Source organism: Eumetopias jubatus, unplaced genomic scaffold (assembly GCF_037043125.1).
Source record: "Eumetopias jubatus isolate StellerSeaLion01/CBP00866 unplaced genomic scaffold, mEumJub1_p1.0 scaffold_9, whole genome shotgun sequence".
In the NCBI taxonomy this organism is placed as follows: Eukaryota; Metazoa; Chordata; class Mammalia; order Carnivora; family Otariidae; genus Eumetopias; species Eumetopias jubatus.
This window is the reverse complement of record NW_028274815.1, coordinates 49140865-49201812: the sequence shown is the minus strand read 5'-3', so window position 1 is coordinate 49201812 and position 60948 is coordinate 49140865. Positions and strand designations below refer to the sequence as shown.

The 60948-nt window shown below is 46.0% G+C and overlaps 1 protein-coding gene and 1 non-coding gene across 3 annotated transcripts; one reads left to right on the top strand and one right to left on the bottom strand.

The window, feature by feature from the left end:
- Positions 1–2806: 2806 nt before the first annotated feature.
- Positions 2807–2913, bottom strand: LOC114219005 (U6 spliceosomal RNA). The gene has a single exon (XR_003611287.1). It is a non-coding gene; the product is annotated as a U6 spliceosomal RNA (small nuclear RNA).
- A 1827-nt stretch (positions 2914–4740) lies between these two features.
- SEMA4F (ssemaphorin 4F) lies at positions 4741–31794 on the top strand. 2 transcript variants are annotated; one of them, XM_028116094.2, is made up of 13 exons: positions 4741–4920; positions 7374–7525; positions 8171–8230; positions 13221–13314; positions 23559–23678; positions 23777–23928; positions 24578–24756; positions 24973–25120; positions 25243–25465; positions 25607–25716; positions 25817–25977; positions 29716–29774; positions 30020–31794. In XM_028116094.2, the coding sequence occupies exons 1-13, from the start codon at positions 4776–4778 to the stop codon at positions 30628–30630; spliced, it is 2214 nt and encodes a 737-aa protein (XP_027971895.1). In that variant the 5' UTR covers positions 4741–4775; the 3' UTR covers positions 30631–31794. The 2 variants fall into 2 exon arrangements, with proteins under 2 accessions (XP_027971895.1, XP_027971896.1); XM_028116095.2 differs by lacking the exons at positions 13221–13314; positions 23559–23678; positions 23777–23928.
- The last annotated feature ends 29154 nt before the right edge of the window (positions 31795–60948 follow it).

Sequence of the window (60948 nt, the reverse complement as noted above, 5' to 3'; positions counted from 1 at the left end):
AATAAAGTGTGTAGTTGTTTTACCTCCTTGCCTGCTAGTGATAAACCCATGTGACATTTTACAAAAAAAAGAGGGAATTTGCCAAAATTGGCCATTTCAAGATGAAAGTGTAGCAAAGAAGTGACAGGTGGTGAAAGTCGAACTGAACATAAATGGGAGTTACAGAAGAAAAAGCTAACTGTAAGAATGCTGACAATGCCAGCATTTGATAGACTCTAGATAAGCAGCTATAGGACTTTGTGAAGGTAAACTTAACATAAATGGGGAAAGTGGTTGTGACAAAAAGTATGAAGATGACCCAGAGAAAGTGCCACCAGCAAAACAACTTCATATTAAAGGAACTCTTGGAGCTGTTTTACAAAATTGAAAGTACAAAGGATATAATGTTGGAAGCTGATCCAAACTTAGAAAGGAGTATGACAATTAACTAAGGCACAGAAAAGATGCTTGCTTGATCATCAGTTATACCATGAGAAGAAGACAAGCACAAAGGCTGTTCAAACGATTCTTTTTTTTTTTTTTAATTCTGATCTCAGGACAGTTTTTAAAAAAAATATTTTATTTATTTATTTGAGAGAGAGAGCATGAGTCGGGGGGGCGGGGCGGGGAGGAACAGAGGGAGAGGGAGAAGCAGATTCCCTGCTGAATAGGGAGCCCAATGTGGGGCTCGATCCCAGGACCCTGGGATCATGACCCGAACAGAGGCTTATCTGACTGTTTTTTTTACAAAGAAATAGGACATTCTGATATCCAATGTTTTCAATGTTTTAAATGACAGTATGCTGAATAGATACTAGTTTCACTATTTTTTATTTCCCACTTATAGCTGATAGTAAGACAGATTTTAACATTTTGACAATTTTGGGAAAGGTCCTGGAACAAATATAACTTTTCCCCATTGATGAAGATCACTTTGAACGGTTTTAGCTTGCACAAGTCATTTTTAGATCCCATACTTATATGCAATTCCAAGACTGTACTTCAAATGAGGTAAGAGGCAGCTCTTTCCCTCTACTCTCTAACATGATCAATTCATGCATCTGATGCATCTGGGCATAGGACTAAGCAGGATGACTATTTTTGATCCTGTACTCTCCATTTTTGCCCAAACACTCACTTACTGGTGTCTCTCTGCAAACTGGTCAAACCTGGAACTGGACCTTGAACCACCAAAACCCATCAAGTTATTCCCTTACTAAAAACCCTTCAATGGCTTCCAATTACATTTGGAACAAAATCCTTATCTGGCTCCGAAGTTCTGCATGTATCCTTCCCAAGTCTCCATCCTCATGCCATGCCATCCCCTACCCAGCCCCCTCCCACCCTACCCCACCTCTGAGGCACCTTTCAGGTCCACAAACTCGTGGGCCTCTCATTGTGGCTCCTGAAGCTGCTGGAAGTTCTTTTCCATCATTACCCTCCTTAACCCCTACTCATCCGTTAGGTCTCTGACTTTAGGTCTTTATAGGTTAGGGCCCCTTTACGTGCCCTCACAAAAGTGCCTATACTATGCTTTTATAGCCCTTATGACACTGTGTCTGATAAATGATTCAATGGTTCTCCCTCCCGCAGGGCCGCATTAAAAATTTCTTGGATCCTAAGCACTTTTGCCTTCGTGAAGCACTTCCTCATTTAAATAAATAAATAAATAAATAAAAATTAACTAATAGATTTTCGTGGGCCCTAAAACTTTCACTTTCTCTGATACAAGAAAAAAATCAAAACATGTTCTTTGACCCTAAAGGGCCACTGTTTTCTTGACTTTACAAGAGGTTCAAACATTGTCGCGGCCCCCCCCAAGCGTCCCGGGATCTAGGCGCGGCATCTACCGCGCCTGGCGGATTGGTAGGCCAGCCCTCAGGCCTGGGAGCGCTCGCCCAGTTGAGGTGGCGTCGCGGTCCTCAAACACGTGCGCGGAGGGGCGGCTCGGGCCCGCGGTGGGTCAGAACCAGTGGGCGTCGGTACTGCCCCGGCCTGGACCGCCAAAACCTGTCTGAGGGCGGCCCGAACTCGGCCCAAGCCCACCTGCGAGGCGCTCTCCGCCGCGCTCTCGGGGCGGTCCTCCCGCTGAGGCCCTCAGCCCTCCTCCGGCCTAGAGGCAGGGAAAAGTAAGGGTGTTCCCCCTTCCCTGGGAAGGCAAAACCCCCATTACCTGGTTCCCCCGGCTATCCGAGTGTGCGTGCGCCGCGGAAGGCGCCCCCGTCAGGCGGACGGCGGCTGCGCGGGGCTGCTCACTGCGCGCGCAGCTTCAGGGGCCGCCTCAGGCTCTACCTCAGCACCACAACTTCCAAGTCCTTGGGCGCCAGGGAAATGGCCCTACTTTGGCCCTGAGATAAGAGTTTTGGATCTTTGTTGAGGATGTTATGCTAAACTTGACACTTCCTCGTTAGCTAACTCCCAACCCCAATGAAATATTCCAGTAACGTCCCCCGACATTCCAGTGGCACCCCCATTGTGTCCTTAGCTTTAACCTTTCTCTTTCACATCGTTCATTCACTTACTCAGTCGGTCACTCTTTTATTCAATAAATACTTGTTGGGGGCACACTGTGTGCCAGGCACTGTGCTAACATTGGGGTTTGGTGGACACACAATGGTCCCTGCCCTCATGGAGTTTAGTCTACTTTCAAGAAGCTCTTTCAAGTCTTCAAACCTTTACATCCCAAGAGGGTCTGCCCCTCCCTACTCATGCTCATTCTCATCTGCTTGCTGTTGATTCCTACAGCCTCTGACAAAATCCAGTGGAGATAGGAGTGTCCTGGTAGCTTGCTGTATCAATGTCAAATGTCTATTTTCCCTTCTAGACTAAGCAATTTGAATTCAGGAGCCATGCTTTGTGTGTCTTTGTGCAGGGGCCATACTAATTTTCTCCGTATCGTTACTATTTTAGTATAGGCGCTGCCCAAGGGAGCACTAGAAACCATATTTTAATCATCTTCTTACCTCTGGTACTTTAAAAATGCCTAGCATATAGTAGGTCCTCAATAATATTGAATGAATAAACCAGAATGTGCACTTTAGAGAGATTACCCTGATGGCAATATGAAAAGGGAGAGATTGGAGGCAGGTTTTGTTGCTGTTGTTTTAAATGAAACTATTGCATCGTCTAGGTGAGCAATAATAAAGTCCTGAACTATGACAATAATGGAAAGAAAAGGACAAGTTTAAGTTATTTATGAGGCAGTATTAACAGGACATGATGACTGCTTACATGTGGATGTGGTAGCCAGCCTCCAGGATGGACCCCTGCAATCCTTGTATTCCACTCTTGTGTAGTCCCTACCCACAGTGCATGAGGGTTGGCCTGTAGGACTGAAAGAATATGGCAGAAGTTACTATATTTTACTTTTGAGGCTAGATTATAAAAGACATTGTGACTTTCACCTTGCCTTCTTGGATCATTCGCTCTGAAGAAGTAACACTATATTCTGAGGACATTCCAACAACCCCATGGAGAGGTCCATATGGAAAGGAATTGACACTTACTGCCAACAGCCACTATCACCTTGCCAGGCCTGGAACTAAGCCATCCTAGAAGTGGATCATCCAGCCCTAGTCAAACATTCAGATGACTGTAGCCCCATCCAGTATCAGGACTATAAGCTCTTTTTTTTTTTTTTTTAAGGTTTTATTTATTTGTCAGTGAGAGAGAGAGAGAGAGAGGGAGAGAGAGAGCGCACTCAGGCAGGGAGAGTGGCAGGCAGAGGGAGAAGCAGGTTCCCTGCTGAGCAAGGACCCCGAAGTGGGACTGGATCCCAGGACCCTGGGATCATGACCTGAGCTGAAGGCAGGTGCTTAACCAATTGAGCCACCCAGGCGTCCCAGGACTATAAGCTCTTGAGAGACTGGGAGCTAGACAACTCAGCTAAGCTATTGCTGAATTCCTGACACAGGGAAACTGTGAGAGATAATAAATGTTTATTGTTTTAAACCACTAAATTTTGATGTTAATTTGTTGCATTTGTTATGTAGCCTAGATAACCAAAGAGTGGGGGATGAAAGAGGAGAAAGCAAAGACTACCTGCAAGGCTATAAATTGGAGCACTAAGTGCTTGAAAGAGGAGCAGGGAGTGGTTGGGATGGGGGAGATAACGAGTTATTTTCAGGCTCTGTGTTTGTTATGTCTGTAGGATTTCCAAGTGGATATATCCATAGGTAGTTTTTGCCTGCTCTCAAAGGCCTACTCATCCTTGAACACTCAGTTCAGATGTCACTTCTGTGAAACCTTCCTGATTTGCTCAGGCAAAACCTAAATCTTCTGAGCATTTATTTCACATTATTATATAGCAAACATAAATCATTTTGCATTGCAATTATCTGTTTGCAGTTATTTGTTAAATGCTTGCTAAAATAATACTTTTGAGAAATTTGGTGTGTGTACCCATTACACACATATTTTTCCTATTATTACAGGCAACGGGTATTTGAGCTTTTGGAGCCGACTGAGCAAACCCGCCGCTGGAAGACCTGGAGCCACACCTCCAGCCTGGTTCCAAAGTAGAACTCCCACCTATACCTAGGTCTAACTCCGTCCGTACCTGGGTTGGGCTTCTCCGCTCCTTAGCTCCGCCTCCACCCAACTTCGATTGGCTGGAAGAGGAAATCGGCTCGACCATTAGTCCTTTCTTGAAGGGGCGGAGCCAGGTTCCGTTCTCGTCTGGCCGACGCAGGACGAACCGGACCGAGGAGACCCGAGTGGGGCCGAGGCCTGCGGCCGGGCGGCTCTGAGCGGAGGTGGCAGGGCGCGCCCCACCCAGCGGCCAGGCGGAGCCAAAGATGCTGGCTTCTGCCACGCTGCCCCTCCTGGGCTCCCAGCCGCCTCCGGCCTTGCCCTTCCCGCTGCTACTGCTGGCGATGCTGAGCGGCCCGGTATCCGGCCGCGTCCCCCGCTCGGTGCCCAGGACCTCGCTTCCTATCTCCGGTAAGGCGTGGGCGCCCTCGCCCTCAGCCCTTCGCATGGCGCCCAGGCCCCGCCTGCAGGTGCCCGCACCCACCTACCCTCTCTACGGACCCGGGCAGGCGCCCTGGGGCCTCTCGGCGCAGCGCATCGCGTCCCGCGCCGCCCACGCCCCATCAGGACCAGGGCGGGACTCCCACGCGGTGCTGCTCCACCGCGTCGTTCTCCCGTCTCGCGCTTCGGCTCCCAAGACACGGCCAGGAGGCCCCCGCGGCCCCTTACTCGCAGAACCGCGGGAGGGTTAAGCCCCTCACCGTGCAGACGCGGACACTGAGGCCCAGGGAGGGAATGGGGGTTTCCTGAGGTCGTCCATTTCGGAGTTCTCTCTCCTTATTCTGTCTTCCCAAACATACACCTGTGTCCCTCACGCCAGCTTGACACCCGTTCTTCTTCCAAACTCATTGGCCTTTCATTCTCCTCCAACCACCCATCCTTCTCCAGCTCGGCATTTCCATCTGCCCACTTCTCAAATCCATTCCCTTATCATCATTTATATGTCCCTGCAAGCTTTTTGCCCTTCTGGTAGCCCTCCTCTCCCTAACTCACTTCCCAGGCCTCTCCCAGCTCAGACACAACTCCCATTCTCTGATCCATGATCCATCCTAACCCTTTTAACTCCTCAGCATTGCCTGCTCTCTCTACACGTTCCCTACATTGAGTGTTGAGAAACCGTTGAGTGAGTTAATTTAAAATTCTGTTTAAATGATTTCTAAAATCTTCAGAAGGAAAAAAAAAAAAAAGGAGGAAGGAGATTTGGTCCTTTCAAAAGATGTGGAAGAAGCCAGGAGATGCCACAAGGTTAAAAACGGTCATTGGAGTGATTCACACTTCAGTGCTGTCTCCTGAGGTGGGCATGAGCATGGCCACTGACCTTGTTTTCTTCTCAGTGGACAATGAGTGTTAGCACTTTGTGCAGAGAACCAGTGAAGCTGAGAGGACAACCTGTTGGCAAAACGTCATAAGTGGGTAATAGTAATAATAGAGTCTAAACTTCAGGCTAGTGACATGTAGGGTTGCTACAAATCCAGAAGACAAAGTTGTGGTCAGAGACTGGGGTTTGTTTGTGTTGGGGCAATAGCCACAAAATAGAATTGAGGTTGCCTGCCTGGGTTGATAACCAGAAATTCAGAGAAGTCTAGGTAGCAAGGTGAAACAGAGCGGGGGATGAAGGGAGATTGGGTGTTCCAGGGCTTATAATGAACATGAGAGAATAGGCAGGTACAGCATAGACATGAGTTTGTGGGAGGATGGCGTGGGTGGGGCCCCATACATCAGCACAACTGGGAATGAATGGCTTGGAGCCATTCTGCCTGTCTTGAGGGTGGCTGAGCAGATGAAGCAGGTAGACCAGAGCTGTGTTGGTGCAGGGATAGGGGCCCCAGAGTGAGCTAAGAAGGTAAAGTCATGCTAACTTATTTGTCATAATATTTATTTTTTTAAAAGATTTTATTTTATTTATTAGAGAGAGAGAGAAACAGCATGAAAGGGGAGAGGGTCAGAGGGAGAAGCAGGCTCCCCAATGAGCTGAGAGCCCGATGTGGGACTCCATCCCAGGACTCTGGGATCATGAACTGAGCCGAAGGCAGACCGTTTAACCAACTGAGCCACCCAGGCGCCCTGTCATAATCTTTAAATAGAGTTTTGAATGATGATACGAAGTTTAGGTTTGGCCCATATGGAGCACATGTCTAAGTAAGAAAGAAAGGAGCCATTTTGAAACATGTTGTACATGTCAGTTGCTTCCACATATGTTATCTCATTTAATTCTGTCAACAAGCCTGGTTGTTGGTGTTTACAGATGAGGAAAGTGATGCTCAGGGCAAGTAACTTACTCAAGATCATAGAGCTGGTAAGTGAAAGAGCCACATTTAAACTCGGGCTGATCTGTTTCCAAAGCACATACCCTTCCCAACTCTTTGGGTGGAAGTGGGGTGGGGTTGGGGAGGACAAGAGCAGTGGGAGAGACAGGGGATGGTCTCCTAAAGTGTTGGTGAGGAGAGTGAATTGTTCCCCTTCTAAGTAAGAAGTTACTAATGAGTAGTGATAAAAAAAAAATAAATTTGGAGAGGAAACTACTTGTATCTTCTATAGGTATTTTCAAATTATGTATCATATTGCTATGAATAGAAATTACAGACTTAATATTTATGCTGTTATTTTAATAAACTGTTCTATTTTTATAGAAAAAGCATACTTGACTGCATTGTGTGCTAAATATTCTGGCCTCTCAGTTCTCTCTCTGTGGGGAGGTTAGATGGTTGGCCTGTCAAAGCTCTGTTTTTCACCCTCATGGCTGCTAAATAAATAGTACTTGGAAGAAAACAGAAATTGAGCCCTTGGGTTTTTCCCTTATGGACCCAGCCCTTATGAAGCAATGACTGATATCACTCTCTCCTCTCACCCTCTCTTCCTGCCAGAGGCTGACTCCTATCTCACGCGATTCGCTGTCCCGCAGACATACAATTACTCTGTCCTCCTTGTGGATCCTGCTTCCCATATACTTTATGTTGGCGCCCGGGACACCATCTTCGCTTTATCCCTGCCCTTCTCAGGGGAGAGACCCCGCAGGGTGAGAGATGGAAGTGGGGAGGACTCCAGAGCATGTGATTAGATGCATGGTTTTATGGGATTGGTGGGGGGGGGTTGTTCATAATAACCAAATATGTAACAGGGTGGGGGCAGGAGGGGGAGTGTTGGTGAAAATGAACATAGAAAGAATATTCGTTATCTTTGCTAAGGGTAATGGGGTGGTGGTCATGGTGACTGGGGAGGCTATGAGGGAGGTTCATGATAGGGAGGAGGCCACAGTGAGCAGGTTTCAGGTCATAGTGGGCAGAGGAATCGTTAGAATCACATTTCTTTAGGGCAATAGCTTTTAAACTTTTTTGACCACCCCTTAGTAAGAAATATTTGATACATTTTGACCTAGGACAGGAAGTGTGTATTGGAAGAACCCTTTCTTGAAAGAGTATCTATTCTCCTATGTGTGATATATTCTGATATATCCTATTTCATTAAAAATAAAAGCAATTGATTTCATTACTCATTAATGGATGGAGACATCCAGTTTGAAAAACAATGCTCTGATTGGTGGGTGGGGGTGGGGGGCTCTGCAGTTCTCAAATTGATGAAGGTCGTGGAACTGTTTTAACTACCCTGACTTGGGAGGAATTTGGGGAAAATCTGGGAGAAACAATTATTCCTCCTTTCTCAGATTGACTGGATGGTGCCTGAGGCCCACAGACAGAACTGTAGGAAGAAAGGCAAGAAGGAGGTAGGTGTGACTCTTGTCCCCATCCTGAGTGTCAGTTGAGACTTAGTTCCAGCCTTGACTCTGTGTCTGTCCCCTGCCGTGCTCCCATCCCAGTGGGCCCGGGCAGGGACTCTAACACCATGTCATTACCTGTCATCTCTGATCCCAGAGCTGCATCTAACTGTCCTGACACTACCTTGCCTTTCCTTGTACCTGCTGCCTCTGATTCTCTCTAACCATCTCTGACCCCCAGGACGAATGTCACAATTTTGTCCAGATTCTCGCCATTGCCAATGCCTCTCACCTCCTCACTTGTGGCACCTTCGCTTTTGATCCGAAGTGCGGGGTTATTGTGAGTGATGGGTGGGAGGATGGGAAGGGTCTTCTATGAGTGACCATGGTGCGGGGCATGCTTAAGGCCACACTTGTGCATGATACACATTGGGGGTGAGGGATGTCCTCACAGGGTGGAGCCTTTGTCTGCCACGGAAGGGGGGGTAGGAAAGGGAGGGGGAGGGAGGTTGTCTGTGGAAGTTGAGGTATACAGAGTGTAGAGAGAGAAGAGGGATGGTGAAGGGAGTTAGAGATGCTAGCTAGGCCTGGGAGAGGATAAATCCAGGAGAGACTTTAGAGGCCAGTAACTCCTGTTTCCTTTGCTCTGTGTATGCTTTGTCTAGGCAGCCTAGGTCCATTTCTTATTCAGCACAATTCATGCCTGCTTCTTTCTCCCACAGCATGTGACTGTCTCTCACCCCCTTCTCCCACCTCCACTGCCAACTTCATTCTGTGTGAGCTGTGACCCTCTGCTCTCACGGCTTCTGAGGTCACTGCCCACTAATATAGTACTTGGATCTTGCCTTCAAAGTGGGCACTGTGTCAGTCACCTTTTCCTCTAGGCCCTGTTCATTGCTGCTGGAGCCCTGGGCATCTCCACCCTCACACTCAGGCAGGCTTGGGACATGTATACTCCTGATCATCTCTAGGCCAGTCATGGCTTCTGGAGTTAATGGGACTGGTGGCATCTCAGGAAGGTCTTACTGTTTTTGAACTCTCAGCTTTTCCCATCAGTTATCCAATAGTCAGTCACTGGTCCTCTGCCAGCACACACTTGTGACAAGAATCTAGGATGAGTCAGAAGCCTCCCGTGTTCTTTGTATTCATTGGCTTCCTTTTCTGCTCCAAGGAGCAATAGGGGAGTGCAATGACTCCCTTTTCTGGCCCTGATTCGTAACCATAGATTTGACTTGACCCTACTGCAAACTGGAGTACTGCTTGCCACCCAGATCTCATCAGTGTGTATGTCCAAACCCCTCCTTGTTGAAGACGATCCTCATATCTCTGGCTTTGAATGCTATAATTGTATATGCTTTGTTGTCCTAGTCAGTCCCTCTGGGCTGTCCCTGAGATTAGTTGGGTTTTTGTTGAGTCTTTTTCATAATGTGGATGAAAGACTTTCCATCATGGTGTGGATAGCTTCCTTTTTTTGGGAAGGTTTCCAGTTCAGGGTGGTATTGAAAATCTCTATCACCCATCAGGTGATGTTGCGGGTTTGGTTTCCTTACAGTTCTCACAAAGCTCGGAAAGTAATGGTAGAACTACCATTGCCATTTAGGTCTTTTTCCAGTCTGCACACACTTGGGGAACCCATGGGTGTGAATACCGGTGCCATGGCTTATAGACAACATGATCACTTCAAGTTAGTCTCCTAGAGCCTTCTATTCTTCCTTGGCTCTGTGAGGGGACCCTAATGGTTGTTATATTCTACAGACATAAAAGGTTCTGTACATCTTGTCAGGATTGGACTCCTATTCATTCCTGAGAAAAATCAGCAACCAGAGTGGAGCGAGGGGTCTGCCTTTTTCCTCCCATGACTTTTAGCTCCTTCTCTGAACTCTCCTATCTAGCAGGTGTATAAAATGAAGAACCATCCTTTGGTCAAGGCTTGTTTGTAGGAGAATATAGGGCACAGCCCCCTGCCCCCAAAATCGGCTGTGTTAACTCTTCAGGCCATATACTAGACTGCCCTCTAGACTTCTTCAGTGCTCTCAAGCCTTTACTGTTTGATCCTGCTACCTAGCAACTCCTGTCTGTTTAAGCAAATTCTTGCCTTATCCTTAGTGCTGAACCTCTCATGTCCCAGACTGATGACTTTGAGACCATGTATAACTATTATGTGGGAGCTTTGACTAGCTGATCCAGACACAGCAACTCACTCAGAGTTGATTGCTCAGAGAAACAAAGGTTCTTACAAAAGGCAATTCAAGCACTGGACCCACCAGCTCTGACAATGTGGAGTGCTGCCATTCAGTGATAGCTCATTGGACGTTGGAGTAAAATATTTTAGTTTGCTTTGTTGAGGAAGTCCTAGCAGTTAACAGAGAAAAATGCTAGACTTAACAATAGCAATGACAAGACTTCCCACTCAGTTGAAGATGTACTCTGTCCCAGGCGTGGTACTAGGGACTTTACATTCGAGATTTAGTTCTTAGCACCCCACTGTGATATTTAGGTATTATTTATATCCATTTTACAAGCAAGGGAATGGAAGTTCCAGAAAGTTAGGTACCATGTCCAATATTATGTAGCTGGCAGAGGCAGAGCCAAGATTTAAATCCAGCTGTGTCTGGTTCTGCCCCAGAACCCTGATCTTCTAGTCCAGCCTGCAGCAGAGAAGACCTTATCTGGTTTCAGTGTCTTGTGGCATTTGTCCTGTTTCATGTGACAGGGACCATCTTTTCTTTTTTTCCCCCCTAACCGCCTGGGGAAGGTCCTTTGTCTATCTTGTGTTCTTCTTGGCCAAAGCCAAAGGATGGATTCCAGCCCTACAGCTCAGTGAGAGCCTTCCTGCCTAGCTCTCTGTCTTTCAGCTGGAGGGACTTGCCTTCACCATAACCGCTGATACAATGAGGAATCTCAGCATTCAGACAGAGACTGTAATGGAGTAGTCTTACCCCCTTCAGACCCTAATTAAATGTCATTTTGACAAAACAGTAATCATAACCTATCTAGTTAATAGGAGCCTCACTTGCTCAAAAATTATAAACCTACATAATACAGTGATGCCATTTGGGGAAACTGGATGAGGACTCGTTTTGCATACTGAGTTTTAAGGGGCTGATAGGCCATCTCTGTGAGGAAGTCCAGCAGCCAAGTCCAAACACAGACCAGAGATTGGAAGGCATCAAACTTTCAGAGAATTTGGGGAATAATTTGCATAGGAAGTCTAACTGGAAATGTAAGAATGAGTGAGGTCATTGAAGTATATATGACAAGGACTAAGGATAGATCCTTACACAGTTAGGGACTAGAAAGGAAAATAGAAGCAACCAAAAGAGATAGAGAAGCAACAGTTAGATAGGGGGAGGATGGTAGGCTTCCAAGAGAATCAAGACAGAATATTTGAAGGAGGGAGTGAATCAAAAATATCAGATGCCCCATAAAGATTAGGAGGTTGAACACTGAGAAAAGGAGTCCTTGGTGAAATGTTAAGGGAGTAGTCTTAGGCACAGGGATGGGAAAGCATGATTTGTTTTCTGGGAATAACAAGCATCCAGGTCTGGTTGGAAGAAAGTGTTCATTTTGAGCAGTATTAGAAAGGAAGTAATTTGGGCTAACAGGTTTGTATTCTAGGCAATGGTGAGCCACTTTGTCACTCTCTTGCTCAAAAATTTATCAAGGCAGTGACTGATATTGTAGGAATATTAATCTGCAGAGCAAATTGGGGGCAAGGCTAGGCAGTGTGGAGAGGAGGAGATTACTGCTGTAGTTCAGGTGAGAGGTAGGAAGAGCCACCACAACACGTATTAACCTTTGTTCAAAGTTCCCAGACATCTTAGTAATCTCTCACTCAGCTGTCATCCATCTCTTTTCTCAGGCTAGGCTGCTCCCACTGCCACACAGGTGAGATGCTTGTGCCCCTGTAGGGTCCCTCATTCCATCAGACTCCCTTGGCCCCGTGTTCCCTTTTAGGGGACCTCAGATCACATCTTATTTTAACAGGCCTTGTTCAAGGCTCTCTTGGTAAAACAAAACCTTATTTCCTGACTATAGTTAATAGATGAGTGGTCAGAACGGGCCCATAGTATACTTATACTCAGGGGATACATATCTGTGTGGCTGCTGCAACCACTATCAGTGTAATTAGGCTCCAGCAACACCATATGCCCTCCCTAGTGAACTAGAGGTATTGTGTCTGGCTCTTCATGCCATAACTTTGATTCCTAACCAGCCACAGTTAATTTCCCTGCCAGTCTCCGGTTGAAGTCATCCCCGGTTTCCATTTTTAGATGTTATCTTGAAAGCTGTCTTAGTGCTGGATGCTCAGGTAAGGTAACTTCTGGCTGGCCCTGGTGGACTCCTACATCTCTCGCCTCCTGTCCAGGTCAGTCCTGCTGTGGTCCCTGAATGAAGAAGGCAGTTATTTGACAAATCCTCAAATTTTGACCTGAACTTCAGATCTTTGCTAACTTTGCAGATTCCCTTCCCCCTTTCTATGTATCCCTGACTCTGGTCCTGTCCTTTATCTTTGGGGTAAGAGTAGGGGGAGGAGGCCCCTCTCTCTAAGCCCCCGGGCTTCAGATGATCTTATATCAGCCTGCACTCTTTTTTACCCTTCCTCCGGATGCCTCCTCTCTTCCCTTCGTCCTCCTTGTCCTGTCATATAGTCCCCAGCCAGTTGCAAACCCTAGCATTTCGGAGGAAAGATCTGCCTCTTGGCCTCTTAGTGTCTTAGTCTAGGGCCATCCACGGGGTTCCTTCAGCAGGGCATGTGGGTGTTGGTACTAGGGGAATGGAGGGAAGAGGAGTAATTTGATGAAAAGGGGGATGGCAGAGATGGGAAATGCCGGAATAGGTGGGGGAATCAGGAACAGCAGACTGGGAGTTACGGGGATGGTAGTGGATGAATGGGAGATGAATGGAAATTGGGCATTTCCTTCATCTGACCATCTTTGTAATTCTCACCAGGAGCCTCTCCATGACCCTAAACCAATTGCCCCCTTCTGGTCTGTAGGATGTGTCCAGTTTCCAGCAGGTTGAAAGACTTGAGAATGGCCGGGGGAAATGTCCTTTTGAGCCAGCTCAGCGGTCAGCAGCTGTAATGGCTGGTGAGTGGGGAGAGCCCAGAACCTGTGGCTCCTTGCTGTAATTGCCTCCTTCCCCACCCCTGCTGTTGGAATTACTGTGTCCTTTCTTTCCTTTCCTTGCAATGCCTATTATTCCCATGTCTCTTTCTAGCCCTTCCTGTTCTTCCCACAGTGCCTGTGTCCTTCTGCTTTTCCCCAGATTCTTCCCCGGGGTTTTCTCTAGAGTATGCATCCCCTACACCTCTAGTGTAAGTGTTTGCTCTCTTAACCTCATTTTCTTTTCTCATGGTGTTCCCTCCCACCCCGCCCCCGTTTATAAGAGGAATCTACTACAGAGCATATTGTAACACATTTGGAAAAAGTATGGAGAAGAAGATAGAAATCTTGTAGAATAGTGCTGTCCAAAGGCACTTTGTGGGACAATAGAAATGTTCTATGTCTCTGCTGTCTAAAATGATAGCCACTACTTACACGTGGCTCTTGAGCCCTTGGACAACATGACTAGTTTGACTGGAGGAAGGAATTTGAGTGTCTAATGTCTACCATCTTTGCACAGTTCTAGAATATCAGAAAACCACTGCCACTATTGTGGGATATTTCTTTCTAGCTTTTTAAGTAAATGTGTGTGGGCACTTGCATCTGCACTCATACATATAAATTTTGCTGGCCGGTCCTTTGTTGCTCAGAGGAATGAGTAATCAGTAATGACTGTTAAATTCCTGCTCTTACTTCCTTTGACCAAGCTGTATACAGTTCAAGTGTGCAATGGTTCAATCATAGTTGATGCCCAAATCTTTTCTGGAGAATGACTGCGTAATCCTTCAGCAGCCACAAAGTGAATTATTTGTGTGGCATGGAGCCTGTCTTTTAGGTCCACCCTTCAAATTCAGAGAGTCCATCCATTTTCTCACAAGAGTATAAAACGAGCAGGTTAATAGAAATTTTATGAGAGTGTGTGTATATTGTAAAACTTTTAAATGTCATGCCACATGGATTTAATTTTGAATTTTGTCATGTAACTTTTTATCATAGGCATTTTTATACAATATAAAAAATTTTTAAAAGATTTTATTTGTTAGAGAGAGAGCAGGAGCAGAGGGAGGGGTGGAGGGAGAGAGAGAGAGAGAGAGAGAGAGAAGCAGACTCCCCTCGCTGAACAGGGAGCCTGATGTGGGGCCTGATCCCACATCCCAGGACCGCGGGATCATGACCTGAGCCGAAGGCAGACGCTTAACTGACTGAGCCACCCAGGCGCCCCCAATTTAAAATTTTTTTGTGAAGAAAATTTTTAATAATATGATGCTACCCATCCTGTGAGCATACCATAATTTAATTAAGCAGTCCCAAGTTATATATACAAGTTTATTTGATTTCCAGGTTTATTTAATTTACCTCAGAGTTTTTGCTAGTACCCATAACACCATAATGAACACTTTTGTGCGTAAATTTTTATCCTCATTTTAGATTGTCTCAAGATTCCTGGAAATGGATTACTATATCGAAGGGTGTGAACATTTTATGGCTCATTATTTGTTGCTAATTGAGTTTTTAGAAAGAGTGGTACCAGTTTACACCCTAAATCAGCAGGAATGAAAGTGTTTTGCTTTTTTCTCACATACATTTTGCTAGAATAGTATTGTTTTCATTTTGAAAAATCTTTGCTAGTTTGAGGCTAAAAAATAGCACCTTGTTTTAATTTGTATTTCTTTGAATATTAGGGTAGTTAAACATTTTTAATATTTTAGTACTTATTTTTGTTTCTTCTTTGGTAAATCCTCTGCTCATATTCTTGGGCTAATTACCAGGTGGGATATGTGTTCCAATCTATATCCTTTCCTTTGTGGTTATATATGTCTTTAAGTTAAATCCTTCTCCAGTTAGAGAGCAGATAAAAATTTTTCTTCTTACAAGTTTTCCCCCCAAACGTTTAACTCTTTGATCTGTTTGGAACTTACTTTGATGAATGGCATGAGATGGAGATCTAAATTTATTTTTCCCAGTTAGCTGATCAGTTGACTCAGCAGCATTCATCATACTGCTTTTTCTTTCTTCACTGACTTTTGCTGTTCATTATTGTAAAATTAATTTTTACCCATTCTTTTGGACTACGTTTTATGAAAAACAAAAATTGGAACGCAAGATCTAACAGTGAATTTTTTTTTCTTACTCCATGGCGTTATAGAAAAAGTCTTAAAAGCTAGCTATACAAATTAAATCACTCTTAGTCATACAGTTAATGACTTCCCTTTTCTGAAAAGTAATAAAATAACAGAGTTTTTGAAAATGAACATAGGGGCGCCTGGGTGGCTCAGTCATTGAGCGTCTGCCTTCGGCTCAGGTCATGATCCCAGGGTCCTGGGATCGAGCCCCACATCCGGCTCCCTGCTCAGCCGGGAGCCTGCTTCTCCCCCCCTTGCTTGTGTTCCCTTTCTCGCTGTCTCTCTCTCTCTGTCAAATAAATAAATAAAATCTTAAAGAAAAAGAAAACATAAACTATAAATCTAGTAAATACAAGATTTGTCATTTTTATCATTCATCTGCAATTGAAATTGATGAAACCTTGTTTATAGTCATACATGTTTGCATAGAACAATTTAGTCAATAGTTTTCTTGGCTTTTTATCAAACATCTTTGGCAAAACTCTGAGCCAGTCATTGGGTCATTAAGAAAGATTTACCAGTTTTAGCAGCTGTCTCTTGATTCTACATAATTTTTTATCAACAAAATGACTTCTTAATTACAATAATCTAAGGTTAATTGATTACTTTGACTTTCTTTGTTTCTTCTTTTTTATTTAAAGTTTTTATTTATTTATTTATTCATGAGAGAGAGAGAGAGAGGCAGAGGGAGAAGCAGCCTCCCAAGGTGAGAGAGAGAGAGAGAGGCAGAGGTAGAAGCAGGCTCCCAAGGAGCAGGGAGCCTGATGCGGGACTCGATCCCAGGACCCTGGGATCATGACCTGAGCCGAAGGCAGACGTTTAACCATCTGAGCCACCCAGGCACCCTGACTTTCTTTGTTTCAAGTAATAATATTTATACTCAACCTTCTGCATGTAATCTGTGTTCCAGTCAGCAAGTGAATTCATGTGGCTTAACACAAATTTCATAAATAAGATCATTGTATGACAAAGAACATTTTCAAAAAGGAAAGACATTTTTCAAAAGGATTTCAAGTTTCTTTTTTTTCCAGTTAATGAAATTCAGGTTGCCTTTCATCTGATAATTGATGGAAATGATCAGAAGTCACTTTCTAACTATTTAGAATGGCTGACTTCTCCATGTCTCTTTCTGTCTTCAATCCAAATCACAGTCAATACCAATATTATACATTTTCCTCTGAAGTTCGTACTTTATAGGGCTATAATTTAAATTTCTTTAAACTTGACATATGTGCCAGTGTTCAGTTGGAGCTTTCAATGTTGATCTATTATGCCCTGCTGCCCCTTTGTTTTGAAAATAGCATAGAAAATTGGGGCGCCTGGGTGGCTCAGTCGTTAAGCGTCTGCCTTCGGCTCAGGTCATGATCCCGGAGTCTCGGGATCGAGCCCCGCATCAGGCTCCCTGCTCCGTGGGAAGTCTGCTTCTCCCTCTCCCACTCCCCCTGCTTGTGTTCCCTCCCTCTCTTGCTGTTTCTCTCGATGTCAAATAAATAAATAAACTCTTAAAAAAAAAAGAAAGAAAATAGCAGTATAGAAAATAGTGACAACGTTATGTAAGAACTAGAACTTAAATTCCCAGTTAGGATCTGTAAAAATGTCCTTGAGGATTATAGAGCTATTTTGAAATAAAAAGAGGAGCTTTTAGTAATGAAAATATTGATTAGAATGTAATAGCAGGAGCATTTCTTATTTTAAATTACAAAAATTACAGTGTGCATTGTGGGTAATTGAGAAAATATGGAAATATATAATGAAGGAAGTGAAAAGCTAATTGTAATTCAGTCATTACCAGGTAGCCCTATTACTATTTCAACTATTTTCTTCTACTGTGTTTGTGTGCATATTTGTAATACATTGGAATTATCATACATATTTAATATTGTATACTGAACATTTTCTCATAGAATTAAGTATTCAAAACATGATTTTTAGTGATTGCATACTCTTCCATCACATGAATTAGCACAGTCTATTCCCATATAATTGTACATTCAAAGTGTAAAATAAATTTTTGCTTTTATAAATAATGCAGAAGAAATCCTTTCACATAAATGTTTATGTAAATCCCTTACATGAATCTAATTAATTGCATATGAATCAATCCAGAAAGTAGAATTGCTAGGCCAAAGGGTCTAAAGGTTTTTGTTTTTTTTTAAGATATTGTTTATTTATTTGACAGAGAGAGACACAGTCAGAGAGGGAACATAAGCAGGGGGAGTGGGAGAGGGAGAAGCAGGCTTCCCGTGGAGCAGGGAGCCCGCTGTGGGGCTCCATCCCAGGACTCTGGGATCATGACCTGAGCCGAAGGCAGACGCTTAACGACTGAGCCACCCAGGCGCCACCAGTGTAAAGTTTTTATGGTACTTAGTGGATTTGGCCAAATTGCACTCCACTTAGTCCCGCCAGCATTGGCAAGAGGACCTCTCTCATTGCACCCTTGTCAGTCCCAAGTAAAATAGTTAATAAACATACAGTGATTCCTCCAGAGCCCAATTTTATATATTTTTGCTTGCATCTCCATTAGTGAGTTTGAACAACTTTCCATGTGTTTATTGGTACTTGCATTTCTTTAGGAAAAAGCCTCAGAAATCTTATCTTCAAATATGGCATTTATTTTTACTGCACTTAGATAAATTTTTTTAAAGATTTTATTTATTTATTTGACAGAGAGAGAGACAGTGAGAGAGGGAACACAAGCAGGGGGAGTGGGAGAGGGAGAAGCAGGCTTCCCGTGGAGCAGGGAGCCCGATGTGGGACTCGATCCCAGGACCCTGGGACCATGACCTGAGCTGAAGGCAGACGCTTAACGACTGAGCCACCCAGGCGCCCTGCACTTGGATAAAATTAACAGAATTTTCTCAGTGTCTCTTTTTGCACTGTTCCAATTTGGAAAAATGCAGATATTTTGACGAGTTCACATTAGCCTAAGAACACTGGCAATTCCTTCTGTCTCCTTTGGAGGGTCTTTGTCTCCCACTCATCCTTTCAAGGTTGGGGTTCCTTGGACCCCCTCTCAAGGTCCTGTTGTCTTCTCATTCTATGTGGTTGTGGTCTCAACCAGCCTCACAGATTTGTTTCTATTGCGTTCTGATGCCTCCCAGACATTATCTGGGGCTACAGACCACATATCCAGCTGCCTTCCAGACATTTCCACATAGGTGTCCCACAGAAATCTCAATATCAGCATGTCCCAAACCAAGCTCATCATCCTCACTCACGTCCCCCAACCCTGCTCCACCACCAGTGTCCCCTCCTCTGAGTGCACAGTGCTGTTACCCTCCCAAGTAACCCAGCTGGAGACAGCAGTCAGTCATCTTTGGTTCTCCCTATCAACATCCTATAACAAATAGGGCTTTTATCGAGAAGAGCAGAAGGAGGGAGTATTTGTTCTTTCTCTTAGGGAATCTATCCTATGTTTTATCTTCTCTGTTTGATCTCATTGCATCTTGCGATTACTGCCTCTGACAAGAGGCACTGCAAATGTCCCAGATGTACCGGGTGCTGCCAGCATTTTGGGGTCAAACCTACCTCTTAAATTCAGGAATGTTTGCCCCAAGACTAGCATTCACACACTGAAACAAGACAGAAATCCTATGTGATCAACAGAGGAAATGGTAGAATAAACACTGCATCTCCAGCTATCTAATTATGTCCTCATCATAGGCTGTTATATAAAAAAAAAAAAAAAAGTAGCTGGCCTAATCCTTAGATAAGGAAATGGAGAATATTAGGCTAGGAGCTATCTATCCTGCAAAGCTCTGACTGTGTGAAGAAAAGGGAGTGCAGGAAGGAAGGCCAGGTCATGTTTAAAATCCTTTTTTTTTTTAAAGCTAATGAATGATTATTCCTATTGTAAATCTTCTTTAGAAGTGACTGTTTTGATACCAGAGTGAAAAATTGGAACCCCAGGGTGGAGTGAGATACTACTGTGGAGTATGCAAGGCTGTCAGCGTTGGGTTGCTGACACGTCTGGGAAGACTATGTCACAGGCTTTACACTTGGGCGATGAGAGATCTCTTTCCACACAGAATTGTGATTTTTCTTTGGTTGTGATTCTTCATCTTTTGTGGCTTTCAGTCTTTTTTTTCCCTTGATATTTCCAAAGTGAAAAATACCTTAATTTGGGGGGGTTATAAAAGCTTTTAAAAGATGGTAACTACAACAAACATTCAGTGAGTACAAAAAAGTAGAAAGGAGAAAATGAAAATCATTGTAATTCCATTAATCAGAAATGTGTCAGTAACACTGTAGAGTTGTAGTTCCTTCCAATCTTTCCTATGTCTGCAGACATATATGTATTTTTTTAAAAAATAGGGTTAGGGTATACCTGGTGTGTTTTTTCTAACCAGTTTGCTCACTGAATTCAGCACTGGGCATCATTCTCTTTTGCACGTCATCTTTTGCCAATAGCAAACGTGTGTTTTAATGTTTACTGAATTGATCCATTCAGTACTGACTTGCCAACGATTGCACATACAGGGGTATTTTATTATATGAGCAATGCAACATAATATTTGAAATTGATGCTGTCCTGGAGAATCTAGGACATGTGGTGATCCTGTGTCCTCCTGTCCTCATGACTGTGATGCTGCTGTTCCTTCTTGGGGTGCGTGTGTGTGCGTGTGCGTGTGCGTGTGTGTGTGTGTATGTGTGTGTATTGCAAGCCCCTTGGTACTCCTGGAATACCTGGAACCCTGCTACTTCCCCCCAAAGTGTCTGACCCCTCCCGCTGCTCTTTCACTCCGAGTGAGTGTGCTCTTCAGCAATTCTAGGCCCCGGAGTTGCTGTCTGTCCCCATTGATCCCTTAGAAACTTTTGGGACCTTTTACCTCCATCCACTGCTGGGTCCTTACAAAATATTTGTTGCTCCCCCTGCTCCCGCCACCAAGTCATGCTCCCAAATATTCATAACTGTCTCCTCCACAGATCTCTCTCCATTCTCAGGGTGTCCATTGACACAGCTTCTGCTGAGTTTTGGTTTTAGAGTGTTTTGTGTACAATGCTCGTAGGGAGATTTTTCATTGTAACTCTGGCTTCTGTATCAACTTTTCCCACTGCCTTGGAAGTACAAACGGTTGGCTTATTTGCTGCTCCATGTGCTATCAGACTATGCCCTGCCCTCAACCTGGTTTTCTCCTTCCTGAAGTACTCTGGGAGGGAATGGGGTGACATTTTATAGCCCACCCCTCTCCCTACCTGCTGGCAACAACTCAAGCCTGTGGTCCCTGAGGTTTCATAAGGAGCCTCAACTCACATGCATCAAATGGCGGCCATGCGCCAGGCCCTACGTGGGTTGTGTGTTTGTATCGCATTTAACCCTCAGCACTGCTCCGAGTGGAGGGTGGTATTATCACCATTCTACGTTTGAGGTACCTGAAGCTAATTTGCCCAAGATCATACTACTTATAAGTATTTAGGGTCCAAAGCCAGGCCTTCCAAGCTACAGAACACTTGGATTCTTTTTATAATCTCCAGGGATAGAATAGTCTCCCCTCCCCACCCCACAAGAGCATTTCTAACCCTCTGCTGCTGCCCTCAGAGGCTTTCTGACCCTTTTTTGCTTTGTATGAAGTATTTTTTAAAATAGTGGTTATTGGGGCGCCTGAGTGGCTCAGATGGTTAAGCGTCTGCCTTCGGCTCAGGTCATGATCCCAGGGTCCCGGGATCGAGTCCCACATCGGGCTCCCTGCTCCTTGGGAGCCTGCTTCTCCCTCTGCCTCTCTCTCTCTCATGAATAAATAAATAAAAAATCTTAAAAAAAAATAAAAAGAAATCTTCTTTAAAAAAAAAATAAAATAGTGGTTATTTTTCCAGTACCTGAGACAAGCAACTTTGCTCAAGCATCTGTGACCCCAGGATGATCATGCTTCCCCCAGAGTGGCTCTACTCTACTGCTTCCTTCAAGGTGCATGAGTCCCCATGGCTCCTGCTGAGCCTCCCCTGCACCACCTCCTAGCACACCAGTCTCTCTTGCTTCTCTAGCCTCTCTGACTTGATTTTCCTGGTTGTCTTCAGTAGCCTTCCCCCTTAAATGGTGGTATTCCCAGGGACCTTTTCCTCACTTCCCCTTTCTCCCTGGCTATCACATTCATGGTGTGGCTTAAGCCTGACTCCCAAGTTGCCTGACTGGCCCTGTTGCCTGGGCCCTTCTGTCTGATTGCCTTCCAGTGTCTCCAGCCAGATGTCCTGAAGGGGCTTCAACCTTAGCACATTCCACATCTGACGTCCCAGCTACCTCCTTTATGGGCCTTCTATCATTTCCTGGCTTTGCTCACAGTATCACCCTCTGCTGTCACCCATTTTATAAGCTAGAGACCTTAAAGACATTATTTTATTCCATTCTTTCACATCTCATATTCAGTTAATTTTCAAATCTTGTTTTTGTTTCTGCCTCAGAAATATCCCCCAGTCCAGTCCTTTTATTTTTCCTCCCTCCCTCTTTTCTTTTCTTTTTTCTTTTCTTTTCTTTTCTTTTTTCTTTTCTTCTATTCTATTCTATTCTATTCTATTCTATTCTATTCTATTCTATTCTATTCTATTCTTTCTCCCCCAGCCCTTTTATTCCCTGTGCTGCTACCTAAGGTCTGGCCTCCACTCTTGTCTGGATTGTGTGAATGGCCTTATAACTAGCATTATCTTCTTAAAACCCCAAACTGATCATGTCACTGTCTTCCTCAAGAAGATCTGCAGTTTCACTCTTACCTGTAGGATAAAGTCCACACTCTGTGGCACGGCAGAGCAGACTCTTCACAGTTGGGTGCCCACCTTTTCACCTCCAGCTCCGTCTCTGCTCACTAACCCAGCAGTCCCCTGTGCCAGAGCTGCGGCCACAGGGAGTGCCCCATGTCCCCGAACATGGCTCCTCTCTTCCCCACCCGCTTGTCTTCCTCTCTGAAGCCCGGTCCCCTGGCAAATAGCTCCTTCCTCTGACCTGGCTCAGCTGTCACCTCTTGGATGCTGTTCCCCCCGGTTATATGTGGCTGGGTTCTCCTCTGTGCTCCCCCACATATCTGCTAGTCCATGTCTCCTGGTATCTGAGCACATGTTTGTCTTCCAGACTCGAACGGGGTATCTTGGAGGCAGTGATGTGCTTAGCACATGGCACAGTAGCTTGGACGTAGTAGGTGGTGAAGGAATGCCACTCTGTTCTCTCCAGAGTTCCTGGGATACTCAGAATTCCTCTGGGGGGCTCATGACCTTCTATTACCCCCAAGTAATTTTCTCCAAGGCGTGTCTGAGCCCTTGTCTGTGTTACAGGGTGGCTGTGGTTGTCTTAGATTCCTCCCACAGAGCTATACCTCCCATTCCTGCCGGGCGCCTGGGACTTCTCTCTTCTCCAGTCCCCACCATCCCTAGAGCACCTCTGCCCCTGCACTGTACCAGGAGGGAGGCTCTGCCTCCTCATTGCTTCCTCCAGCTGCCTATGCAGCTTTCATTAATCCCCCAGGCTGGTGTTCCTCCAAGTGAGGTCCTGAATCACCCACATGAGGGTAGCTCTGACTGCTTGTTTGAAACTTAGTTCTTGGGCCATCCCCTAACTACTGGGTGAGAGTTGCTGGGCCGTGGGCCCAGGAATCTGTGTTTTGATCAATTCCCCAATTGATGATGGTATACCCCAAAGCTGTGACTTGTCCTGAAGCAGTGTCCACCCCCCAGTCAGAAAGAGCACCAGTTCCCTCAGACATGGACCAGAGTGGGAGAGCAGAAGTAAGACCGGGGTATGCTGAGAAGTGAACCCCCTTCCTGGAGAGTCACGGTGTAATCAGTACGGTAGGGAATAGAGGTGGCCCTAAAACAACAATGACAACAAACAAGCCAACAGACAAAGCCTGATTTTCACAAGGCAGCCCTTATTCTTCCTTCCTGCACGTTAGCATGTCGGCGGTTCTCCCTTAACATGGGTGGCCTTTTCTACCCTGGAGCCCTTTGTGTCTACGTTGACTGTAAGTGAGATGCTGCCTGTCAGGTGCTTGGCGGTGCCTACCATGCAGTGGGCGCTCAGCTCCTGTGGGTTCCTGCCCCCGTGTCATCCCCTGCTCTGCCTGCAACCCCCTTTGTTCCCCTCAGTCGTCTCTTACAGCCCGTCTCCTCCCTGTCGCCCTGCAGGGGGTGTCCTCTATGTCGCCACTGTGAGAAACTACTTGGGGACGGAGCCGATTATCTCCCGGGCTGTGGGTCGTGCCGAGGACTGGATTCGGACAGAGACCTTGCCGTCCTGGCTTCACGGTGGGGAGAGGGGGAAGGGTGCTCTGGGGAACAGAGCTGGCTGAGGCCGGGTGGCCCCAGGCTGCGTCTGTGGTATCTGAGGCCACTGGTCTCCCCAGCCCCAGCCTTTGCTGCAGCCGTGGCCTTGAGCCCAGCCGAGTGGGGGGATGAAGACGGAGATGATGAGATCTACTTCTTCTTTACGGAGACTTCCCGAGCATTTGACTCATATGAGCGCATTAAGGTCCCACGGGTGGCCCGTGTGTGTGCGGTGAGACCACTGTCCCTTCTGTTTGCCTGTCCCCTTCTGCTCTGCCTGTCCTGTCTTTGCCTCTCTGGGCCTCTGTCTTTGCATCTCTCCTCTGTCTCCTTTTTCCCTCTGCCTTGACTTCTTTTCTGGGAGCTTGGGGAGTGTGGGGAAAGGGCTCTGGCCTTTCACCCCCATAATTACCCTTATGACACATTGTCCCCAGGAGGCGGACTAGTGGAGAGGTCAAAGGCAGGAACTATTGAGAGCTAGTCCTGGGTTCAAGTCCTGGCTCCACCAGTTCCTGCCTCTGTGACTCTGGGCAGGTTCTTTAGCATCTTTGAACCTCTTCTGTGAGATGAGGATATTAATGATCTCTAGCTGTAAGGGTTGTTTTGAGGACTTAATAAGGTGACTTATGGAAAGCATGTAGGGCGGTATTTCATAAGCACGCAATGAACTCAGTCACTGTCATTGTTACTGTGACCCCATCCAGCCCCAGATCTCCTTATCCCCTGCAGTATTCTGTATCTCCATCCTTGCATTTCTGTGCATCTGTCTTCCCATCTGTCCGTGTCTGCTCTGAAGACAGGGGGAAACCTATATTGGTGTCCTCATGCCTCCCACAATGTTGTTGTTCTAAAGAGAACTTCCCATGTGCTTGTCACCCCAGGGGGACCTTGGGGGCCGGAAGACCCTCCAGCACAGATGGACGACATTTCTGAAGGCTGACTTGCTATGTCCAGGGCCTGAGCATGGCCGGGCCTCCAGCATCCTGCAGGACGTGGCCATTCTCCGACCTGAGCACGGATCGGAGACCCCCATCTTTTACAGCATCTTTTCCTCCCAGTGGTGAGGGGGGCCTGGTGTGGGGGAGAGTTACAGGGTGGGAGATACATGGGGGATGGGTGCAGCATCAGTGCTATCTGCTCCAGAGGGGTTGGGCTCTCCCTGGAGCAGGCTGCATGGCTCCCTCTGCATTTCTCATGGGTCCTCTCATTTGACGGGGATGAGTTGCTGCTCCCTAGTTCCCTCCAAATATCTGGCTCCAACCTGTGACTCTTACAGGGAGGGGGCGGCCATCTCTGCTGTCTGTGCCTTCCGACCACAGGACATTCGGACAGTGCTGAGTGGTCCCTTCAGAGAGCTGAAACATGACTGCAACAGGGGACTGCCTGTCATGGACAACGATGTACCCCAGCCCAGGCCTGGAGAGGTGAGGGGGATGAATTTTCTCACTTCATGCCTGCATGGCCACAGGAGAGAAAGGGCCCAACTAAGCATCACGGACACTTCCTGGCCCCTGGGAAACTGTCACCCACCCTGTGTTTCCTCTAGTGCATCAACAACAACATGAAGCTCCAGCAGTTTGGCTCATCACTCTCCCTGCCTGATCGTGTGCTCACCTTCATCCGGGACCACCCCCTTATGGACAGGCCAGTGTTTCCAACGGATGACCATCCCCTGCTCGTCACTACGGATACAGCCTATCTCAGAGTTGTGGCCCACAGGGTGACCAGCCTCTCAGGGAAAGAGTACGATGTGCTCTACCTGGGGACAGGTATGTTCAATAGTTCAGCGAGTTGCCCATCCAGTGTACACATGCTCCTGTCACAGAGCGGGTCCCCTACGTACAGGTGTCAGAGTCCCCAGGCACAGGTACAGTTCTGTCATTATGTCTTACCACTTGTCTGCTTCCTAGAGGACGGACACCTCCACCGAGCAGTGCGGATTGGAGCCCAGCTCAGCGTCCTGGAGGATCTGGCCTTATTCCCGGGGCCACAGCCAGTTGAGAGTATGAAATTGTATCAAGTGAGTTATAGATCTGGGGGAGTCTGGGGGGGGTACATCTGAGTCCAGAGCTGGGGTCTGGGAGATCCAGCGTACTCTTCTTTCCTCACTCTTTCTGTAGAGCTGGCTCCTGGTGGGCTCCCGTACCGAAGTGACACAAGTGAGCACAACCAACTGTGGCCGTCTCCAGAGCTGCTCAGAGTGCATTCTGGCCCAAGACCCTGTCTGTGCCTGGAGCTTCCGGCTGGATGCATGTGTGGCCCACGCTGGGGAGCATGGAGGGTGAGTGTTGCTGTGCCCGTCTCTTGCCTGCTGCTGTCCCAGGGCACCGGCCCATCCACATGTTTGTGTCCGTTTTTCATCCGCTCCTCAGTCGGTAGAGCGTGTGACTCTTGATCTCAGGGTCATGAGTTCAGGCCCCATGTTGGGCGTGGAGCCTACTTTATTTTAATTTAATTTAATTTAATTTTAGAGAGCGTGAGTAGGGAGCGAGGGGTCGGGGAGGGGCAGAGGGAGACGGAGAGAGAGAATCCCAGGCAGGCTCCACGCTCAGTGCAGGGCTGATGCGGGGCTGGATCTCACAACCCTGAGATGATGACCTGAGCCGAAATCAAGTTGGACACTTAACCGATTGAGCCACCCAGGCTCCCCCATGTGGAGCTACTTAAAAAAAAAAAAATGTCTCTCATCTGTTAGTGCTGCCCTATCTGTGTGTGTGTGTATTCTGTCTGTGTCACTGTGTGTCCATTTGTCAGTGCGTACTGACTCGTGTGTCTGTCCATCTGGTGCTGCCTCATCAATGTCCTTGCCTCTCTGCTGGACCTGCCCTGACCATGTGACTGACCTCCAGGTTGCCCACACTTCTCAGTTTTCATTTTACAAGAGCTCTCAGAAGTGTTTGCAGCGTTGACTGCTCCCTCCTAACTTCCTTGAGATACTTGAGCCTCTTGCCTTCTCTGACTCTGCATTCTCCTGGATTTCCTCCTTCCCCCACCAGTCTGTCTCCCTTACTGACTCCTTTTCCATCCCACTTCTGAATGTTGGTACTCCTCAGGGTTCATTCAAGCCTTCTCTTTACACTTCCACACACTCTCTAAGTGATCTCATTCCCGTTATCTTCAACACCACCTGAGTGCCGCCGACCACCACTGATGTGTCTTTAGTTGAACTGGGGGATTCCCTATCTCACCGCCTACCTGATATTCCCTTCACAAGCAACTCAAGCTGAGCAAGTCTTAGCATGCACCATTGTTTTCCTCTTTCCTTCACATGCTCTTCCTGTTTTTCATCATTGCAAAAAAGGGACCTCCACCCAAGCCAGAATTGCCTGTGCTGTCGTGCAGTTAGTACTGACTCTAGCTCCATCTGTCATATCCTCAGTCCACAGCCACTTTCCCCCTTCCCTGCTGCTTTCACCCTAGTCCAAGCCATCATCGCTTCTTGACCAGATTACTCTGGCAACCTCTTAATTGGTTTCCTTTTGACTTTTGGGGGATCCGACCATCTCTTTTCCCCTCAGGGGCTAGCTTAAAATTATATATCACATTGAAGCAAATCCCTGACATCATATTCATCTGAAATATTTCAATATGTATCTCTACCAGGTAAGGACTCTCCCTCTCTTTTTCTTTTTAAAATTTTAAAAAGATTTTATTTATTATTTGAGAGAGAGAGCATGAGAGGAGGGAGGGACAGAAGGAATCAGACTCCCCACTGAGTATAGAGCCCACCACGGGGCTTGCTCCCAGGACCCTGGGATCACGACCTGAGCTGAAGTTAGATGCTTAACCGACTGAGCCACCCAGGCACCCCCTGCAATAAGGACTCTGTTAAAAAACATTTTATTATAAGGAATTTCAAACATTCAGAAGTAGAATAATACAATGAATTCCTATCATCTCTTGCTCAGCTTCACAACTATCAACTCCTGACCAGTCTTGCTTCACCAACACCCTTGCTAACTCCCAGTTATTTTATAGCAGATCTCAAACATCTTATCACTTTATCCATAAATCTTGTAGTATATTACCTTTAACGCAGGTGGAATTAAAAATAAGACAAAACCATATTATCATTATTATACCATAAACTTAATGTCATGAGACATCCAATCAATGTTCCAGTTATCTCAGTTGGGTATGCTTCAAGATAGTTGCTTAAGTTAGGATCCAAATAATGTCCATCGATTGAAATTGATTGATGTGTTTCTTAAGTCTTTTAAGTTTTAGGTGAGATTCCGTTTAATGAAACATTTTTGATCAATTGCTTGGAAAATACTTTTTTCAAATTGACTTTGAGATGTCCTATTTTGAAGCCCAGTTAATTTATAATATATTTGTACATACTACTGAACCATAAGGTTACCAATATTTTAGAAGTAAAAGTATTTGTTTTGGGAATCAGTTTTTCATTAAGAATGTTGATCTGGTAGTTTCTCTTGGGAGAACTTTTAAATGTCTAAGACAAGGCAAGTGCTTTATTGTTTTAATACTCATTAAAATAAGAATTTCATTGTTCTTGTGTATACTGTGTACTTGAGCCTCTTAAGATGTATGTATGTGTGGGGTGTGGGGTATGTGTATATGCTAGTATATTTCTTGGTAATTCAAGAAATTACCAAGTTGGTACTTCTTTTTTTTTTTTTAAGATTTATTTATCTGAGAGTGAGAGTGAGAGAGCATGCGCACGAGTGGGGTGAGGGGCAAAGGGAGAGTGAGAAGGAGAGAAGCAAACTCCGCACTAAGTGCAGAGCCTGAGGCAAGGTGTGTGGGGCTCCATCCCAGGAGTCTGAGATCGTGACCTGAGCCAATATCAAGAGTCAGATGCCCAACCGACTGAGCCACCCAGGTGCCCCACCATGTTGGTACTTCTATGCACTCTATCCTCCACACCTCAATTCATACAAGCGAGAAAAACAGACTGGAGTTCCTGTGGCTATAGCTGCTCGTATGGCCTTCCCATGTTCCCTACTCTCAGCCAGACTAAGTGACCTTGGTTTTACCCAGGAGACTGTAATGTATTCATACCAGTCTTGGAGCTCATTTCAGGGGCCTTAATTCATGTGCAAGGAATTCACACTCAAATAGAGTCTATCTTTGGTTGAGATTTTGTGTGTTCAGATCAGTGGAGGTAGCTTGGTGGAGGTCTCCCTCTGGGGAGTGGTGACGGAGTTTAGAGTGAACAGTCTGTACTGCTGTCCCTGTGTCACGCACAGTCCACCCATATCCTGGAAGTAGCAGGATTGTGTTGTTTGAAACAGATCCATTAGAGGCTAATAGACATCAATAGGTGTTGGAGAGAGAAAATTCCTACATAGAGGTGAGCCGCTTTTATGAAACAAAAAGTCATCTCCCTCACAGAATTTTGATTCACTTTTATAGAAAAGAAGTTTTCTCTCTTTTTTCAGATTTTTTTTATTTATTGAGAGAGAGAGAGAGAATGGTAGAGAGAGAGCATGAGAGGGAAGAAGGTCAGAGGGAGAAGCAGACTCCCCACTGAGCAGGGAGCCCGATGCGGGACTCGATCCCGGGACTCCAGGATTATGACCTGAGCCGAAGGCAGTCGCTTAACTGACTGAGCCACCCAGGCGCCCAGAAGTTTTCTCTCTTAATAGAAAACAAGTTAACTGTAGTTTTTATGTCCCCCCCCCCCCGCCCCGAGAAATCTTGTGGTTGTGGATACCCAGATACATTTCGTGGAACATTCATATGAGTTTTTTTAAAGCATCCTCCAAACACCTTTCCAACAGACTTACTGCTAATTCAATTCTCTGTGGTCTGCTGGAAATATGTGTAGAATTTGACATGGCAAGTGTCATGAGGAGCAAAAGGGGTATTGGGGGAAATTTTATTGATGAGGCTGATAGTTTGACTATCAGAGAGAATGTTGACTGATAGTTTCAGAAATATTTATGAAATGATGGGAGCTATGAGCCCATTACATTACTAAATGTTCTTTGGTGCCGAGCAAAGTAGAAGGGGATGTTGACACTGGATTTACCAAGTATTCTCTTCTATACAGGCTGGTCCAAGACATAGAGTCAGCAGATGTCTCTTCTTTGTGTCCCAAAGAGCCTGGAGGTCTGTATGGTTTAGGGGAATGTGGGTGGAGTGGGTGAAAGGGGCTAGAACGCTGTCCATTTGGGACCCACTTTAAAAATTGGAAGGTATGGCAGCCAGTGACCCGTGGTCTTACTGTCTTTGGGAATCTCCATTTTATCTTTGTCCCCATGGCTCCTTCTTGTGTCTGATATCCAGCTACAGTCCGCTACATTACATCCCAGCTGGTAGCATTACCACCTTTCATGTCTTTGCTCTCTCTGCAGAACGCCCAGTAGTGTTTGAAGTTCCCGTGGCTACAGCAGCACATGTGGTCTTGCCATGTTCCCCAAGTTCAGCATGGGCATCCTGTGTGTGGCACCAGCCCAGTGGAGTGACTGCACTTACCCCTCGGCGGGATGGGCTAGAGGTGGTGGTAACCCCAGGCGCCATGGGTGCTTATGCCTGTGAATGTCAGGAGGGTGGGGCGGCCCGTGTAGTAGCTGCTTACAGTTTGGTGTGGGGCAGCCAGCGGGCCCCCCCAAGTCAGGCCCACACAGTGGGGGCTGGACTGGCCGGCTTTCTCCTGGGGGTTCTTGCAGCATCCCTGACTCTCCTTCTGATCGGTCGGCGTCAGCAGCGACGGCGACAGAGGGAACTTCTGGCTAGAGACAAGGTGGGCTTGGACTTAGGGGCCCCACCATCTGGGACGACGAGCTACAGCCAGGACCCTCCCTCACCTTCTCCTGAAGATGAACGGCTGCCCCTGGCCCTGGCCAAGAGGGGCAGTGGCTTTGGTGGCTTCCCTCCACCCTTCCTGCTCGATCCTTGCCCGAGCCCAGCCCACATTCGGCTTACTGGGGCTCCTCTAGCCACATGTGATGAAACGTCCATCTAGGGCAAGTGACCACTAGTGCACAGGTGACTGCTGGAGGGGGACGACCATCGAGATGCTGGGGGTACTGGGCCTGGAAGACGGTCATGGGCTCTGAGTTCTCTTTGGTCTTTGCGTCATCCCTTAGACTTCTGTGTCTGCCCTCTTGGGACCTGGCTGGGCTCGGGGCCAAGCCTGTGCTTGATTTCCTGATTCCCATGAGAGACCAGAGCTACTGTCTCCAGTGAATCAGGACTTTTCCCACCTCTGACCTCTGAACCGCTGCGACCCCTTCAGCCTTGGCCTCCTCTCTTCGGGGATGGGGTATAGGACATAGCTCTGACTTTGTCTTCTGGTAGGCCCTGGCCGGAAGGAAGAGCACTAGAGTTGGTGGGGGGCTAGTGTGCATTAAGTCCTTTTGTTCATTCTCTTAGTTTATCGGATTCTCTGTGGGGAGTGCATGATCCCCGTGTTGCAACATGAAATCTCTGCCCTGAGATGTCTCCCAACCCAGTTAGTTGCCCTTCTTCCATGAAAGAGTGTGTGTCAATATGCACGTGTTTGTGGGAGTCCTGGCCACATGTGCATGCATGACTGGGCCAGTGCTCTGGTGTACCCCTGGGGGGTCAGGCCCGGTGCTCGGGTGTACCACTGGGGGGTCAGGCCCGGTGCTCAGGTGTACCCCTGGGGGGTCAGATGGGGGAAGATGGGAATGAGGCATTGCCTGCAGAACTTCAGACCCTGTAGCCAGTGAAGGAATGGTTTTCCTTTCTAAAAGGAAACAAACCACCACCCCGTCCCCATCACCTCCCACAACCCTTCTCTTGAGTAGAGGAAAAACTCCCAAAGTGACCTTTTGGGTGGGAGGGACAACGGTACACATGACCCCATCATTTTCTTTGTTTTTGCCTCCCGGCTGCCACCACTGCCACACACAGCTGTTCTTTCTCTGGCTGGAGTATAGGCTGGAACCCCCTTCTTCGGCTCCCGTTAAAAAAACTTTACAACATTCTAAGTATTAAGGGACAACAAAAGGGGAACAGTCATAGGAAATACAAGTTGCATAAAAATAGGTTTGTATCAGTGACTTTACTCAGGTTGACACCCTTGCCCTAAGTCAGAAGTTCTCCACCTGGGGTCCATGGACTCCCTGAAATCGATGCAAAATGTTGTCTGTACATGTGTGTCTGTATTTTTATGGGGGATGGGGTGGGTGGGTATGGCTTTCATCAGCTTCTCAAGGCCTTAACAAAGCTAAAGGACCATGCCTCGAGGTCGCCACCCAGTGGTCACGCTGAGGGAGTGCCATTCACGGCAGTTCTTCCTGCCCCACCATCCGTTCCCTGTGGTCAGCCTCTGGACTCACAGCCGCTGAATGCCCTCTTGTTTCTCCGGTCTCTGGAAGCTGGGCTCTGCGTGTATTTGAAGATACTATCAACTCCTACCAAACATAAAGACCTCTTCCTGCTTCACAGCTCCCAGATGCTCTAGGAGTCTCCTGCTCAGTTCTGGTCTTGCCCTGTGTATGTGCCTCGTTCATCCCTGGTAAGGGACCCCCTTGGGCTCCAGTGAATGATCCAGCCCTTCCAAGTTGAAGTTTTCAGCTCTACTTTCCTTGGCAGCAGCCTGTGAACTATTCAAAAGAGTCCCCTTGGGCTTGGAATTACCAGTGGCTTTGCCACTAATATGTATATGATTTTCAGCAAGTAATCTAAGTAGGAACACTGGTTTACTCATCTGTAAAGTGGGGATAGTAATACCTACCTCAGGGTTGCTGCAAGGATTGAATGGGAAAACATGTAAACAATAAAGCACTATCTATACCAGTAGATGTTGTTACTGTAAAAACTGACCGATGATGCCATAATCCTATAGCTGAACCGTATGATAACCGTGACACGTGCAATCACTATAAGCCCCATTCTGTGGGAGGAGGACCATTGGCTCACACGGACATCCTGTCCTGGGTCATCTCTGGCCAGATCTTAGCTGCTGGTGTCCAGGTTTTGGGAGGCCGGGCCTGTGATTTTTGTGATCCTCAGATGTGCCTAAGCTTAGTGACCTTCTTAGTCCTATGTGAGAATGGAGGAAGTCTTGTGTTTATTCCCACTTTGTTCTCTTGAGGTTATGGGTTTGTTCCATTTTGGGGGAGGAAGAGAGGTCAGGCGATGTCAGAGGGGCCCGGGGTCTCTGTGAAGAGGAAAGGGACCACATCACAGTGGATTTGGGGCATTTGGTCCTTGGACAGTGGCTCTGGTTGGAGGAAAACGAGAAATGTAGGAAAAATTGAGGAAGAGGAAGATAGGCATGAAGGAAAAAGAGCCACCTTTTGGTTGGTGTGAAGTTCAAGCCTCCAAAGTGAGTGGATAGCACAGGAATATAAAGCCAACTCCCTAAGAAATAGTGTGAATAACTGATTGCATGATCTTTTACCTGTGAAGGTGTGTGAGAACGGAGAAGATCTGTCTGTGGATAGGGGAGCTGAAGAAGGGTGCAGGGTTCCTGCGGGGAGAATTGTAAGGATTCTGGCAGCCAGAGACCTGCCTGGCTTCGCATGTTAAAGCAGCCACGGGGAGGGGGAGGGTTGGGCCTTGTGTTTGTGTTTATCCCCTGACTCCAAAGATGGCACACTTTCTGGCCCTCACTCTTCAATTCTCCTCTGTTTTTGGCTCTGGCCCCTGGTCCATACAATGTGACTCTTGGCTTGCCCCTAACCGGTGGTCTGCTGCTACCCACATGGCCTTACTGAAAGAGCCAGAGAGGGGTGCTGGCTGTTGACTCTTACAAGCCAAGTGAGCTCCCGCACTCCATTGGCCCTAACCCAGCAGGAGGCTGACTCACTTCCTTTCTCAGGCACTCCCCCTTTCCCCGGCAGTCCTGCAAGTTCACTGGTGGCTCAGTGATGGCAGGAAGGGGATCTTTCCATATCTGCTGGGTCCTGACCTTCCTGGCTACTATGTCCCTTTCAGGGAGGGGGGCAGTCATGGCTACCACTGACCGTTCTTGGTCATCTGCACACAGGTTGTGTCTCAAGGATCGGGATAAGACTGGCTTTGTTGGGTGTAGCAGACGTGACAATTTGTGTGGCCAGTAGATAGCAGGTGTGGTTCCAGAGTGTCCCATCTGGATTGTAGCAGAGGCAAGCCTGGCATTTAAAAAAAAAATCTTCACCAACCGGAGGAGAAACTAGCAATAAAAACAAAACCTAGTTCTGCAGTTGTTTTTTATTTTTTAAGATTTTATTTATTTATTTGACAGAGAGAAGAGCACAAGCAGAGGGAATGGCAGAGGGAAAGAAGCAGGCTCTGCGCTGAGCAGGAAGCCTGATGTGGGACTCGATCCCAGGACCCTGGGATCATGACCTGAGCCAAAGGCAGACGCTTAACGACTGAGCCACCCAGGTGCCCCCTGCAGTTGTTTTTTAAATGCAGGCCCTTGGTGGGGTCTAGGGACAGGCCTCTCTGTGACAATGACAATTTGTGTGGCCAGTAGATAGCGGGTGTGGTTCCAGAGTGGCCCATCTGGATTGATGCAAACCACCAGGTCCTGGTTGAGGTTGGGAAAGGCAAGCCACAGAATGATCTAGCTCCCCGAGGAGGTTAGATGAGGCCAGGTATGGTTGGAAGGGCGCAGACAAGAGATCAGTTTCAGGGGGCTGCTCCAGGCTCTGTGGAGAAATTAGTGCAAGTCACGAACTCTCTGCCTCTCCTTCAAGGACTCCCGGCCATGGGACTAAGGTTTTCCCCAGACAGACGGGGCCTGGGGCTTGGGGCTCCAGGTGAATCCCGGACCTGCTCACTGGTGGGTGTGGTAATCCTCATTTATGTCAGGGTTGGCCCTCCTCTGGTGGACTCTTGGACTTGGCCGGCATAAGCTAAGGGCTTTCATTCCCTGCAGCTGGAGCCACGGTTGGAGCAGGAGAAATCAGCAACTGGTACTGGCCCCAAAGACCCACGTCCCACTCTCAAGTTCAAGTAAGGACTTTGAGTTGAGGAGGCTGGGAATAAAATCCTCCTGGGACTGGGTTCACTCCAGGGACTCTCTGACAGTTGAGAATTGGGGAGGCTGATAGACCTTTCCAGTAGAGGCTTAGGCAGAGCACTCATGGGGAAAGTCCAGGCCTGGGGCCTTGGGAGGCATACTTCCTAACTGTCAGCTAAGGGGTTCTAATCAGCCTCAGGTGGATTCACTGGAACTTTCCCCTGCAAGCCTGAGAATGCCAAGACTTGGCACCCATTGCTAGCGCTCTCCTTTTAAGACACGTCATTTTGTGTGATAGGTAAGCTCCCGTTCCTTCCCCTAGAAGAAGCCAGGAGGCAGGAATGGCCCTTCCCTGAGGTGAGAATGGGGGTGCCTGTTTTATTCTTTTAGTGACATATACCTGCCCCCTGCTTCCATGCAGCTTCTCCACAAGCTCTGGGGGGATCAAATGCATGGAGGTTGGAGACAGTCATGACCTTGAGGTTATGGAGAAGTGTCCCCATGATTAGTGTAGAAGGATGGAGCTGCCTACCGTTTGTCTCTGTCAGCTCAGACGATGAACTTCCCATCACTGATCATAGAAACCAGAGACTCTTCTGCTCTTCACTGGAAGCCGCACTAAGTTCCCTAAATTCACGTTCAATTCTAGAGAAAAGGATGGCTACCCCCACGATGGCTGAAATAGAATATTTTCCCCCAGAAGTGACTGGGTGCTGAGAACCAGTTAATTTGACTTATAGAAATAAGTAATCTTTTCTGTACCTGTGGGTTTGTGGAGAAAAATTCATGCCTACTGTAACTAATAGAGTTTCTAAAACTGGCTGAGTGCAGAGTGCAGGCATTATGAACTGGCCTATAGAGTGAGAGAGGAGAAGGGACTGTGGGCAGGGTGGAGCTAAGTGAGCACTAGGGGCCTGAAGTGAAGAAGGAGGACCTTCCTCCAACCCTTTGCAGGAGCCATTTGCCCTAATGTAGCTTCTCCTCACAGATATCCACCAAATTAATCTTTTGTCAGACTCAAAACCCATCACATCTCAGATGTACTGGATTTAAGTAGCTTGTGGTTTTGTCATAATACTATAGCTCATCATACATTGTGATCACCTTGTACTTCCCGGGTAAACATCCTCGAAAAAAGGGCACACGAGCCTATGGAGTCCTAGTTGAGAAACCACGATGTCCACATGCTACTTCTACAAAGGTTTATGACAAACTGCCATTAGGCATTGTGCTAGAGAAGTTCATATTCTTTTGGGCATTTATTGCTGTACTAGTCAGGACAGGCTTTGTTATGGTGGGGTAACAAAAAACTGGATACTCTTGGTGGCTTCAAACAGCATGTTTCTTTCTTACAGTACTTTAAGGAAGTTCTGACACCTGCTACAACATGGATAGACCTTGAGGACGTGATGAGAAGTGAAGAAAGCTAGTCACAGACAGACAAATTCTGTATGACTCCACTTCTAAAATGAGGTACTCAGAGTAGTTACAGTTATAGTGACAGAAACTAGAATGGTGGTAACCAGGGGCTGGGGGTGAGGAGGATGGGTTGATTGTTTAATGGGGACCGAATTTCACTTTTACAAGATGAAAAGAGTTCTGGAGATGGGCGGTGCTCATGGTTGCACGATATGGATGTCCTTAATACACACTTAAAGGTGGTGAAGATGATAAGTTGTATGTGTATTTTACCACAATAAAAAAAAATTGGAAAAAAAGTGAGGAAGACACAGTCCCTGCCCCCTTGAAGCTCCTAATTCAGTGGGGAGGCAGACAAGTGAGCTGATAACAACACACTTTGAAAAATACTGTTTTTAAAGTGTGTCCCAAATCTGGAGGAACCCAAAGACACCCCTTTCTGTATACATCTCTTCTTAACTGGCAGCTTGAGAAACAGACTTGAGACACCAACAGAAGGCTCTCTGCCCCCTAACTGGACTACCTCGAAGCTATGGACACAGTCCAATGTAGCAGAGTCTAGTGAGATCCATATGCCTCATCTGGTCCTTGTCGTGTGTCTAACCGTATACCGCAGAACTTTTAGAAACAAGATGTGTCTCGGTCTACAAAACTGGCCAAGATTAAAAAAGAAAAGATTGATGAAACTTTGTGACTTTGTGCTGACAAGGGTTTGGGGGTGGGGAATTGAGTATTCTATCTTATCCTATTGTTGAAAGTGAAATTAGTTCATGCCCTGTGGAATGCAGTCTGGTGATATCTTATTAAAACTTTAAAATGTATACATCGTTTGACCCAGTAATTACACGTCTAGAAATCTATTTTAAGGAAATAACAGTATACGTGTGCAAAGATGTATTTCTAAAGGATTTCATTTTAGTATTATATGCCTAAAATATTAGAAAAAAACCTATTTAACAAGAGAAATTTGGTTACATAAGACTCAATATTGACTTGGAAGAAATGTTCACAACGTTGTTTGGTGAAGAAAAGGGACAACCCTAAGAGAGAGAAGAGAAGTCCCGACAGCTGGGAGCTGGCCTGGTATTACCGTGAGGCTAGAGAGTTCTGTGTCACAGCACAGCAACAGCAGGTAAGGCCACTCTGTGATGTGATGGAGCAGATAAAAACAAGACCACTCCGTAATCATGTCTGCATACAGATGAAACAGGAACCTTGTCCAAACCACAAAAATGACCAAGCATCCGCCTGTCCTGGTTCACAGTAGGGTCTGCTGCTCCTTTACCAATTCTTTGCCAGCTTCAGCCTCCTGGTGGTTGTCCCTCCTTCTGGGTGACATTTATTAAGGTAGCCAATCATAGAATTACCCCGCTTCCTGGCAACATCCAATCCAGAGCAGAGCCCAGCTTCCTTAAACTCTCCTGCAAATAACCTATGGAGTCCTGTAAATTCTTTCTAACAGCCTCTTACTGAAACGCCCACAGTTCCCATGGTTGTGTGTGCTCCCTTACCGCAGACTGAGAAGCTCAAGTGCAGGCGTGTTCCTGCTGGTCTTTGGTTTGAAGGACAACCAGCATAGCCCATTTGGTTTGTAATAGATATGCATTTCCATTGTCATAAAAATATGTGAAATAATACAGACCAAGCTGTTAGCAATGGTTATCCTTGATGAGGGATGATTTTTTGTTTGTTTTTGTTTTTGCAATACGCATGGATGGAGAGAGAGAGAGAGAGAATGGGAAGAACAAAAAGGGAAGGAAGACTGAAGAGAGAACAATGTTGACAATAGCAGTGGCAGTGGTTCTGAACTAAGTGTTGAATAAGGGTTGAGAATGGTGCTATTGGATGATCTTCATTTTCTTTCAATTTTCTACAGTGAATATGCATTACATTCGAATATGAAAGATAGCAGAAGTTACTTTTAAATGAAAGAAAGTTGGGATTTTTTCCAAGGGGCAATGCTCTATGACCCTTCTTAATTTTTATTTTTGCGGTGGTATCTCGCACCTGGTTTGTACACAAGTCATTAAGTTTGAAGCCTCCCGGTTTTCCAGGTCAGCTGCAGTACAGTTAGCATACAGTAGGTGTCGCTCTTTCCCAGAGAGTGGCGCATTGCTAATGGCGGGAAGTCCTCCTACTGGTGCCCAATTCTAAATCAATTATCTGTCTGTGAGATACACCTAATCTCTAACCTTTGAATACTATGTACTTGTAACTTTTCTTCCTCTTGTAACTTTGATCCATGACTCAATCTAGGTAAGAGGAATTACTAAAGTAAAACACACTCCTTGATCTTTCCATGTAGCCAGCCTGTCTCCACAGTAATTTGAAATATGCAGGCAGCTATTATATATTGCATTTTACAGATGAGGAAAGTGAAGTTAACCAGGAAATTAAGTCATTAACAGTTCGTTGGTCCAGGCTTCTTTCCCCTCCTTCGGCTAGTTCTAGAAATTAGCACATATGCAGCAGGACAACACTATTTGTGCTTTAAATATATCAGTATATAAATGTATCAACAGTAAAAATACATTTGGATTCACTTTCTGAGAACTACCGTTCAAATGATGAGAATCAACCCATGCTGCTTGTGCAGTGTGGTTGTGCAAAGGGGAGCCCTCTCTCCTTTGGGCAAGGTGGGCAGGCTTCAGCAGTCTGGGAGCTCTTTGCACACACCGAGGCAGCCTTGGGGAGCGTGCTGAATGTGAGTCAGGCTTGTGCATGACTTGGGGTTAGCATTACAAACATCTGCATTGTGCTCTGTGGTAGTGTCAGGGGCCTAGGGCTGTGTGCCGCTGCTTCTGAGGTCTCACGCTTTCTGAGGTCTCACGCTTTCCCGACCCTAGCATGGGATCCTTCTCGGGTGGTCACTTCCTGATTCCTGCTGCGTCCCCCCTTTCTCATTTGCTTTTCTCAAAGGTTATGGAGTTAGAAATCAGATAACAAAGCCAGGCAGAAATGAGTATAAAGTTTATCAGGTTCAAAGTCAATCTATATGAGCATTTGTATTTGTGCGTTTACTTCCTGGTTTGTACCTGAATTATGGAAAGGTGATACTGATAGGGAGCTGGTTCTGGAGAGATGAGGAATGACTATACCAGTCTCTTTTCAAGTCCCAATATAATCAAGGCCAGCCTTGATCTCCGTCTACTGAGTCACCTTGGGACTTGGTCCCTCACTCCAATACTGTGCCATTTGGAAGAGAATGCTCCAGGCTAGGGCAAAGATGTCCCGCCTTATGGAGCTGGCCTGACTGTCCTCTGATGGTGTGGTGGGTTCTGGGCCCGGAGGGAAGTTGGTGGGGTGTGAGATGAGTATGAGGCAGAAGAGGCTCCAGAGAGGGCCTGCTAGATTATGACTTAAGTTGAAACAGGGAGGTGGCAAATTTCGTTCTTTTCCCAGCAGGTATTGAGAATCAGTCAGGGCCTTCTAGAGTCTCCAGGGTACAGAGTGGAGAATCAGCATGAGAACTGGATGCACCACATATAACAGCAACCTACGCCAGGCAATTGTCCTCTATGAGGTGGGTGATGGCAGGTGCAGGGTACAAACACAAAATTGTGGCCAGTAGGAATGAGGTAGCAGAATGGACTCAACCAAGCTGTCTGAAGTGCAGGGCCAGGGCCCCTGGGAAGGGGAACAGGTGAGAGACATTTAAGGTCTTCAAGAGATCTGGGATGAGGTTACTGGACCTGGCATGCTCTGTGCATGACTTTCAGCCCAGTAGTGGGGCAGAGAAGCCTGGCATATGGAGGCTTGAGGCTGCCAGAATGATTTCTAAATCACCCACAGGGGAGGCAAAAGCTTCTGCTGGATGACTACAAGGGAGAGCCCTCTTTGGGCAAGATGGACAGCCTGCAGAGGGCTGGGGTCTTTGCAAACAGCTAGGATGGGGCTAGAACTGGCTGTAGGTGTTAATGCCAGGGGCCATGGTCACCTGGGGAATCAGGCCATATGAGGCTTTTCTGGAACCTGCAGGCCTGGGGCTCCCTTTCAGAGAGGAAGGGACCAGGCAGAGCAGATCAATATGGGTTTTCTGGGAGATGAGGGTGAGTTGGGAATTGCCCGAAGTCACGAACACTAACTACTTTAGGAGAAACACACCTCGTCCCAGTGACCTTGAAAGGAGTTTGCATGTACTCCTATGTACATGTGTTTGTGGGCAAAAAGATTTATTGGCTTTTTTGGGTCATATAAAATGCTTATTATAAAGCATTCAGAAAATACTGAAAAGTGTTTTATGTAAGAAATATAAGAATCACCTGGAACCCCGTAAACCAGAGATATAATTTCTAAGTATATTTTGGTGAATTTCCTTTCAGACTTTTCTCTATGTATATATTCAACATTGGCTTATGCATATTTATCCTTTAAATTAAATCATTGTCTAATTCTGTTTTGTAACCTGCTTCGTCTATTTGGTACTCTATCTTGGAACTTCCATAATAATAGAGGTGGTTCTATCATCTTTGGTAGCTACATAGGATTCTTTTGACTGATTTTCTTATTTTAACTAGTCTTCTGTTGCTGAACATCATATCAGCTGAAAATAGTAATAAATTTGTTTCTTCCTTCTTTTTCTTCTTTCTTCTTTCCCCAGCATGTTGGCTAGAACTTCCAGAACAAGCCCAGATCGAGCTCATCCTTGACTTGAACCTAATTTTAGTAGCAGGGCCTTTAGGATTTCACCGTTGTTTTTCATGCTTCCTGTTGGTTTCTAATATGTTAGTAGTATTAATGGAGTCTCATTTTCTATCTTAAACACTAACAGGGTTTTATGTTTTTCTTTTAAGAGAATCAGGATGGTTGTTGAATTCAGCCAAACACCTCTCTAGCATCCATCCAGGCGATGGTATAGTTTTTCTCCTTCAGCCTGTTAATGTTCTGTTGCTGAGTCTGCCTGGGTCTCTGATTTTGCAATGTAGGAAGGGGACGTTGATGCTTTTGGAAATCTGTGGAAGAGGTGGCATGCTTCATGCCCTGTGCTCAACCCGCTCTTTTTACTGAACAACGCATCCTAGAAATTGCTACCTCTAGTTCACGGGGCATTTCCTAGTTGTTTTTCATAGGTACAGAGTGTTCTGTGGTGTGCTTGTGCCACAGTTTATTCAACCAGCTGCCTAGTCATCGCCACGTGGGGTATTTCCAGTCTTTTGTGGCAGCATGGAACCTCACAAATACGTGATTTCATAGATGTATGGGTATACTTTAAAAGAGTTCTCAGAAATAGGACTGCTGTCTGTGTAAGAATGAATTGGGAAGGGTTCAGCATTTTCGAGATAGATAAGTAAGCAAATAAACTCTGACTCAGATAACGGGAGTTCAGATAACTTGGCAATGATCTATTCCCACTTTTGATAAAGCGTCCGTAGCAAAACCAGTTGGGCCTTGGGCTCTTGCACGTACGTGTATGTCCATGGCAGGGCAAGTGGTGGTTGGATCATTTCACACTTCCTTCTTGATACCCACCCTTTCTCATCACCATGCACATCCTTCAGCCTCAAGGGTTATGCACTTAGATTCTCCAGGACATAAAGGCAGCAGGGAAGATGATAATCGTGGCCACACACTGAGCCCCTTCCTGGGGCCAGGCACCAGGCTGAGTGCTGTGTCTTATTGCTGACCCTTATTTTGGCCATATCAGGAGCTCTTTGTATTCTTTTTACAGATGAGGACCCCAGACCTCAGTTTGCTCGAGAACCCTGCTAGGAAGCAGTAGATGCAGAATTCGAAGTCAAGGTGGTCTGCTCCACAGCCCTGCCCTACTAGCCATGCCCCTGCCCCTCTTCGTTGGCATTCGCATCCTACGCCTAACAAGAACCTGGGAAAGACTGGTCGGGATAGGTCCTGATGGTTAAAAACAGTACCCTTCAGCTTCTGGATGATTCTTTTAGATAACAAATCTGTGCTGCTCTTTTCATTCTGATATCAAATCAGGTTGGATTAACATCTGCCACATGGAAGGCATGAGGCTAGTTGCTGTAAGGAATACAGAAGGGTAAATCAGGACTCAAACCTGGACAAATTGAGGCCTGGTCTTATAAAGCAATGTGTAAGCTGACTGGTTAACATAAAAATAACTACTCCTGCCAGATAATTTGCCGAACTGACTTCCCAGAAGTGGGACTGTGTACATTAGAAAATAGTTATAAGATAAATATAGTCCATCAAGACTGGGTTCTACTCCTTCCCAGGGCCCTCACACTACACGCTAAAGTAAACTCCAGGCCTAACAGCTTATTAAACATCTAAATCAAATCATGGAAAACCTAACAAAGAGTAGAGTCCTCGTTTCTATTATGGAGAATAACGTTATAAGGATTGAAGCTACAGGGAAAAGTGATAAAGAAAAAGATTGATAGATAATGGAAAGTTTTAAAAAGAATTTAGGTAAATGAGAAAACAATAAGATTATGTGTCAATGTGATAGATTATACAAAAATTTATAAAAGACATTCTGAGTTTTATAATGAATCAGCATAACTTCTTAAATAAAAACTGCAGTCATGGTAACTTAAACTCAAGTTTAAAAAGGCTTATTCAAATAAGTAAGAAAATAATGCCTCCACTCCAAATACTGACCAAAAGACATGGACAGACACAATGAGATAATCTGCCTGATTGTATTAGTAAACTCCATGACAGGAGACAGGATAAAGTCAGGAGAGGAAAAAAAGCAAGAAAGCAATGAAGATGTCCAGTGCATTCATATCCTTTAACCTAGTTACCCCCCTGCTCGGAATATAATGTAAGGACAGATTTTAAGGATAGGGAAGCTAAATGTACAAGGAGCTCCATGATAATAGGGAAATGGTAAACTAAACCATAGTGTGTTTTTGCAATGGAATGTTATCCAATCATTAATATAACCATTATGAAGACTTTGAGACCACGGGCTTATAAGGTAATGTCAAATGAAAACTGTAGAAGTTTGCCTACACAACTATTCCACTTCTGGAAAAGTAAGTTCTTACAATTAGGGACTGGAAGTAAACACAGAGAAATGAAAAGATTCATGTTTGGATGACAAAATGGATTTTTTTTTAATTCAGAAATTTTAAGCTTTTGGACAAAATTGTTTTTTTTCTAAAGATTTTATTTGAGAGACAGAGAGGAGAGCACATGGGGGTGGGTGGGAGGGAAGGGCAGAGGGGGAGGAGGAGAGAATCTTGAGCAGACTCTGCGCTGAGCATGGAGCCCCACATGGGTCTTCGTCTCGAGACCCTGAGATCCTGACCCTGAGATCACGACTGGAGCTGAAAACAAGAGTTGGCACTTAACTGACTGAGCCATCCAGGTTCCCCTGGACAAAAGTGATGTTTAAAGAAAAAAAGCAGAAAACAGAGGTGCTGGATTCTCTGGGTGTCTCAGTGGGTTATACCAACACTGTCTACACCAGCCTCAGCCACTAGGCCAGATATGATGGTTGAGCCCCTGTCTCTGTAGCTGTGCCCAGACCCAACCTTGAGTTGGTGCCTTATACTCATAGAGCTCCTCTAGCCCCCTTTAGCCTTCTGCCCACCCCTCTCTGCATCCTCTCATGGAGCGCATCTCCTTGGACAACCCTCAGTGCTCAGGAGGGCTTCAATCCTGCGTAGCATGGAAAAGCCCCAGGCACGGCCACTGCCTTCTCAGGCCCCTCTTGCCCTCTGTCTTGTGATGCAACAGAGCAACCCAGCTCATCTCAGCTTCCATATCCCATGCCCACGGGCTTCTATTATCCCTGCACCCACATTCCCACACGCTTAACTGAAGTAATTCCAAATGAATGAACAAGAACTGGATTTTGTTACATTGAAGGTAATTACCCAAGAAACAGGAGGCTGTATTAAACTTTTGTGATTTACCTTTTATATGACCAAATTGCTTTGTAAAAGGATTCATCCAAGTTAAAGTGTAAATTTAAAAGCCTTTGAATAAAGCCTAAGATAGAGGTAAAGGGGCATGGACGATTGACAGGTATAATGCAAGAATGAGAAGTAACTGAATATGGATTGTAAGAGTCTGGGCGTTCTCTGGAAAGTGGTGCTGAACACGCTCAGTCAACTTGCAGTTGTCTGTACGAGTGCAAGGCCACAGAAGGTAGCTGTGTTGTAAACCAGGGCATGATCCAGGAAAGGCTCTTATTTATAGAAGAGTGGGTCTGGGAGGCCTGACTGCAGACAGGGCCACCCCCTCTTGTCTTTCAGCTCAGGAAATTCAGGGCCACCAGAGGCCCAGCCAGGATCAAATATGATCTGCTGCTGCCCAGTCCGGTCCCCTTTCCCCTTCTGGAATGCATTCTAGAGGGTTTCTTTTTTCCTGTATTAATTTCTTTTTTGCAAAGTTAAAATAGTCACATGATTTAAAAATAAAAACAATACAAAAGGTTGTACATTGAAAAGCCTCCCTCCCACTTCTCTTATTAATTTCTTACATAATCCTTCTAGGGTCTCTGCGAAAATACAAGCAAATCTAAAAATATTAAAATGCATTCTTATTTCCCACTCTTTCTAACACAATCTATAGAGGAAATCTTTCCACAGCAATGCATAGAAAGTTTCCATGTTCCGTTCTAAGATATTGCATGTAAGGATGTACCATGGTATATTTAACTAGTTCCTATTTATGGACCCCTGGATGATTTCTAGTCTTTTGCTTTTACAACCTGTACCTGCCATAACTAACCTTGAACTGACATCATTTGTAGGAATGTAGGTGTATCTGTGGGATAAATTCCCAGCAGTGCATTTGTGAGGTCAAAGGATAACTGCACGTGGGGTTTTGATAGATGTCGGCAAATTGCCTTTCATTGGGCTGTGTCATTTTTCAGTCCTATCAGTAGAAGTATGCTGATTTCCCCATAGTTAGAATTACTCCTTGCTGGAAATCTGTCTTCACAGATTATATTCTGTGTGGAATAATATTAAATTATGTTTCTTCTTTTGAGTAAATACCAGTTGGCATCAATTGAGGGGCATTAGTTCTGAGGCACGCTGGGTAACCTGGGGAACCAGACTCAACTTAAAAACTTGGCATACCCAGTGTGTGATACATGTTCCAGTGTATCAGTGTCTCTCACCCCAAATTAGCTCTTCCCTGAACTTCTCGCTGAAAGGCTATTCCTCAGAATAACCTTGGATGTTGAGTAATCAGGTGGTCAATTCTAATTTTATCCTCAAAGGGATTCTGTGGGACATGAAAGGTAGTTACTATGATTTCCACTTGACAGACATAGAAACTGAAGCACAGAGCAGTGAGATAGCACTCTTTTACTGCCCCTTCCTCTCCTGGGGTGGGACTCAGATGGAAGATTGAGGTCTTGCTGAGCTGGAGAGCATTTTGAGGGGGCAGAGCTTTGTTGCCTCCTGCTGAGGAGATGTAGGTCATGCAGAGGGAATGGAGAGGAGTATACTGAAGGTTGGCTCTAGAATCCAGGCTTAAAAGAGAAAAAAGAAAAAAAGTTATCTTAGTTCAAGTCCTACTTTGAGACCTGGTCTTCTATGTCCCCAGTGTTCTTTGGGGTCAGGGACTAAACCTTCTTCTCCTTCATATCTATCCAAACCTTGGATTTACAGTGTCCAGAGCAAGAGTACAAATGGAAGATGCCAGCTTCCAGCCACCCCCTTCTCTTCCTTGGCCTCACTCTAACCTGCATCTCTAGAGAGACAGAGGTTGTGGGAAGCCAGTAAGCAAGAAAGCACAAGTACAATCTATGTTATGGGATGGGATGGCCCAAGGATGGGCAGGGAGGGAGGCGTCCGAGAGCTGGGGTCTTGTCTTGTCATGGGAAGATACATGGAGTTGACTGTAAGTGGGAACCATTCTTTTTCCTACAGTAATTCAAGTCTTCTGTCCTTTATGCTGAAGGCAGAGAGATCTGTAGACTCAGGCACAAAAGTGCTTCCCAGACTGCTGTTCAGGCCATTATGTTCCACCCAGATTCAGGGCTCAAAGATCCCTATGCAGTATGGTAATGCAAAATACACATCAACTGAGTGGTTGCATAAAAATAGAACTAAGTGCAAATACTTCCAAGAGAGTCAGGTTGCAGTGAGTCTCTTTGACTGTCAGTCCTTCCCCACTTGAGAGTTTATTCCATGTCTTCTGTCCCTTCAGCTCTCCTAAATTGTCTCTGCCATTATTTCCATTTCACGTGATTAGGGACTCCAGCCAGTAAACCAACCCCCAGTTGGCGCCAGAACAGTATTACCAGGTTTTACTGCATTTGGTCAAATTTTCATAAGCTCTGTTTTGCTTTCTCACAAAATTCTGCAGTCAAGGAATTTAAAGCCTGGTGCTTGAATGCTCTAAGTACTCAAGGTCTCACAACCTTCTCAGGCAGCTGAGTCCACCTTTGAGCCACTCTGACCTCCAAACGGTCTTTTTTAGGTTCAGCTGAGACCTGTCTTCTCCAATTTTCTAATCATTGGTCTGCATTTGACCCCTTGGGGGTCCATACAGAATATCTCCAGTTCCTTTCCCAGTTGACCACCGTGGCCCAGTTTACCACCACAATCCATCTGAGTTGTCCCTGTGGATCAGACACTTCTAGTGTCTTCAGCTGCTCTCCATTGTTCTCCTTAAGAGCTATCTCCTAAACCCACGTGCTGAGTTGTCAGTGTTTCAAGGGGCTGTTGGTGGATGGATAACCTGACATTCAGAAGAGAGGACTAAGCTGATGGATATAGATTTGAGAATCATTAGCTTGTGTAGGGGGTGAGCAAAACCTTAACAGTAGATGAGGTTGCCCAGGGAGACTTCAAGGTGAAGAGAGGATGGAACCTGGGGGGAGATGGATTGTTCAAGGATGGGTGGACGGAGAGGAAGGAACATTGGAAGGACATGGAGAAGGAGTTGTTGGAGAGGCTGGGGAATTACTGGGGAGAGTGTTATATGGAAACGCAGGGAGGAGAGAGTTTAAAATGGGGGTAGCAGTGATGTCTAAGGCAGCAGAGCCCCAGGCATTTGGCAGGTGGAGAGAAGTGAGAGTGGGAACTAGAGAACAGAGGGTTGAAAATGGGAGGGGGGAAATAGAGTCAGTGAGCTGGGAAGGGAAGTGAGGACCTAAGAAAGGGGGGAGTCTAGGAAGATGTATATGTCTCTAGATTAGGAGAGACCTGAGCTTGTTCCAGTGCTAATGGGAAGGGGCCAGGAGAGAGAGAGAGAGTGGGGTAAAGAGCAGAGGGCAGGATGCCCAGTTTTCCCTTGACATAGTAGGTGTGGTCACTTACTGATGACTAAGGGGAGCAACGGTAGAGTCTGAGAGTAAATACCAAGGTTTGGAATAGATTCCCCTGCTCCCAACAAAATGACATGTTTCCTGCTTGACTCTGAGTAGGGCCACAGCTCCTGCTGCCTCTCCACCCCGTCGATGAGGGTCATCCCTGTGGATCCCACTGGTGGCCTGAATGGACCCCAGTTTATTACCTTTAACCTTGAGGGCAAATTGCTGATTAACATCTTAGTGTTCAAACTGTTCTATGGATGAGTCAGAACCTGAGGGACCAGGGACCCTTCCAAGTGCTATAAAAATATAAAAGTATTTACTACTGTAGCAGCTGCATGAGGTAGGTACTATTTTTATCTCCACAAGGAGACTGAGGCACAGAGAGGACAAATAACTTGCTCCAGGTCATTCAGCTGGTAAATGGGAGAGCAGAGCTAGGATTAGAATGCCAGGTATCTGGTCCCAGAGTCTAAGCTCTTACGTTTCTTCATTAAGAGAGGGGAAAAGTAATATACAGAGCAAAGGAGAGAAGGAAGCTAAAGAGATGGTGAGGGTCCTGATGGTGTCTGAGTCCTGGTTCTAGTCCTCAAGGTCCAAGCTTCCCTGGTTCCTGCTCTCTCGAGACTTGCTTCTTCAGCTACGTCTTCGGGGCTCTGAAGTGCCCCAGTGTCATTTTAGTAAAAGGTGAAACTGGAGAGATTCTCCTGGAGAGGCTGAGCTGTTTCTGGGAAACTGAAGTTTCATGTGCCCTGATATCTGGGGATCTCTGAGGGGCAGGGTATGCTATTGGCGCCAAGGAGGATTGTGTGGGATTCCCACTGTCTTGCTTGAGGAAGGCGATGCGGCAGTTGAGGTAACTGAGTCAGACCCGTCATGGGATTGTCTAGCCCATTAGTCTCCCTTGTCCTAGCCTTGTCTTTCCTAGGTTTCCGCCATGCTCCGTCCCCTGGAGATCCTCGAGGGTTTACCCACAGCCCGTCCGAGCTGGGATACTCTGGCTGTCAGCTTTTCTGTTGCCTTCCTCCCTCCCTTCTCCAGCCTGGGACCCACTAGCTACATTCTCATCAGTGACCCACCACTTGCTCTCCCTATGCACCTGTCAGGCCCTGTCCCAACCCTGAAGTGGACCTACTATTTGTCCTCTCTGTGGGAATTCAGCTAGAGAAAATTCCACAGCCAGGCTGACTTGTTCTAGAACAAATTTATGATTTCCAACCTCAGCTGGGTTCTCAATGTTGCTACAAAATCTTTTTATGCCTCTATCAGTCAGTACTTTTCAGATACCCCATGCTGACAGCTCTGAGCTCTGGCTGTGCTTCCTGAGCCCCCTCCCCCTCCTCTCTGTAGTTTCTGTCTGCACTGCTGGGGCAGGGATGGGAGGCATACTGACTGAGTAGTTAATGAAGGTGGCATGTGCTATGCCCAGAATATTGAAAGAAAGGAAATCAGAGGGCCCTCAAACCACAGTATGAAATTGGTGTCTGTGCTTCATATCAGAAATATACAAAGTCACTGAAAAGAGACGAGTTGGATCCCAGGCCTGGATTATGGTTTTAACATATCCAAAAAGAATGTGTCCGTTTATAAGTGCCTTGGTCAGCCACGAAAGTCCAAGGAAAAGGGAGTCCCAGAAGCAATCTCTAGGATGAACCATTTCAGTCACTGGAGCAGTTGCAACTGATCACACACACACACGCGTGCGTGTGCACACACACACACACACACACACACACACACACACTCATTGAATCCCCTGGGACCCCAGTAAAAAGGAAAATATGGCACATTTGAGCTTCATAATGCAGCCACTGTGGCAACACAGGGAACAATGAAACCTCTACACGGCTCTCATCAACCTTTCTAAAATATTTGACACAATCTTTAGGACTGGGGCTCTGCTGGCTAAGAAGCACATTTGGTCCTCCTGCGGCATTTGCTTTAGACAAGGTTCCATGATGTTGTTGACTCACAGATTTATGTCTCTAGCCTTCTTGCTGAACTTCAGACTTGTGTATCCTACTGTGTATACATCTACCCTCGAGTACTGAACAGCTATCTCAAATTCAAGAGGACCAAAACTTAATTCCTCCCTCTGCCCGAAACCTGCTTTATCTGTAGTCATTTCCATCTTGGTTATGTTCATGGTGCAGCTAAAATTGTCCATCAGCATCTAATGAAGAAACCTCAGTGATCAGGAACTGTTATTGTTGTTGTTGTTTATCGGTTGCTTTTCCCACCATAGACTTACCCTATGTTAGCTCTCTGGGTAGTAGCTATGTCTTTCAACCCTTCCTGGGCAGCCCCAAGACCTGGTGTCTCATCCTGGGGAGGGCTAGGCTGGGCTGGCCAGGACCTGAAGATCTTAGGGGAGGAAGCTCAAGGATCATCCCAGAAGCCTGGATTCTGTTAAGGCAGGAAAGCAGAGCGGTCATCAACCAGAATGGCCTGGGTTCAAGTCCTGGTTTCACCACTTACTAGCTATGAGAGCCAAGCAAGTTATTTACCTTCTAGAAGATTCCGATCCTCATCAGTAAAATGATGGTTTTAACAGTGTCAGTGAGGGAGAGTGTTAATTAAATGAGAATATAAATAGATAGTGGTGCATAGTGAAAGCGCAATTAAGTACTGGTAGTTATTCTTCATCTTAGGATTTCCTGAGCTAGGAGTAAAGAAATGAAATAGGTTTGAGACCCTAAAGAAATTCTTCTGCAATTCATAAAGAACAATACATAAAATACTCATTGAAGAGTTGAGATGGAAAAAAATCATCTTCCCATAAATATTGGTGTATCAATTCATAGTTTTTCACATTATTCATCCCTTAATCAACACCCATTTATTGAATACTCACTATATGCCAGGCACTGTTCTAAATGCTAGGGGAAAAAAAATCAGTGAACAAAGCAGGCAAAATCCCTGTTTTCTTGACTAAGCTTCGATGGGGGTCAGATATTAAACAAAATAAGTTATATTTCAGGTTGGAAGGGTAAGGGTGATTCATTTGGAGTTTTAAATAGGGTGATCAGGGAAGGCACATGACCCTATGTTCTGACTTGGAGGAAGATATAAAAATATCTTAAAGTACAGTCCCAGCCCTCTAGAAATGCACGATCTGCTCAAGGAGACAAGGTAGCATTCACATGTCAATCAGTGATGAAACAAACAAGGCGTTATGTGAATGGCTGGTGGAGACAAGTAATGTTCTAGAAGGTCAGAGAAGCTGGAAAGCAGGGGAGGGATGCAGTCCAAGGACCCATTGGCAGGACTAGTCTGAAAAAGTTTCATGAAGGGAGTGGAATTTAGCTGGAAAACAGTGAAACAAGTTTTTTTCCTGCCCTTGTTCCTCTCCCGTTTGTTGCTGGGAAGCAGCTTGTGTTGCAATCTGTAGAAAAGAAACACGAAACTTGGCATTTTCTAGGAAGATGCTGTAATAACAGGAACAGAATACTGTCACAGTGGCTTCAGTGGAAGCCCACGTGGCCAGTCAGAAAGGGCTGGAGGGAGAACACAGCTTTCAGGGCAAGGCCAGGCTTTGAACTCAGTAGGAGCCAAACTCCTGGACACTCACTAATAACCTCCACATTGAGGTGATTCCAACTCTTTGTAGCATGAAAATGTGAGCAGGCCACAGGGGGCCCTTGCTTACCTACCAGGAGCCGTCAGCAGGAGGGTCCTTCTGTGTCCTTCCTAAGTCTTTGAGCTTGTACCTGTTCCCCGTGGCTGTGGCCAAGTCCCACTATGGGTCTGTGTTAGAAAAGCCCCGAGGAGTACAGACACAAGCCTGGGGGTGGTAGCCAAGTATAAAATGGGGCTTGAGAAGTGTGAGTTCCTGGTACCCATTTTATATTGGATTGCAAGGGGAGAAAGAGGTCAGGGTGTGTGAATCAGAGAATAGATTAGTTCTTTGGACCTAAATGAGTCAGATTTCCAAGGAATCAAGTATATTAAATTCACCCCTGCTTGGTGAGGCTGAGGCAGGCGCTGAGTTGCTCTAACAAAGTAGACAGAGGAAAAAACAAACGCTTAGGTAATTGGAGCTTTAGAGTACACTGAGGTTGGAGGAAGGGAGACTTCTTGATCTCTTTCTTCTCCTTCCCTATGTGGAGTTGCGACTGAAGGCTTACCTTTATTTTCTCATGGCTCTTTGGCCTTCACCTTGAACTAGTATCTAGTACAACTCGTGTGCTTGGTAAAGACGGTGACCCTTGTAAATGTGGTGGTTAAAAACTCCAAATAAGGGGCGCCCGGGTGGCTCAGTCAGTTAAGTGTCTGCCTTCAGCTCAGGTCATGATCCCAGGGTCCTGGGATGGAGCCCTGTGTCAGGATCCCTGCTTGGCGGGGAGCCTGCTTTTCCCTCTCCCTTTGCCGCTCCCTCTGTTTGTGTTCTCTCTCTCTCAAATAAAAATATCTTTAAAAAAAAAACAAATAAGCAAACAAACAAAAACCACAAACTTAGGCTTTGAAGAAACATGGGCTTGGGTTCTCTTCCTGGCTCCCTCCATTACTAGCTCTGTGGCCTTGAACAAGTCACTACATCTCTCTGAGCCTGTGTCCTCATCTGAAAAATGGGTATAATGATAGTGCAAACTTCATAAGGTCATTATAGGGTTCAAATGAGAAAATGCTAATAGAGCACAGCACCTGGCATGTGGAAAGTGCTTAAAAAGTGTTAGTTATTACTAGTATTTAGCCAACTGGGAATGAGGAAGAATGATTAAGGGACAAATGTACAACAAGCTGAGAGAAGAGTAAAAACTGTCCTGCCTTGAAATGTAACCAGACATCTCCAACAATGCTCCCAATTTGCAGGCCTTGATTGCCTCCAGAATGGTCCCTGGGTTTGTCTCTTCCCATCCGCTCTCTTTCTCCAAACCCAGCCCCACAATCCTGAGCTTCATTCCTGTCTTCCTTGAAATCCAACATGGAGGTCTTGCTCCCTGATTACGGTGGCCAGAGGCGGTGTCTTGGCCTCTCCACAGCCGTCTCTATCTGTTTCACCCTGCTCCTCTTCAGTTCCTCGTAACATTGCAGATGTCCTTGTTCCCTACCCTCTTTGTCCTTCAAAGAACTTCATCCAAATTATGATCATTTTCTCTTTGGAGCCACTCATTCTAGATGAGCAGTGTTTGCAAATGTGTACATGGATGTGATTTTTTTATTGCATTTTTTTTAAGATTATTTATTTATCTCACAGAGAGAGAGAATGAGTGTACAAGCAGGGGGATGAGTAGAGGAAGAGGGAGAAGCAGGTTCTCCACTGAGCAGGGAGCCCGATGTGGGATTTGATCCCAGCACCCTGGGATCATGACCTGAGCCAAAGGCAGACTTAACTGACTGAGCCATCCAGGCGCTCCCATGGATGTGATTTGAGGGTCAGGATGAAAGAAGTGCATTCATTCAGTTCAACAGTTACAAAACACAATTGGTATTTTTGCAGAGGAAATTAAAATAACAATTGATACCATTTTCTCCATGGCAAAAACAAGAAAAGAATGACTATATACCTTGAGTAGATGAGGAACATAAATTTATATAATCTTTGTGGAGAGCAGTTCAACAATGTGTATCAAAAGTGTTCATACCCTGGGGCGCCTGGGTGGCTCAGTTGGTTAAGTGACTGCCTTCGGCTCAGGTCATGATCCTGCAGTCCCTCGATCGAGTCCCACATCGGGCTCCCTGCTCAGCAGGGAGTCTGCTTCTCCCTCTGACCCTCTTCCCTCTCGTGCTCTCTTTCTCTCATTCTCTCTCTCTCAAATAAATAAATAAAATCTTTAAAAAAAATAAGAAAAAAAAAGTGTTCATACCCTAACATTTTCACATACTCTTCAATTTAGCAATTCTACTCATAGGAATTTAATTAAGAGTGACAGTGAAGATTTACAACTTGTTCATCACAGCAATTGCTTAGGATCAGTGAAAAAATTGCAAATGACCTACATGCTCAAGAGTAGGGGATTGGCTGAGTAAGTGGAGACATATCCCTCTACGAGATCACTCTGTAACCATTATGCTAATGTTATGTAAATCTCTTTATGAACAGTGAAAGATGTTTGTCGTACTGGGTGGCTTGGTCATTTGAGCGTCTGGCTCTTGGTTTGGGTTTGTGTCATGACCTCGGGGTTGGGAGATGGAGCCCTAAGTCCGGCTCCACGCTCAGCGCAGAGTCTGCATGAGATTCTTTCCTAAATGGTCCCCCTTTCTAAAAAAGTTATTAGTCATTTTAAAATGAAATAATGAGTCAAAAAATTATCTTTACTGGCAGCTAAATAATTATCATTGTTGTGTAGACGATGAAAGTTATAAGAATGACCCCTCCCTCTCCCTTCCCCTCTGCTCCCCCCCAACCTTGCATGCACGCATGGACTCTCTCTCGAAATAAATAAATAAAATCTTTTAAAAATTAAAGCACTGTGCACGGTGTGTTATAATGAATATTTATGTATTTTTAAAGCGTTGAAAGATGTATATCAATTTATACACTAGTATCTTTGGATTTGAAATTTACATAAGATATTCTATCTTCTTTTTACTTCTCCATATTTTCTGATTGTCCTATGATGACTGTGAATTAGTCATGTAATTATAAGCCATTATAATTTGCATAAAATTGCCAGCAACATATTTTAGGCTTTGGGGATTCAAAAATGAATAAGGGGAAGAGAACAAACATTTGTTGAAAGTTTCTAATGTGCCAGACACTGGATTGAGGTCTTTGCATAACTTAATTCACTTCACTTTCACCGTAATTGCATGAGATATTATGGTGAATGGTCCCAGTTTGCAGATAAGGGCACTGAGACTCACAGAAGATTAGAAATGGGCTCAAGGTCATACATCCATTGGGATTTCAAACCAGGTGTGACTCCAAAGCATTTACCATTATTCAAATAGATTTAAAGTTTCTCCATGACAGCACAGGAGCTTGCAGTCTGGGAGGAACTTAGCACCCACATACCCAAAGACTCCTGGCCCAGGCAGTCCCCGACTAGTGGCATCGGAACTGCACGACAGAGGGGCCGTGGAGACACAGAGATGTGGCCTCTGGCCACTGCAGCCGGGGAGCGAAATCTGACATGGACTCGAGGTCAGATTTCAGGAATCAGCAAATGGGTCTTGGGCTTCCAGAAGGCGAAAGCACGTGGTGCAATGGCAAGGAGGGGCAGGTGGGCACAGAGGAGGAGTCCTGGAGTCCCTGTGGAGAGGCTCCTGCCACCAGCAGTACTGGACTAGGGTTGTCTGGATGCAGGTTACTGACTGATGTTTCCTGGTTGATCCCTTTGTACCTCATTTATTTTCTGGCAGGACAGCTTTTGTCCCATTGATTTTTACTCCTGGGTTTGTCTATTTGTTTGAAATCTCCTCATTTCTTTTTGATAAGTCTTTGTGCCCCATTGAGCACTGCTGAGTGTTTCTGCTTCACGCTCATCGAGGAGCCATGTGAGGAGGAGGGCACCCTGTTTGTGGGACCAGGGAGAGGCTCCCAGAGGCAGGGCCCAGGCAGGGTCCCTGGTGTGCCACTCCATCTTCTCTGCCACCTGGAGGCCTCCAGGACACTGGAAGCCTCAGAGGGGAAGAAAAGGAGAGAAGCAGAGGGCAGAGGGAGAGGCTGGGGAAAAACCTGGGGATGGGGCTGGACGGTGGGGGCAGAGTCCCAAGCCAGGCCTAACAGGGCAAGCCTGGCATCTCCCTCTTTCTCTCCTCTGGCATTTGACCAACCAGGGATTCACTGGGGTTATATTTAAAAATATGCCTGAAAAATAAATGCAATTCATGATCCTGGATTGGATTCGGAATTGGAAAATAAAGTTTAAAAAAAAAACTCTAGGAAGATTAAGGGATATAAGTCAGTCATACATTAATTAGTTTTCTAAGCTTTCTTATTCTGTGGGGATAAGAGAGAAAAATAAAGGGAGATAGATTTTGGGTTAAGAGAATAAAAATAATTCTAAGAAGAAGAATTAAAAGGGGGACGAACCGCTTTTGCATTTCCCATACTGTTCACGTTTAAGAGACGTTGCCTGACTGGTCTCTGGAAATGTGAGATTTATGAGTTGCATAAAGAGCCTAACTTTTAGGTCCCTCCAGGATGTGGGATCCTGGGGGTCTCCAAACCTCTTTCTCATCTGCAGCACATTCCATCCCTCCCCTCCTTCCTATTTGTCCTCCCTTCTGAGCACTGCCTCAGGAAACCCTCCTCTCTCTCAACCTTGCGCTCGCTCCTCCCTGGTGGGCTCCGCCTTCCCCTCCGAGGTGTTCCCTCAAGTGCTTTCTTCTGAGTCCTCCTGCATTGGAAGAGATTCTGCGGGCCTCGAAAGTTCTGGGCTCCACTTCAGACCCGAGGAATCAGCACCCGGAATCTGCATTTTAACAAACTCCCTCGGTGCTTCCTCTGCATCTGGGAGATGAGAAGCTCTTGTTCAGTGACCTCGGAGGTTACTCAGAACCTCTTTCCTGAACCTCCACCTCCTCTCCCTCCTTCTCTAATTGTAGTTGCCTTTCCTCAAGGGTCTCATTGGCATGGAGGTACTTGGTCTCGCACTATAAATGGTCCGTGTGTGATGGGTGGTTTCTAGGGTCCGCCACAATACCTACTGATTATTTAGAACCAGACATGACAGGAAATGAGTTTGGAATTCTTTTTTTTTAATTTTTTTTTAATTTTTTTTAAAGAGTTTATTTATTTATTCATGAGAGACAGAGGAGGAGAGAGAGAGGGAGAGAGAGAGAGAGAAGCAGAGGGAGAAGCAGGCTCCCAAGGAGCAGGGAGCCCGATGCGGGACTCGATCCCAGGACCCCAGGATCATGACCTGAGCCGAAGGCAGACGCTTAACCATCTGAGCCACCCAGGCGCCCAATGAGTTTGGAATTCTATACCACCTTTGAAACTTAAAAAAAAAAAAATCTTGGGAACAAAAGCCATGAATGGTCTGGGATCGTCTGTACAGTTATTGCTGAAATTGCTGGAGTGTTTAGTATTTGGAAATCTGATTCCAGAAACAAATTGGCTGTGCCATCAGTCATAAAATGATGCAGTCCTGAAAGGCTTGATGGGTCAGGACAAACAGGGACAAGGGAAGAGAATGGGGAGGCTTCGGGACTGCATGAACTGAGTGGAAATGTTTGGCATTTGGGGCCAGGAGCATGCAAGGAGCAGCTGCTCCTCGTGAACTGGGCACCTGGGACTTGTGGAGGGAGAGACGAGGTCTCGGCCTGGCTGACCGACATTGAAACCACTTGTTGGAGGCATGGGTGCGGAGCTGGGAAGGCAAGCGCCCGTCTGTCACATGGAGGGCTTTGCTGATCTCTGACACTCGATATTCCCCCTTGCCCTGGTGCCAGGAATTAGGGGAGAGAGCACTCTGGGCCTGAGTCAGGGCCAGGGATACCAGGCACAGGCGGGGAAGGAGCCAAAGAAGATGACTCTGATATAAAGTCCCGCTGCTTGAGGTGGAAAATAAATCAAAGAGAAGGAATCAAGGTGGTTAGGATAGAAAGCATGCACATGCTTACCCCATCCATCACTCCCATCAGGCATCTTTCTGAGCAAGGCCCGCAGTAGCTGCCCTGCTGGTCCTGGGAGGCAGGCTGGGCAGACGTTAGAGCCTTCTCAGTGTTCGACAGACCTGGGTTCAAGTCCCAGTTCTGCTACTTTGCTTACTAGTTGTATTACACTGGGAAGCCCAAGCTCTCTTTCAGCCTGCTTCTTTATCGGTAAAATGAGGATAACGAGAGTACCTAGCACACGGGGTTACTTGAATGAACTCACATGTGTAAGGTCTGCTCATGGTTGTCATTTGATAAATATTAGTTATTGTTGATGTTGTTATTGCTACTAGTCAGGAGAGGAAGATCATCAGAGATGTCTGGCCCAAAATGATCAAACCTATCCCTGATCTCTTTCTCTGTAGATTGGGATGAGTCTGTTATCAAGTATCTAAAGAGATGTCATCATTTCCTGACTCCTTTCAGTAAAAAGTGTTTCTTCTCTGCATTTCTTTTCTTTTCTTTTTTTTTAAGATTATTTATTTATTTATTTGACAGAGAGAGACACAGCAAGAGAGGGAACACAAGCAAGGGGGAGTGGGAGAGGGAGAAGCAGGCCTCCCACGGAGCAGGGAGCCTGATGCGGGGCTCCATCCCAGGACCCCGGGATCATGACCTGAGCCGAAGGCAGACGCTCAGCGACTGAGCCACCCAGGCACCCTCTGCATTTCATTTCTACAGATAGAGAACTGACAGATTAGCACCATCTTAAACTTCACAGAGCTCACAGTCTGTCCGGGAAGAAAGAGGAGGTAATAAGTAATTTCATGACTGCCCAGGAGGAGTTCAAAAGGGGGAGGGCTTAACACATTGCGGTGAAGATGATGCTCCCCCAATGGCCCAAGCTGCTGCCCCCTTGACCCTCCCTTCCCAAAGCAACACGTAACAGAGCAGTCCACTAATCAGTCACGGAGAAAAGGTTCATTACCAAGAAAAGGCTTTAAATGTATTTCTTTTAGTTTCCCTCAAATTTGAGGCCTGGTTTTAGGAAGTTGCTATAACTTGAAAAATTTCATGCACAGCATAGGTATCTGGCAAAGAGTTGTAAAATGTGTACTCATCCCATGTGTACTCGAATTGTAGAGGCACCTGTGATACAGTAAAAAGAACCCTGGTCTTGGGGAGAGGAAAGCTGGGTATATCCTGGTTCCATGTGCTGTATGACATCGGGCATACATAAACTACTCTGAGCCTTAGTTTCTTCATCTGCAAAATGGGATGAGGACATCTAACTCCCAGGGTGATGGAATGATTACATACGCTTGTACTCAAGACAACTGCAAAATGATGAACAAACAGATGGCATTGTTTATCTGTGAATCTAAGAACCAGAATTTTCCAGACAACAGAACGCTGAAAATAACAAAAACTAGTTCCAGTGTAAAAAACTAACATTTGAGTACTTACTGTGTCTAAGTGCAGTACACATATTTCATTTAATTCTCATAAATAACCAGTGCAATAGATCCTCTTAACTATCATTTCATGGATGAGAAACCCAAGGTACAGAGAAGTGAAGTAACTCATCCCGTACCCCCTGAACTGGCAAGTGGCAAAACCTGAACACACCCCTGGGTCCTCTTTCTCAGCGTACTATACTGTGGGGTGCTCACGTACGTGATCTCCTTTAAAACGCACAGCAATCCTATGAGGGCTGTGTTATCATTTCTACTGAGCAGGTAAGGAAGCTAAGGCATTGAGAGAATAATGACTTTCTCAAGGTCACAAAGTTAAAAAAAGTTGGAGTAAGGATTCAAACCCTGGCAGCCTGACCTCAGGGGCTGTAATCCTAGCCATCACTCTAATGGAATTGTTCTAAAATTATTATTTACATAATCAATCACTTTCAAAAATCATGGTATTGGGATGCTAGAAGGAAGAGTCGCTATGGTGCAGAGTATAGGGCGATGGGGTAACCCACTGGGCTGTGAGTGACCCAGACGATGACCCCTGGAGATGTCACAGGGGTCACTCTGAGCAATAGAGGCAGAGTGGAACCAGCTGTGATGGAAATCACAGTGATGTTGCGGGGCGGGGCGGGGCGGGGGAGGGGGGCGCTGACCCATGTGGCTCCAGTACATGCTTTGGTTGTGAATGAACATCTACGCTGAATTACCTTTGTGTAAATATGTATCATCAGTCCCCTCCCAAATCTGCAAAATGGAAAAAACAAACCAAAGGGAAAACTCCGGAGGATGTGTGGAGGCTGGATCAAATCTCTGCTCTGTCCTGGACTCCTTCAGGCTCCGGCCACCCAATTACAGTTCGCTCAATTTCCCCTTTCACCTGCAGGTGGCAGCACGAGTGCCATCGCTGCGAGTCCAAGAGAGAGTAATTTAGAGACAGAAGAAAATGGGCTTAGGTACAGAAACAAGATCCCATGAACTCCGACTTTGGATAAAACACGTCATTCATTTCAACCCCTGCAGTCTAGATGAACTTGAAACTCCCCATGCTCAGGCCTCGGGGAGCTGCTGTGCAGGGCAGGCGGGAGGGCAGGTGCAGCACCCTCTGACCCGCTGCGCCTGAGGCTTCTCGAGGTCCAGTGGGGCAGGGGCCCGAGCAATATCCCGCGAGGTTATCAATCCGTTGGCGGCCATACTGCAACACTGGGTTGGTCCTTTGCCCTTTACAAGACCTTATATCACTGCATCCACTGCCACAGAGGATCCACGCCTGGTCAGCGGCCCTCCCACGTGCTGTCCCTCCAGGGGACTGCGCATGTCCGAGGGGTGGGTTGCTGTGGGCTCCACCGGGCTAGCTTCCCGATTTGTGCAGGCCCCGGCCAGAGCAGAGGAATTGGTCCTGGCTCTGCTGGAGCCTGGGGACAGGAGACTTTTCCCTTTAGACCAGACAGGGTGGTGGTGATTTTGTCCCACTTTCGCTGTGCAAAGACCTGTTCACCATCTCTTTCTATACCTTTTCTCCTCCCCTCAAATAAATACTCATCACAGGCAAACCAAAGGATTAGCGACTGACTGTGGCCTTCCACAGGAGTACTTATATTTGTAAGGAGAGAGCTGGATACAACTATGTCACAAATCATGGTGTCCTTTCTGGTATGTGGACAGGTCTTTGGGGGCAGTAGGTTCTTTCCTCAATTCCTTAAATTACATCTCATAACTTACCCAAGGCCAAACATATGTGGCTGAAAGGGAAGTCTGACTTTTTGGCAAACCTCCTTCTCTTGGGTGAAGCATGGAGATGTGATCTTATTCATCTGAACAGCAATTTAGAACCTCAAGATAGAAAAAGCATAAAACTCAGGAACTTCTTTAATCAAAGCTGATTCTCTAGGAATTGCAATTGCTTTTATTCAGCTACGGGTTTGGAAGATACCCATTCCTCCCATGGACTTCTAACAGGTAAGTGTTAATCCCTGGTGTTTGTAATTATGATAATTACTACATGTGACCATAGTAGCTGACATCCATTGTTATCTCCTGGTACTCTAGCACAAAGAATCATTAACTTAGTAGGTGGCACACTCCTATTAGTTTATCGGTGCCCCCCCCAATGACAGCGGGTATAATTATTCTCCTGTAAAATTACCCCTCCCTCTACTTTCCCTACCTAAATTCGCCTGCCTTTCAGTGAGCTCAACCTTCCAGTGAAGATTTCTGCCTGTTCCTCTCCCCTCCTCACCTAAATTCTCCAGACTCCACTCAAGCTTGACCACCCAGGAAACTGTCTAGGTTATACATTATGAAATTTGATTATAGTTGATTAAACACATTGTTAAATATTGCCCTGACTTGTTCTCAGTTTTCTTTCTGAAAGTATAATCTTCTGAACTAGGCTGTGCGTATCAAGAGGGCAAGGACCATATTCATTAATCCTAGGTTTAATAAGGTGTATTAATAAGATTAATAGGATGCTTAATAAATATTTGTTTAATAGAAAGGTATCAAGATGAAAGTTCATTGTTGAGGAACAGGAAAGTTCTTCCACTTCATCGTTTGATGAACGTTTCCTGAGTTTCAGCTCTGTGCTAAGACGCTGTGCTGGGCTGTGTTGAGGATATTAAATATGAGGAAGACAAAGTCCCACTCTAATTTGTAGGGAGGTAATACATTCACACAGCTCACCAGAAGGCAGTGTAAATGCCTCAGAGTGTTGGAAGCAAAGAGCCCTAAAGTTCAGAGGGGCAACAAGAGAGCTTATGTGGCTGGTGGTCGAGGAAACTTCAG

What these genes read in the sequence shown, in the direction of transcription:
- SEMA4F (XM_028116094.2), top strand. Translation starts at nt 4,776, where the DNA reads ATGCTGGCTTCTGCCACGCTGCCCCTCCTGGGCTCCCAGCCGCCTCCG. An exon ending in CAGGGGAGAGACCCCGCAGG is followed by an intron (nt 7,526 to 8,170) that starts GTGAGAGATGGA and finishes CTCCTTTCTCAG; the next exon opens with ATTGACTGGATGGTGCCTGA. An exon ending in TGTGCTCTACCTGGGGACAG is followed by an intron (nt 25,466 to 25,606) that starts GTATGTTCAATA and finishes TCTGCTTCCTAG; the next exon opens with AGGACGGACACCTCCACCGA.